This window comes from Lepus europaeus, chromosome 4, assembly GCF_033115175.1.
Source record: "Lepus europaeus isolate LE1 chromosome 4, mLepTim1.pri, whole genome shotgun sequence".
NCBI lineage: Eukaryota > Metazoa > Chordata > Mammalia > Lagomorpha > Leporidae > Lepus > Lepus europaeus.
This window is the reverse complement of record NC_084830.1, coordinates 152033804-152105892: the sequence shown is the minus strand read 5'-3', so window position 1 is coordinate 152105892 and position 72089 is coordinate 152033804. Positions and strand designations below refer to the sequence as shown.

The window sequence follows — 72089 nt, the reverse complement described above, 5'->3', positions numbered from 1 at the left end:
ATTTTAAGCATTTTACCAGTACAGAATTCAATTCAAGCTGACCATAAAGCACAAATAGTTACTTTAGGAAATCATGAAAGAAAAACAAAAATCAAAATAAAACGAAGCAAATACACCTTATATCAGATATAAATAACTCCGAATGGATCAAAATTCTAAATTAATACAAAATTATCAAGTTTCTAAAAAAATTTTTTTTTAATCCATAGGCTTTTGTTAAGGAAATATTTCTTAGAGGCAATGCCAAGAGCAAAATCTTTCAAATCATAAATTGACAAGCTTGTCTTTATCAAAAGTAAAACTTTCAGAACCAGTCACAAACTGAGAAATATTTGCAAAGATTGTACCTGAGAAAGGACTTATACCTGTAATATATAAACTACACTCAAAAATCAATAAGAAATCAATTTTTAAATGGGTAAAATATTCTGATACTTCAGTAAACCAATGGAGACACACACACACACACACACATATGTATATATGAAAAGGTGTCCAACATCATCAGTAATTAGGGAAAAGATAATAAAAACACAATAAGCCAGTAAGCTCCCACCACATCCCTACTGGAATGCCTCAGACTAAGGACTGGCTATGTCAAGTGTTGGTGAGGTTGTGGACAAACTGAAATCCTTATGCACTGAAGTGACAATATTAAAGGGAACAAGTACATTGGGATACAGTGTGGCAGTTTCTGGAAAGAAAAAACTAAATCCAACTTCATAAAAATGAAAAAGTTCTACGCTTTAGAAAGGGAAAAAATTGAAAATAATGTATCTGATAAGTACCCAGTATCCAGAATATTCATATGTAAATAGTTCTTGCAATATAAGCAGGAACAAAGAATTTGAATAGCCATCTCTTCACAGAATAAACACAATGGCTAATAAGTGCATGAAAAGCTGCTGGCATGTTATTCCTTGTGGAAATCAAAACCAAAATATTGCCATTTCACACCAACTGGAGTATTGAGTCACAGTGAGAATGCGGAAAAAGCACGACCCCATTCAACAGTGATCGTGTTGGGAATGCTGCAGTTATTTCAGTAGTTTTGCAGGACACTAATGAAGATGGCAGAGTAGGGAGGGAGTTTACCACTATCGTGAAGGAGAAGAGAGTTTTTAAAAAGTGGAGAGAGTGCATTCGCAGGGAAGAGTTAGGGAGAAGACAGCAGAGGAAACTCAATGCAAATTAGAGGGACATAGCTGACCTACGTGGAAGGTGTGGGCATGCACAAATCAGACTCCAGCAGCCGAGTGGCTCCACACCAGCTCTGGAGAGAGGTGAGACCAGATTGCAATAGCCCAAGCCACTGGTGATAAAGCTGCAAGAAAAGCCTGGAGGGAACCCAGCTTAGAGTCCTGTGAGGGTTTGTGTACCTGCCAAACTAGAGGAGGAAAAGGGGGGGGGGGCACATTTCTCTTTCCCCAATCACCCTGCAATGGCGTCCTGTAACAAGCAGATACAGAGCAAGTACCATTTTGGACATATGCACCAGCTGTACCAACTCACATCCACACCCAGCAACCAGCCAAGCAGACACTCCTGAGTCTGGTGGGGAGAACTGACGGGGGTGCTGGGTGCACTGTGCAAGGCTTGTGTGCCGGGACTGTGAAAACACTGAGGCTGTGTGGGAGGACACAGGGTGTGGTTGGGTCTCTGGGCAGTCACTGTGGGAGGCTCAACACCCTCAGGGCTCCCTGGTTCCCTGGTGAGGGACACTGCTGGGGAACCTGCTTATACCAAGGACTGCACAGATCCTCTGTGTGGTCCTTGTGGAAGTGCGGACAAATATTATACCCACTGGGGCTAGCGCCCAGGCATTGGCCTCCTTTGAGGAGAGGAAATGAGCTGAGTCTATGCCAACAGAAAAAAACCCTCCCTCTCATCACAAAAAAAAAAAAAAAAAAGGAGATTTACCACGCCCGGCCTTAACACTCTCCACCCTAGAGAATTGAACAGAGCTTTCTGGACACAGCCACCACATGCCTCTAGGTATTCCCAGAAAGCAGACACTCCACTAATCCATACATGGTCCCAAGATAAAAGCCACCACAGCAAAAAAAAAAAAAAAAGAAGAAGAAGAAGAAGAAGAAGAAGAAGAAGAAGAAGAAGAAGAAGAAGAAGGAAACCAACGAGTATCTCCACACATGCTGAATAATCAATGCACCAATACAAAAAAAAAAAAAAAAAAAACAAGAAAAAGGAACACAACATCATGTTCCTAAAAGAATATAACACTTCAATACTAGAGTGTGAAGATGAAGATTTTGAAGAAATGCAAGAAATGGAATTAAAAAATTGGTCATAAGATTACACACAAGTAATAGAAGCAAATGCACAAACTAATGAAATCCATACAAGACATTAAAGAAAATTTCTCCAACAAAATTGAGATCTTAAGAGAAAGCAAAATGAAACCTTGCAAATGAAGAATTCAATAGAACAAATAGAAATGCAGTGGAAAGCCTTAGCAACAGAATCAATGAAGCAGAAGAAAGAATATCTGACTTAGAAGACAAATTGCAAGAAATTATACAGTCAGACAAAAAACAAGAGGAAATTAGAAAACTAAAGAACCCTGTTGAGAATCTACAGGATACTATCAAATGATTCAACATACAGGTTCTAGGAGTTCCTAAAGAAAGGAAAGGAGAGAAAGGATTAGAAGGCCCTTTAAGTGAAATAATAATAGCAAACTTCCCTAATTTGGAGAAAGAAAGGAACATCAAGTACAGAGCACACAGAACCCCTAATAGACATGCCAGAAAAGATCTTTACCACAACACATTGTAATCAAACTCTCCACAGTAAAACATAAAGAAAAGAGTCTAAAATGTGCATGAGAGAAATGCCAGATACTTTCAGAGGATCTCAAATTAGACTCACAAGGGGCTTTTCATCAGAAACCCTACAGGCTAGGAGAGAATGGCAAGATATATTCCAAGTCTTAAGGGAAAAAAAAGCTGTCAACCCAGAATATACTATACCCTGCAAAGCTCTCATTTATGAATGAAGGTGAAATAAAGACCTTCCATAATAGATATTGAAAGAATTTGTCACCACTCATCCAGCCTTACAAAAGATACTTAAGGATGTGCTACACACAGAAATATAGAAACATGGTCATCACTACAAAAGAAGGTGAAGAGAGAAAATCTCCCATTAAAAGTACAAAAGAAATACAAAGTAAAAAATAGGAATATTTATAGAAAAATGGCAGTGCAAAATAATTACTTATCAATAGTTACTATGATGTAAAAGGCCTCAGCTCTCCACTTTAAAAACAGACTGGCTGAATAGTTTAAAAAACAAAATCCATCTATTTGATTCCTACAAGAAACACATCTCACCAACAAGGATGCACACAAACTGAAAGAATAGAAAAAGATATTCCATGGTAACAGAAACCACAAAAGAGCTAGCCATCCTGATATGAAGATAAAATAGACTTTAACACAAAAACTGATAAAAGAGATAAAGAAGGGCATTATATAATGATCAAGGGATCAATTCAACAGGAAGATGTAACTATTATAAATGTACATGCACCTAATTACAAGGCACCTGACTATTTAAAAGAAATATTAGGGATCTAAAGGGAAACATAGATTCAAATACAATAGTAATGGGGAGCTTCAGTATTCCACGTTCGGCAATGGACAGATCAACCATACAGAAAATCAGCAAGGAAACAACAGAGCTAATCAACACTATGCACCAAATGGACCTAACAGATATCTACAGAACTTTCCAACCTACATTTGCAGAACATAGCTTCTTATTCTCACCTGTGCATGGAAACTTCTCTAGGATAAAGCAACTCTCATCAAATTCAAAAAAATCAAATCATACCATGCATCTTCTCAGACTACAGTGGGATGAAGCTGGAAATCAGCAACTCGGGAATCTCTAGAGCATATGCAAGCACATGGAGAATGAACAACACACTCCTGAGTGAACAGTGGGTCATAGAAGAAATCATAGAGAAATCAAACTTCTATAAAAATGAAGGTAACAATACAACATATCAAAATTTATGGGATACAGCAAAAGAGTCATTAGGAGGAATGCTTATAGCAATTGATGCCTACATCAAGAAATTGGAAAGGCACCAAATAAATGAGCTATCAATACATCTCAAAGATCTAGAAAAACTACAGCAAATCAAACACAAACTAGTAGGAGAAAAGAAATAATTGAAATTAGAGTAGAAATCAACAAGTTAAAGCAAAAAAATCAGCAAAACAAAGAGCTGGGTTTTTAAAAAAATAAGCAAATTTGACACAAAATTGGCCCAACAAGCCCAAAAAAGGAGGGAGAAGGTCCAAATTAATAAAATAGAGATGAAAAAGGAAATGTAACTACAGACACCACAAACATAAGAATTATCAGAAATTACTACAAATAGCTATATGCCAACAAATCAGGAAACCTAGAAGAAATGGATAGATTCCTAGACACAGACAATCCACCTAAAATGAGCCATGAAGACATAGAAAACCTGAACAGACCCATAACCAAGACAGAAATTGAATCAGTAATAGAGGCCTTCCCAACACAGAAAAGCCAGGGACCAGATGGCTTCACTGCTGAATTATACAAGACATTTAAAAAAGAAATAACTCCAATTCTTCTCAAGCTATTTAAAAAACAATTAAAGGGAGGGAATCCTCCAAAATTCTTCCTATGAAGCCAGCATCACCTTAATTCCTAATACAAAAAAAAAAAAAAAGACACAACAGAGAAAGGGAACTACAGACCAATTTCCCTGATGAACACAGACACAAAAATCTTCAACAAAATTCTAGCCAATCGAATCCAAAAAGACCATTTACCCAGACCAAGTAGGATTTATCCCTGGTATGCAGGGATGGTTCAACATTTGCAAATCAATCACTGTTATAGGTCACATTAACAAACTAAAGAACAAAAAACCATATGATCATCTCAATAAATGCAGAAAAAGCATTTGATAAAATATAACACCCAGAGCCATTAGGCAAGAAAAAGAAGTCAAAAGGATACAAACTGGGAAGGAAGAAGTCAAACTATCACTTTTTTAAAAAAGATTTATTTATTTACTTGAAAGTCAGAATTACAGAGAGAGAAAGAGAGGCACAGAGAGAGAGGTCTTCCATCCACCGGTTCACTCCCCAATTGGCCGCAATGGCTGGAGATGAGTCAATCCAAAGCCAGGAGTCAGGAGTTTCTTCTGGGTCTCCCATGTGGGTGTAGGGCACAAGGACTTGGGTCATCTTCTATTGCTGTCCCAGGCCATGACAGAGAGCTGGATCAGAAGTGGAACAGCCAGGATTCAAATCAGTGCCCACATGGGATGCTGGCGTTGCAGGCAGCAGCTTTATCTGCTAAGCCACAGTACCAGCCCCCAAACTATCACTTTTTGCACATGACATGATTCCATATATAGCAGATCCAAAAGACTCCACTAAGAGAATACTGGAATTCATAGAAGAGTTTGGTAAAGTTGCAGGATATAAAATCAATACACAAAAATCAACAGCTTTTGTATACACAGAAAATGCCACAGCTGAAGAACTTCTAGAATCAATCCCATTCACAATAACTACAAAAAAAATCAAATACCTTGGAATAAATTTAACCAAGGATGTCAAAGATCTCTATGATGAGAATTACAAAACATTAAAGGAATAGAAGAAGATACCGAAAAAATGGAAAAATCTTCCATGTTCATGGATTAGAAAAATCATTATCATCAAATGGTTCATACTTCCAAGAACAATTTACAGATTCATCACAATACCAATCAAAATACCAATGACATTCTTCATAGATAAAGAAAAAATGATGTTGAAATTCATATGGAAACACAGGAGACCCTAAATAGCTAGAGCAATCCTAAACAACAAAAACAACGCTGGAGCTATCACAATTCCAGATTTCAATACATACTACAAGGCAATTATAATCAAAACAGCCTGTAACTGGTACAAAAACAGAAATAGACCAATGGAACAGAATAGAAATGCCAAAAATCAATCCAAGCACCTACAATCAACTTATATTAGATAAAGGAGCTAAAGTCAATCCTTGGAGCAAGGACAGTCTATTCAACAAATGGTGCTGGGAAAACTCGATTTCCACATGCAAAAGTATGAAACAAAACCCCTACCTTACACCTTAAACAAAAATCCACTCAAAATGGATTAAAGACCTAAATCTACCACCCAACACCATCAAAGTATTAGAGAACATTGGGGAAACCCTGCAAGATATTAGCATAGGCAAAGACTTCTTTGAAAAGACCCCAGAGGCACAAGCAATCAAAGCCAAAATTCACAAATGGGATTACATCAACTTGAGAAGCTTCTGTACCACAAAAGAAGTACTCAGGAAAGTGAAAAGGCAACTGAAAGAATGGGAGAAATTATTTCCAAACTATTCAACTGATATAGGATTAATAACCAGAATATATAAAGGGATCAAGAAACTCCACAACAACAAAACAAACAACCCAGTGAAGAAATGGGCCAGGGACTTAAACAGACATTTCAAAAGAGGAAATGCAAACAGCCAACAGACACATGAAAAAATGTTCAGGATCACTAGCCATCAGGGAAATGCAAATCAAAACCAGAATGCAGTTTTACCTCGCCCCAGTTAGAATGGCTTTCAGATAGAAATCCACAAACAACAAATGCCAGTAAGGATGTGGGGTAGAGGGTACCATAATCCACTGTTGGTGGGAATGTAAACTGGTAAAGCCACTTTTTAAGACAGTATGGAGACACCTCAGAAATCTAAATATAGACCTACCATGTGACCCAGCCATCCCACTCCTGGGAATTTATCCAAAGGAAATGAAATCAGCATAGGAAAGAGCTATCTGCACCCCCATGTTTATTGCAGTAATTCACAATAGCTAAAACATGGAATCAACCCAAATGCCCATCAACTGAAGACTAGAAAAAGAAATTAAGGGATATGTGTACTACAGAATACTATACAACAGTAAAATAAATAAATAAATAAATAATAAATGCAGTCATTTACAACAAAATGGATGAATTTGGAAAACACCTTACTTAGTGAAATAAGCCAGTCCCAAAGGGACAAATATCACATGTTCTCCCTGACTTGTGATAAGTAAACAGAGCACCTAAAAGACAATCTGTAGAAGTGAAATTGACACTCTGAGAAGCAATGACTTGAACAGCCCTTGTCTTGACTGTTGAGAACAGGTTTTTGTAATATTATTTGTTGAAGTCTTTAATTAACATAGAGCTAAACATATGTGTACAAAGTCAATTGAAAATATATCTCAGTAAAAATTCAGAGTGGAAATAAGAGAGGGAGTAGGAAGAAGGGTTGGGAGTATGGGTGGGAAGGTGGGCACGGTGGGAAGGATGACCATGACCCTAAAGTTGTAATTATGAAGTGTGTGACATTTGTAACTATAACGCTGTACAGTTCTGCATACATTCCTACAGACTCACTTCTAAGGGTACAGTTTAAAAACTTGCCAAATCCCCTTAAGCTGAGTGGTAAAAATACCATCTTAAGTGTTAAAGTGATCATATGGGGCCAGCACCATGGCTCACTTGGTTAATTCTCTGCCTGCGGCGCCGGTATCCCACATGGGTGCCAGGTTCTAGTCCCGGCTGCTCCTCTTCCAGTCCAGCTCTCTGCTGTGGCTTGGGAGGGCAGTGGAGGATGGCTCAAGTGCTTGGGCTCCTGCACCCGCATGGGAGACTAGGAAGAAGCACCTGGCTCCTGGCTTGGGATTGGCGCAGAGCCAGCATTAGTGGCCATTTGGAGAGTGAACCAGCAGAAGGAAGACCTTTCTCTCTGTCTCTCTCTCTCACTGTCTGTAACTCTACCTGTCAAAACTTTTTTTAAGAAATTATCATATGGATAGAATAATCATTAATAATTATATTAAGTATAATATATGATAGTGTAGTGATAATAATAGATAGAATTTAAAAAGGAGTGAATGCTCCAACATGGGAAGCAGTTCACACAGCAGACTCATAGAATGACAATCCCTCTAAACAGCACTCTGACCTCAGAATCAGCCCTTTGGGCATCTTGGTCTGGCTGAAAGGCCCACAAGACCATTCCAGGCATGGAAGGCCAAGACACTAATGCAAAAAAATGTCCTATGTGAAAGATCTCTATCAGAGAGACCCCAGTGGAAAAAAAAGTTATCAAAGAAGGAGGTTCTTTACTCTGAAGGGTGTAGAGAACTTCCACTTTTCTTATGGCCTTGTCTAAATACTGACAGAGTTTGTTGATTCAAAAGGCTTTCATAGCCTGGGTAGCTCATGTCAAGAGCCTGGGTCATCACTGATGTCGTAATAAGAGTCTTAATTGTTAAATTAACTTCAAGAGTCATTGTGCACTAACTTCCCATTCAGGACCTCTGTCCTCAAAGAGTTGTATTATAACTATGTCTAGGTGCTCCCAAAAGATGTATCATTCTTGGGTGCTTCGTTAAAGTTAATTAAGTTTCTAAAAAAGAAAGAAAGAAAGAAAACAGAAGAAGGGAAATTAATTTCAAGACACAATGGTTTTTTTTTTTAAGGTTTATTTTATTTATTTGAAAGACTGCATTACAGAGAGAGGTAGAGAGAGAGAGAGAGGTCTTCCATCCACTAGTTCACTCCCCAGATGGCTGCAACAGCTGGAGCTGCACCGATCTGAAGCCAGGAGCCAGAAGCTTCTTCCAGGTCTCCCACATGAGTGCAGAAGCCCAAGGGCTTGGGCCATCTTCTGCTGCTATCCCAGGCCATAGCAGAGAGCTGGATCAGAAGATGACCAGCTGGGACGAGAACTGGCGCCCATATGGGATGCCAGTGCCTCAGGCCAAGGCTTTAACCCACTAAATTACTACGTTTTAACAAATAATTTTATGGCATATGAACTGTAACAATAAAAAAGCAAAACGGAAACATACACCATGTACAGTCTAACCATCCCACTCCTAGGTATTTACCGAAGAGAAATAACAACAGAGTTCTAACAAATACATATGACCCACCGCTTATAGTACCTTCATTTGCTACCGTGAAGAACCCAAAATAACGCAGATGGCCATCAACCAGAGGAAGCTCATGACATATAGGATATTACACAACAGAATGTTATTAGGCAATCAATATCATAATTGATTGGTACTCTGAACCACCAGGACAAATGTTAACATATAAATATACTGCATGAAAGAAACAACTAAGAACACGAACATCACGTTTCCACTTAAACACAATTATGGGAAATACTAGCTGATGCACAGTGACAGAATGCAGAAAAGAGCTGCAAAAACCATGAAGAGGGACTGGCATTGTGGCGTAGTGGGTAAAGCCACCATCTGCAGTGCCCGCATCCCACGTGGGCGCCAGTTCAAGACCCGGCTGCTCCACTTCCGATTCAGCTCTCTACTGTGTCCTGGGAAAACAGTAGAAGATGACCCAAGTCCTTGGGCCCCTGCACCCACATGGGAGACCCAGAAGGAGCTCCTGGCTTCGGATCGGCACAGCTCCAGCTGTTGTGGTCATTTGGAGAGTGAACCTTCAGTTGGAAGACCTAGGTCTCTGCCTCTCTGTAACTTTGCCTTTCAAATAAATAAATCTCAAAAAAAAAAAAAAAAAAAAAGAGCACACAACAGAGTCTTTGGGGGTATCCTTTTCTGTGCTCCAACACCATCTTGCTTTTCTCCTAAGCAAGACAATTTAACCAGCCTGAAAAGCAATGCACAGAGCCTGGAGAGCCTGGGAAGTGGCCAAAAATGTTGCAATAAAAGAAGAGTCTTCCTAAGGAGCTAAAGAACAGCGGCCCTCCCCCAGCCGCTAACAAAGGAAAGCTCAGCTCGGGGAAGGGTTACTTTCCCGGTGATTAAGAGTCTACACAATTAAAATCCTAAGTGGCTGATTGAAGGATAATGGAGGAGATTTTATTCAGCCTTGTATACCTCAAGGGAAATTCAGCTTGCCTTTATTACTTTTACTGCATGTGCACATTTTCCCATAGAAATAAAAATTAAACCTTTGTACAATTGCTTCCTAAAGCATTTTCTCTTCACACTAATAATGGTTTTCATGAAACATCTGCAGCAAATTAAAATGTTCCCTTTTAAAAATACTCTTAGAGTTAACAAGAAACTGATGTAAAATGTGAGTCTATGTACAGATACACAGACACCTGTTGCTGACCATCCATCCTCTGAGGACCAAGAAGTGCTCATCTCACCTCATCCTTCGTAAGCTTTTCAGGCCATTAGCACTGCCAAAAACATTCAGGAAGATGTAGAGAGATACAGGGAATGAAAATCTCAAAAAGTAATTTATTCACTGTTTTTTTATATTCTCACAATTCCTTTCAATGTTCCCAATAATGGGAAATTAAGATGCATTTGCTGAGACCTTGGACTTACAATCACGATGAGCCTGCTTTGAGATGTAAAACAGCTTGGAATGAGAGAGGGACTGAAAAGCTCTTGGGAGGTGTGGTCAGACCAATGGTAACACTGAGCACCTTCTGCTGAGCACCTGCTACTCCCCAGGCAGCTCAGCATTCTCGTTGTTCCCATCTAACAGACTTCCATGTCGAGGCTCAGAAAGACCAAGAAACGTACCCACAGCCTGATGGTCATGAACAAAAACCACGCCTGTGTCATGGAAGTACATGCTCTTTTACAAATGAGGAAAAATAGATAACAGAAGTATGAATTGAAACATTCCAGCACATGGTCAGTTTTAGCACCCCAAATAATCTTAATTTATTTTGGTGGGATCAACTTCTTAAATCCATATCTGTTTGAGTGGTATTTTTATACCCAACTCTATCTACAGTCTACTTGTCAACCAGAGACAGATTGTCTTCTCTTTGTTTGTCACAGTAGCTAATGAGGTACCTTCTCTTTGCTTCCCTCACTGTATCTGCCCAGGGTTTTATTGTGGCTGCAGAAAAAAAAAATCACTTGGAATATTGAGATTCTGTACAGGCATATATGTACATTTAAGAAGTCCTCCACAGGGGGGAAAAAGCTACATTGCTATTTTATGACATACAAAAAAGTCTTCCATGAAGTTCTAGAACTCCCCAGAGTGAAGTTTCTCACCCACATGCCTACATTCAGTGTAACATCCTCATTCTGTAACAGGTTATTTTATTACTCATACCCACTGCACATTTTCCCATTTGATGAAGAATATCATTCTTTTTTTTATTATTAAACTTTTATTTAATGAATATAAATTTCCAAAGTACAGCTCATGGGTTACAATGGCTTCCCCCTCCCAAAACTTCCCTCCCACCCACAACCCTCCCCTTCCCATCACATCATGATTCATTTTCAATTCTCTTTATATACAAAAGATCAGTTTAGTATAAATTAGGTAACGATTTCAACAGTTTGCCCCCATATAGCAACACAAAGTGAAAAAAAAAAATACTGTTGGAGTACTAGTTAGAATATCATTCTTTATGGTTTGGCTCTTCATCAAGTTGGATTAGTTGAAGGAAGTTTCAAAGTTAATGACTTTCTGAAATAAAACCACTCACCTACGAGAAAAAAAATCACAAGCAAAAAGAGGTATCTACATTCAAATTTCTCAATTTGTGGACCCATACCCTGATACTAATGTGAAGAAAAAAGTCAAAAGATGGGCAATGTGAAAGCTAAACTTTCCAGCACCACACAGCAAGCTCATCACCGACACCCATATTGTCCCAGCATTCTCCCAGGTGCTTTGCATGTAAGAATTCATTGACTCCTTATAAGATCCAACAAGACACTACCATTTCACCCATTTTACTAACAAACGGAAACACACAGAGATGAAGTAATATGATGAAACACATATATAAATTAGAGGAGTCAAGCTCCCGAGTACCCTGTTCTAAGTTGTTTCCATAATTTTCTTCCTTTTCTCATTCAGTAGAACCAATATACTCTCGATCTAGCGATTGCAGCCAATTTTTATAATAACCAACAAATCTGATTTGTAGTCTGTGTTAGCCAAAATTTTTTCCACTTCTACTTTAGACTTTCAATTATCAGAACTATTGACAGGAACAGAACAGAGAATTAGACTTATTTCCAAAAGTATAAAAATTGTTGGTTATGGCTTTTCTCCTGCTAATCTGTCTTTTGTCAGTTTAATTCATAGCCAAACAAAGGAACCTAAAAGGGTGGAAGGACACCCATTTTTCCCTCCCCTACACACCTAGGTAACAACTACAGACAGAGGAATGGATTCGTTCTTGCTCTGCCTTCAGGTTCTCTCCATGGCCTGTAATCCAACCAGCCAGTATGACCTGATCCTCTGCTGACCACCAGCTTTTCCACCTCCTTGACAGGCCTGGATTTAGACCTATGCAGTCAATTATATAAAGCAGTGTTCAGTCCTCGGGCAGTCCGTTGCAATCACTCAGTGCGCAGAATGAAGCAATCTGTGTCAGATCCATGCTTAGATTTGTTTATGCCAATTGAATCACTGAGTATCATTTGATGTTCAAGCCTCGTTCTGAGAGTGGAACAGAAGTCAGGAAGGCTGAGTTGGAAGAGCTATCCCCAGGGATTGATTCACAAGAACCCGCGTTAATACGTACCTCCTCTCTCAATTTCCATTTCAGTAGAATTAGAGGTTACCCTAGCAGGTGCTCTAAGCACCAGTAAGGAACAAGCATTACCTCCTTGTGAGTATTATAACAAATTCAGCAAAGGTCCAATTTCTGACATCCAAAAGGCAGCAACATTATATCGCTGAAAGTATGCTACTGAAATCATTTTCATTTATTACTACTCCTCAGGCTTCCAGTGGGATGGCTTTTGTTTTATTGCATTCTTGTAGCAGTTTCCAATTTGAGCTAGACAGCCACATTTTCTTGTGTAAGCACTGCAATTTTTTGCATAAAGTGTAACAATAGCATTCATGGATTCTGTACATGAAGAAGCTCAATATCACACTGGAGTGTTGCCTTCCAAGCAACGACTAGACGATACAGCATAATTCTTAATCTAATGGAACAGCAAGGAATCTTGAGCCCTTTTTTCAAAGAGCTTCTTCTCAAGGGACTATACAGCACACATCTCAGTCCCCACGTCATTCACATGTTCAACCTCAGCCAGCACACACAGGGATACTTTTGTCCATGATTTTTTCCCTTATCTAAGCACTCAAACCCCACCTCCAGATCTATCCCAACTTCTCCTTGTAATAAAATCAGCATCCTAAATTCTCCTGCCTTGCCTGAGTGCATTCTTGTGAAAATAATTTATATGCAACTTTTTTTAAATTAAGACTTAAAGGCTACAAGTTAGTTGGTAGCTGGCAAATGTGAAATAACTTTCAGACTTGGTTATCCCAGAGAATAATGAAGAATAAAGGAGAAAGGGAAGAACGGAAGCAGGAGTGGGGGACAGAGGGAAGGAAGGAAGGAAGGAAGACATTCTGAATTCTAGCACTTAGAACTTCCCTGGCACAGAATGGAAAATCTCTCTACTAAACTAGATAATGATGATATAAGGGACATTGTCACAAGCCTGGCTTGCATTTGGAGCATTTCCCACCTAATCAACCCCAGTGGGAGATGGCATCAAACTCCAGAGAGTGCTTGGCAATGCCAGCAAGTCACCCCTGGACTTCTCCACTGGGCAGCATACACAGAGCCAGGGTCCCAAGTCCCAGCGACCAGATGCTTCTGTGGGGAGGGCAGGGTGCAGACACGGGGAGGTGGAAGGCTTGGGCAAACAGCAGCACACTCCCTGGGTGACAGTGGCAGAGACACAGACAAAGTCTAACTTCGCGGGCAGCCTCAGTGTCCCCCCTGGGTTTACTTGCGGCACCAGCTCACGCATATTGTTGTTTGTTTTCTTCGGTTTTGTTTTGTTTTGTTTTGTTGCTGCCTGCATGGTCTCAGTCTGACTTACAGACTTTCAAGCCCTACTTCAAAGTCTCTACCCCATATTCATTTGTGAAATTCCTTTTCTGTCTAAGGCAGTCAGAGTAGTGGAGTGCGATGTGGAGCTACAGGAGAAATGCAACAGACTTCTGTGAAATTCCTGTAATGCTACAACTCCATGAAAACGAGCAGTACCATAGTCCCTCACTCATTATCTGCAGAGCTGGCTTTCCTTGTCTCAACTAGCTGTGATCAAGAAGTATTGAGTACAGGCAGGAAGGCATTATGGGGGGGGGGGGGGAGAGGGAGAGAGGGAGAAAGGGAGAGAGAGATGATGTTCACACAACCTTTTATGGCAATGCTATAACTGTTCATTACTGCTGTTGCTTATCTGTTGTGATGTCCAATGTATAACTTAAACTTTGTCACAGTATGCACATCTAGGAAAGAAACAACGACTCTTGGATTCAGTCCTAGTGATGACTTCTGGCACTTATTCAAGGTCTTGGGATCTGTCCTTGGTGATGAACAGGGACCACTGCAACCTTATTTACCTCCATTCTTCCATCCATGAGGACGTCAGCAGGCAGAAAGACAACAAGGATCACCAAGGCCACCTCCCAGCGGAGCAGAGTGGGGAGATGAAAAGCACTTCCCGTTGGAGGTCTCTTAGGTTTGCTCATTCTAGGATTCTATCTGCTCACTTGAGGGTCTGATAATTTAGCAGCTCTGAGTAATAATCAAGACCTCAGGAAAAAGTGCAGGGGACTGAGGAAAATGGTTTAAAGGCCTCGCATGTGAGGATGTGGCCGGTGGGTGACACGGCAACTGCTGGGGCAAGCAGGCTCACAGAAACCACCAGTCTTGTGAACATTGCTACTGACCTGGTTTCATCACCTTGGATGGCTCAACTGTAACAGAGCCCACTTCCTAGGCCTGTGCCTGTACTAGCTCAAAGGATGTGTGGGACAGAAATGCGCTCACAACACAGAATGAGAAATACATTCATTTTATTGAAGTAACTGGAGAGAGCAATACATGGCAAATGTCTACGTGTTGCTCACGGTGTTTGTGCACTACCTTCCGATTTCTGAAGGCTTTACAGATGTGCAGAGCTTAGCCTGTGTCTGCCTACTCGGGATCAGCTTGAAGCCCTTCTTTGGCAGCGATGGCCAAGCGTTGCTGACATTCACCTGCATAGCACTGCTGAGTGAACTGCCTTGTCCGGCATGGCTCCACAGACCTGTGCTCTGATTAATCCAGACCTTATGTGGGTGACCCTTCATTTTCTGCCACGTTCGGCAATGGGAACCATTCCTAGTGATTCTGAGAGGTAGCCCCTACCTTTGTTATTATGAGCCAAGAGAAATCCATACTCACCCCTGGGTAGAAATGTGGATGCCGAGAAAGCTCTCCCTGCTTCCTCCACGGTGCACAGAAGCCCACACACACACTCACACCAGCTCACATCCGCTATCAAATAGCTTGCAAAGCCACAACAAGGAGCCCACTAAATTGCCACATCCTTTATCCCCAGGCTCCGTCATTTCCTTACACAGAAGAGATTTAGTCTTAAATCTCTTAAGAAATCCAATTTTAATGACTTCCTCTTCTCTCCCAAAGTGAAGCTGAACTGACAGTCCATTTCTCACACATTTTAAAATTACTGCAAATTATCTACATGATAGAGAATCCACTGTAAGGGTTATCCAGTCTCTAAATAATCTAAAAATGACACACCCTTGGTTTTATAATGCATTGCCTTTCCGAAACCAAATTACAGTATTAATTATATTTGGCTTCAGCAAATATTAACTTTTCTTTATATCTTCCTAAGCCCAAACAGCAAGTGAAGAGACTTGAGTATAAGCCAGAATCATGCTGAGCCCCAGAAGAAAGGCAAACTTCAAGTTTAAACCACTCACAATAACCTACTAAGCAGCTAATCCCCACAGAGGAGGTCAACTCTAAGCCAGCATTTGTTCCAGCCACTGGATGTCTGCTTGCTTCCACATCAACTTAGATGGTCTTAGCTGGCCTCGCTGGTGGAAGAGGCCTTAATACATGGAGGAGCCCTAACTGTTTCTAATGATATATTTAAGGCTTTCCAAGTAGACAATCAAGGCTTGGAAATGCTATTATTTTAACAGCTGCGACACTTACTACTCCCAAGAGTAGCTCACCCTCTGTCTGCCTTTGACTGTTGTCGAAGGGTCCGGATGTTTCAAGTATGGAAGGTGGGATGGGGGGCAGGAGGAGGCAAACCCACGTTCCCAGCGTGAGCCCTGACAACATCAAAACACTGTCTGTTCTTCCCTTTTGTGAAGGCAGCCCTTCAGCTGTTCGTTCAGGTTTCTCTACCAATTTCATGATGAATGAGGCTTTCCAAGGGCTTTCACACACAGCACCGTTATTTCACGGGGGCTCAGAGAGGAGTTGAAACAGATGAAGACAAAGGAAGGCAGCCATATAACTCGGCGTCTGATTGCTTTCCCACACGTCAGTGGTGAAAGCGCATCTCTGCCGTCAGCGGCTCTCAGCGGCTGCCTGATTGAATCCAGTAAAGGCTGATACGTTCTGGAATGCTCTTTCAACAGAAGAAAAATCACGTCTAGATGGAGTACCGCACTGTAGCACTCTGCACCTTACAAGGGAGCCCTAGAAATCAGGACGTTTTGCCAGTAATCAACACCATCTAGGGGATGCAAGCTGCCCATAATGTTGAAGCACTAACCACAACTATAGTATATAAGCAGTAAGTTACTGATGGAGAAAAAAAATTAATTTTAAGAGTGAACATTTTGCAAAAGAAAATTAAAAGAGATATAGTGAGGAAAGAATTGATGAAGGTCTAGTTTTATTTTGTTTTGTTTTGTTTTGAATGAGCGTTTCCACTGTCTAGAAAAAGGAAAATGCCATTTGATTTAATCCAATAACCTTATCAAGACAGGATGCGAAAAAGAGAAGTGTTAAGTCCTTATGGGCTATGCCTGTGGAGCGAAGGAAACCATTCTGCCTCTAAAAATAGAACAAGCAAGCACAATCAAGGGAGTGGACAGAGCAAAGTGAACAAGACCAGGGATCCAAATTTGGGGTGCAATTTGGTGCAACAAGAACAGGAAGGAAGCACTGGGTTCCAACTGCGCCCCTGGGCCTCCACTTAGTTTGAGAGCTATCACACTGTGGAGCTACACGAACTTCCCTGGAAGATATTTTGGGGCTTATTCGTTGCTTTGAAACAGTTGATGTGAAAGGCCTCCAGTAGCATGTCCAAGAGTCGAAACTGTCCCACCAACTCCAGGCACGGAATATTCCACTCAGCTAAGCAACAACAGCCCAAAGCGAAATTGCATGTCATCAATAGCCTGTCCACTGATCCAAATTCCCCGGGGGCCTGTCTCTGCAAATTTTATTGTCCATATATTTCAGGGGCACGTATGGAGAAGCCTACTGATGCGTGCGCAGCTGTTTCTCCTCCCGTTGGTGCACAATTATTTTCAAGCGTTTTACGAGAGCAGCTGTTTTAAGAGCATGCTGAGCACACGACTTTGCTCCACTGACACTTTTGTTCTTTACAGAAACAGCAGATTGCACTGCTGTTGTCCCTAGGAAAGTACAGGGGCAGGGGGCAGTGGCCACCGTGCACACTGTCTCCGACCTGCAGATGACGCTCTGCTCCATCCCGCCCCACAGGGGGAGCCAGCGGAGGCCCTCCCAGCCTTCTTCCCTCCATCACATTCTCTGAAAGCAACACTGCCCCCTCTTCTTTGATCCCTTCTTCCATCAGATTGTTGGACCTTGGTTTCTCCTCTCCACGACTTTTTACACCAGAGCAAACTGAGACCAGCAATGTCCTACATCGAATACAATTTTTTTCTCTGCTGGGTTTATATCTGCTCCAAAGGGTTAAATCTAGTAAAGAGCTTCTTTCCTAGGAATCAATATGACCTTCTGCTTGAATCCCTGGCAAAGTGAATCCCATACTGGAACAAAACTGTTACCATGGAAAAGAATATTCTGCGACACATGCATCTAAACAGGCCGCCCTTCTTGGTGTTTTTACACTGGCAGAGTACACACAGGCCTGCTCTGAAAAGTTGCTTTGCTTAAAGAGCATGACTGTGGATCTTCTAAGCGTAGACCACAGAGAGATGTGTACATTTAATAGGATGCTAAGTGATTCTCCGAGGCACCACAGCAAGCGAAGCTTTCTCTGACCCTTGCTCCCTGCCAGTTTGTAAACCGCTTCCTTCAGTGTCAACACAACCATTCAAGTGACTTCAGAATTATCCGAAATTTCGCGTATGTGCAGGTGCTAACTGGAGGTAGAAAGAGAAGCATTATCCCTTTCAACTCCTCTCTTCCCATATACACAATGACTTTTCTCTTCTCAGCACTCCCATTCAATACAACTTTCGCAGATTCAATCCATATCTTTAGAAAATGTCTTTCAAATGGCCATTTCCTATCCATCTCCATATTACAATGCACCTGCCAGCTCACAGACAATCATTCAGTGAACTTCTATAGAGCTCCAGTGATAACCTGCTTGAGCTGTTCTGTCCGTGGAACAATGGTGTGAACCAAATGCAACTGCTGTCTGCTAGGAAAGAAGCGTAAACAGATTGTTGAACTAAGCTGACCTGGTCAAAGCAACTTGGATGGCAGTCATTCTCTCTGCATACAAAGGAATCACCTCTCAAGAGTTCGAAATTCTTGCGAAAGGAGCTGTCTTTTCCCTGCTAGCCACTGCCACTCTCACTTTGTAAAAAGATTTATTTATTTATTGAAATGAAGAGTGAAGTAGAGAGAGGGAGACACAGAGAAAAATATCTTTCATCTGCTGGTCCACTCCTTGAATAGCCACAAGGCACAGGGCTGGGACACACCAAAAGGAGGAGTCTGGAACTCCATCCGAGACTCCCATTTGGATGGCCAGAGGCCCAAGTAGTTGGGCCATCTTTGGATGCTTTCCCAGGTGCACGGGCAGGGAACCAGATCAGAAGCAGAACAGCCAGGACTTGAACCAGTGCTCCGATGGAGATCCTTTCCTCCTGTCCTGAGAACAACAACAGGTGAGAACAAATGTTAAGCAGACCAGCAAGAGGTGAAATGGGGCATTCCTGCAACGACGGAAATTCAGTTCAAGTATCAGAACTGAAAGCAAAAGATGGAAAAAAAAAAAAAAAAAAAAAGACGACGACCGTCTGTCCAAGGATGGGTGTTACAGTAGCTTCCTCCGATCCATGGGAGGTGATAAAATCATCTCTCCATGTCACGTTCCCACCTCCAGTCCAGAGACAGAAGGCTAGAGGCCCATTAAGGATTTGATGGAAAGGAAATTTAGACAATACAGAGAGTGATACAGAACGCCCTTCCTTTACCTCCCAAAGGTACCCCACCTTCAAGGAAGAAAATCAATTAGATCTTAGCAGTTTCTGTAGGAAAGGAAATGGCTCCTCCCTAGCAGTTGGTTCCTGGCTGGGTACATCAGGGAGCGCACTATGCCACTACTAAGGTGGGCTGAGTGCCATAAAATTACTGGGAGAAATTAACATAAATCTCTAAAGTGGGGGAGGGCAGGATTTGGAATGCAAAGACTGGTGTCAGCCTCTCACATCCAGGACTGCAAAAAAGGAAGCTGTGTAAATCAAATGACAAGGACAGGAGCAAAAATTACAGGGCAAGGAGGGAGGACACCATCCACTGAAATTCCAGGGGAAATGAGAAGTTTCCTGTGGTTAAGGGACACCGTGGGGACAGCAACGGATGCATTGCCTGCAAACCACCACCACCACCCCCCTCCAAGAAAGCCAAGGGCTAGAAAGCACACCCCAGCAGAAAGGACCTACGGGGATGCTGTAGGGGCAGCAGGGACTGAGGGAGGATCCCGCAAGAGCTGTTGGAGCATATGCATTAACGCAAATGAGAAGCTGAGGCAGGAGCCGCTGTATGGATGCTCATCTTACGGTAGGCACCCACAGCCACGGGACTGCAGCATCAGTCACATCAATCTTTGCCTTCTTTCTTCCAAATCCACCCTTGCCACAGCGCTGACCCTGGGGAAGCCAGGAGCAGAGCAGACAGCAGACTGGGGAGCCCAAACGCGTGTCAGACACACACAGCCTTCTCAAGTGCTGTGCACCAGCTCTGGTGAGCAGGAGAGGCGGTCAGCAACTGTGGATGTAATATTGAGGTTTGAGTTTCAGCTAGACTGGTTTTCATAACCACTTTATACTAGCTTTTTTTTTATTTTTTTTTTTAATTTGACAGGTAAAGTTAGACAGGGAGAGAGAGAGACAGAGAGAAAGGTCTTCTTTCCGTTGGTTCACTCTCCAAATGGCCACTACTGCTGGAACTGCATTGATCCGAAGCCAGGAGCCAGGCACTTCCTCCTGGTCTCCCATGTGGGTGCAGGGCCCAAGCACTTGGGCCATCCTCCACTGCCTTCCCGGGCCACAGCATAGAGCTAGACTGGAAGAGGAGCAACCGGGACTAGAACTTGGCACCCATATGGGATGTTGGTGCCGCAGGTGGAGGATTAAACCAAGTGAGCCATGGCGCTGGCCCCTAGACTAGTTTTATGGCTGCAAAGACCAAAAACCTGTGAACTCTGTCCAGACAGACTCCTTGACGGTGCGATAAGGCAAAGTTATTCCTGCTTCAGCCAGTCCAGGCCACTGAATAAACCAATCCCACTGGTTACATCAGACCTCAGGTGATGGAAGCGCATAGAATGTTAGAACCAATTAGGCTGCTGAGGCTGGCTAGAACCCATTAGGTAACAGAGGCCTAAAACACCCAAACCCTATCCAACTGGGCACAGGTAACATAAAGGTTCGTGGGATGTCTACTGCTTGGGAAAGCTCTTCAACTGGACAATCCAGCTGCTGAGTCGAGACACTGTAAAAAAGGGACTTGACCAACCAGCCCTTCTGCAACAGAATCCTTCCCAAAAATCACACAGACCACTGCCCACTGCCCACTGCCCCTTGCTGGGGGCTCAACATTCACCGTCAGCCTCCCTACCCACCCTCTAGGGCCTGCAATCCTATCCTGAGTGCCCTCTATGCTGTTCTTTCTACAATAAAAGCCTTTTCTGCTTTATTTTGTCTTCTCAGCACCTCTTTGAACCCTAAAATCCAAAAACCTAACATCCAGAAGAAGTGGAAAACCAATGTTGTGCTATAGCTGGTTAAGCCACTGCCTGCAGTGCCAGCATCTCATATGGGTGCAGGTTTGAGTCCCAGCTGCTTCATTTCCAATCCAGCTCTCTGCTAATGTGCTTGGGAAAGCAGATGATGGCCTCACCTCCTTTGAAACTTACTAAAATGTCAATTAAACAGGGCAGGTATAGCAGGTAAAGCCATCACCTGCAATGCTGGCATCACATGTAAGCACCACTTGGTGTCGTGGATGCTCCACTTCTGATTCAGCTCTCTGCTAATGGCCCAAGTGCTTAGGCCTCTGCCACCCACGTGGGAGATCTGGATGAAGCGCCTGGCTCCTGGCTTCAGCCTGGCCCAGCCCTTGCTGTTGTAGCCATCTGAGGAATGAACCAGCAGATGGAAGATCAATTCTCTCTCACTCTGTCTCTCCCTCTCTCTCCCTCACTCTCTGTAACTCTTTAAAAATAAATTCTAAATATCAGTAATAATAAATAAAATCACAGTAAAAAAAAAAAAGACAAAACAAAGTAAAATCACACAAATGCTGAGAACATGGGGCAGGGGGGGGGGCATCAATGGTCTTGATGTTTTTGATTTCTGGATGGCAGAGTTGGTAATCAGAGAGTACGATGTGTATAAGACAGCAAAGGGAGTCATCACTCAGCCCGTCATTCAGAGAGAGAACTGACGCTGAATTCTCCAGAAACAGCAAGTGAGAGAGCAGGAGGGCCGACTGCCAAGATATTGAACTGCAATAAACTGGGTAGAAGATAAAGCTGAGGCATCGTGCAGAATGTAAAATAGAAAGAAGAAAGAAATCGACAATGCGAGCAAAAAGACAAGTGACATACAAAAATCAATCCAACCTGGCTGGAAGCTGATGAACAGCCATCCCATTACAGGAAAACCGAGAGGTTAGAGACAAAGGGTCCCGTCTGACCCCAGTGAGTGGCCGGAGGGTATGTCACAGAATCCAGAAGAAAAGACGTGGAATCATAGCACACTCTCTGTCTTGGCAGTAAAACAATACTTATATACTCCCAGCAATGTAAAGATTGATTTTTTTGTGTGTTGCCTCAGAAGCAGAAAGCACAGAAAGTGTGATTGTAATTGCAGAACAGAAGGTAAATGTTATCAGCCGTGACAATGTAAGAGCAAAAATTAAATTGAAGGAAGGTGAGAGAAGAAAAACAAAAGTGAGGCAGAAAAAAGGGCAAATGCACTAATTTTTCATATTAGATCAAAATCAAGTCAACTGACTCAAGTAACACAAAGAAGAAATATAATTATTGACATGTCTTCTGAAGCCATGCAGAGAACAAAGCCTCAAATAAAAAATTCTAAGTACCAGAATTCCAGGGGCAGGAGTGAGCCTAGTCCTATTTACAGCAGGAAATGGAACTTGTCCAAGGTCATTAAACCAAGAAACAGTGGTTGATAAACTTGATTGAGGTAACAATCAGAAAAAGTTGGAAATGGTCAAAAGCCAGGTTGATGGAACTGAGCTGGGGCATAGACGTGGCAGGAGCCTTTTCCCTCTTCATACACTCCTCCCTATTCCTGCTGCCTCACCAGGGTCAAGTGCAAACTAAGGTAACTAGTTAATGCCAACTGTCTCCATTTTCCCAAGTTGACCAAGGTCAAGACCGCAGCCAGGTGTCAAAGGTAGATTCTAATCTAGTAAAACAATGACTAAAGAGGAAAAAAACCATGTAAGTAACTGTAAGGAAAACACAAACTCTACAGAAATATGGGTAGCCCTCTGTTCTCTCCCCCCAACACACACACACACACACACACAAAGTAGACACAGCCCAGAATTTTCTCATGATCATCCCTGTGCAGACTGTTCAGCACCATCAAACACTGACACACAACATATATTAAGTAATGACTTCTGCAGAAACTCAATAAATCCTTGGATGAAAACTAATTCCTTCTAGCAATCAAGTGTGTATATGAGAATACGCAATGTGGAACAAATGGTAAACATCTTTTTTTGTCAACTTCCCCAAATGTGATCATCAAAATGGGCAAAAAGCCCAACAAGGCTTTATCACTGGGACACAGAATTCTGAACCAGAGTGGACAGCCAACTTTCTGAAAGGACCAGAGAGAAAGTAAATATTGAGCCTTGAGGATCACCTGCCATTGTGGCCTTAAGCTACGATGAAAAACACATGAATGAATGGCTATGCTCCAAGGACACTCTACAAAACAGGCTGTGGGAACTACCTGGCCCATCCCTGCACTGGAAGAGCAAAGACAGTAAGAAATTTTCCATTTAATAGAGGGTATCATGTACTTTATAACCTAAGTCACTCATGGTAAAAACACTAAGATACTATCGGTTATTTCTATCTGTACGTCTTGATGTTTAAAAGCCTTGTCAGTAGGATCAGATCAAATAAGCACCAGTGCATTCCCATGTCATGCATCTTCCACTCCCTTCACACACACACGAAGAAGAGAAAAACAGCCATCGGGTCAGCTGTTCCTGTTAGGGAACCTTTTACACGGCTCGCATAACCTATCGCCTATGCGTCCGTCATAATGAGGTCCCCAAGTCATCTCAACTATAGATTCCATTGTTATGTTTAAAAACCCATGTCAAGGGACGTATTTGTAACAACCTCTCCCTAGCAGATGACAGGAACATCTGACTGCGAGATGGATCATAAAAGGTGTTCGCTGCTTCAAATAACTGGCACGGCATAAATACTAATGTATTTGGCAAGGACACGGACGGCTAGCTGAAAAAAATGTCACCTTAATCACTATCAAATCATTTATTAAGAAAGTGGGGACTCCTGGGGCCTAAGTGAACACTCCATTAAGAATTTTTTAATGAATTGACAGCATGGATAAAAAGCGAGTTTCAAAAATTAAATCAGCTTCCACATCAAAATTCTAATTACAGCTGTGCTACTTGTGTACAATACATGGTCCTAAATAAAACTGTGGATAGCATTAACGACAGGATCAAAGACAATGAAAAACCCTAAGTGTTAAGGAAAAGCGTTTGATATGTGACCTAAAAAATAATAGAGGAAATCCTTCAACCCCACATAGACTTCCTTAGTGTTGGCTTGGAAGCTCTCACCAGTTAGTACATGATTATAATTCCAACAACCAGGTGTGCAAGGAAAAACAGAAATACACCCAACTCTTAGAAATCACAGTATATCCAATACTGAACAGGACAGGCAATGCTAATTTTAGGACATACACAAAGAACTTAAATCTAAAAAACACTGAGGCAGGGCTTGGGGTAGCAGTAAAGATGCTGCCTGGGATACCCACACCCCAGGTGAGTGCGCCTTGGTTCAAGTTCCTGCCCCACCCCTGGCCCCAGTTTCCTGCCCATGTGCATCTTGAGAGGCAGCATGTAATGACGGTATGAGTCTCTACTACCAAAGAGAAGACCTGCACTAAGTTCATGGCTCTGGCTTTGACCTGGCCCAACCCCGGCTGCTACAGGATATGGGGGACTGAACCAGCACACAGAAGAACGTGCCACCTCGGCCTTTCAAGTATGTTTTTTCTAAGTTTTCAATCAATGCTCTTCAATATTAAAAGGAAGACTTGGAAAAATATAGCTTTGTTTTCAACTGTACACCATCCACATCCCTGGGTACATGCTAAAAGGCCCACAACACAAACTATTTGAAATGCACTAAAGAGATCTTTTCAATAATCAAGTTTCTCTCCAACTACTCCAAATTCTTCCCAGGCAAAAAGTATCTTCAAATTGTATGCATAAAAATATACTTAGGATTGGCCGGCGCTGTGGCTTAACAGGCTAATCCTCCACCTTGCGGCGCCGATGCACCGGGTTCTAGTCCCGGTTGATGCGCCGGATTCTATCCCAGTTGCCCCTCTTCCAGGCCAGCTCTCTGCTATGGCCCGGGAAGGCAGTGGAGGATGGCCCAAGTGCTTGGGCCCTGCACCCGCATGGGAGACCAGGAGAAGCACCTGGCTCCTGGCTTCGGATCAGCGAGATGCGCTGGCCGCAGCGGCCATTGGAGGGTGAACCAACAGCAAAAAGGAAGACCTTTCTCTCTGTCTCTCTCTCTATCCACTCTGCCTGTCAAAAAAAAAAAGATATATATATATATATATATATATATATATATATATACACTTACGACCCACATGCAAAGTTTGTTTGCTCAACAAACTCCTGCCCAAATCTTTGCCGACTCTGTTTAATCAACACAGAAATGAGACATACCTTCCTGCAAAATTATTGGGTCCTTACCCAATTTTAACATTAAAATAGTATTTGGCACCTAAGGACGTTCACAGCCTTAAAGCTTCAACCTTCCAGAAACTGGAGGAATCACTATTCAGGGGAACACAAACATTCACCCTCAGAAATAGTAACAGCATCCTTATTAACAAAGCCTTTGTCTTCCAGAGGAAAGTACTGCAACGCAGAGCTATGCCCCAGGACCCAGTCAGTCCCCTTCCCGGCACACCCAGGCCCTGCCCAGTTCACTCAGGTAAACATACAAGGGGGCCCTCAAAAAGATCACAGAAAATGCCTCTTATGAAAAACTACACTTGGATTTCAAAATTTTACCGTACCGAAATAAATTTATCCCGTAATTCCACTTTTCCATAAACTTTTTTGAAGTCCTCTTATACTCTCAGCCTTTCCTACAAAACTATCAATGTTCCTGATATTTCTTATCCCTTACTGTGATCAAAGCAACCCGCTCTGTAAGCCCTGATTAGGTACCTGGCTAAACCTCTGAGAAACTATTTCAACCACCGGTATTTCCCAAATAGCAAAGGCATTTTATCAGGAACATTCAATGTGATGGACTCCCATGATAAGCAGATGAGACAAGCAGTTCAAAGCAAAGAGGCCTTCAACAACCATGGAGACTGATCATTCTGTTTGATTTGCACATCGATCAGCAATGTTCATTTGAACAGATTCATCAGAAAATGTACATCGGCGAGCCGGCATTGTGGCATAACAGGTAAACCACCGCCTGTGATGCCAGCATCCCATGTGGGTGCCAGTTCAAGGCCCAGCTGCTCCGCTTCTGATCAAGCTGCCTGCTAATGTGCCTGGGAAAGCAGTGGAGGATGGACCAAGTGCTTGGGCCCCTGCATCCAAATGGAAGACCCAGAAGAACTCTTGACTCCTGGCCTCAGCCTGGCTCAGCCCTGGCTGTTGTGGCCATTTGGGGAATGAAACAGTGGATGGAAAATCATTCTGTTTCTCTGTGTGTTTCTCCCTCTCTCTCTAATTGTGTTTCAAATATATAAATCAACCTTTACTTGAGAAAATACAGATTTTGTTAGTGACTTCAAGGTGAGAACTAGGAGGCTGGCATTGTGGCGTATCATGTAAAGTTGCCTCCTGGGACTCTGGCTCCCATTCGGGCACCACCTCATGTCCCAGCAGCTGAGGATGGCCCCAGTGCTTGGGCCCCTGACACCCACATAGCAGACTGGGATGAAGCGCCTGGCTGCTGATCATCTGAACAGTGTACCAGCAGATGGAAAATCTCCCCCCTTATCACTTGGTAACTCTGACTTTCAAATAAATAAATATGTAAAATTTTTTATTCAAAAAAAGTTGGCCACCTGCAGTGCCAGCATCCCATATGGGCACCAGTTCGAATCCCAGCTGCTCCATTTCCGATCCAGCAATCTATCTGCTATGGCCTGGAAAAGCAGTGGAAGATGACCTAAGTCCTTGGGCCCCTGCACCCCTGTGGGAGACCTGGAAGAATCTCCTGGCTTCTGCCTTTGGTTCTGCCCAGCTCTGGCCAGTGCAGCCGTCTGGAAAGTGAACCAGCAGAAGGAAGACCTCCCTCCCTCCCTCCCTCCCTCTCTCCCTCTCTCTCTCTGTCTCTCCTCCTCTCTGTGTGTGTAACTCTGCTTTCAAATAAATAAATAAATCTTTTTTTAAAAAAGTTGATAATTAGGACACAAAAAAATGTCTCCATTACAGAGAAGCATTTGAAGCAGGTGAATTCAGGGTGTAGGGACAAAGACTGCACTCACAGTGACCTGCCATCCTCAAGCAAACCATCCCTTAGAAAGCACCAGTGTGTCACTCATAAACCTACACAGTGCTAAACATTCCTAACATGTAGTATTTAGTATCGAGAAGTTAATATGCTTAAGATGTATGAGGGAGGTAAATAGATTGGTGATGGCTATACCTATACATTGATCACATTATAGGAGACAGAACAAGTCTTTCTCAGTGTGGCCCCAGAACCACCTTCATCTGAGTTACTCCCTATCCCTTTTAAAAATACATACTCTGTCCCCATCCCCCACCCCACACAACTTCTGATCCAGAAATCCCAGGTGGACCAAAGGATCCACACTTTTAATAGGTCTCTAATCAATTTAATGAGCTGTTTCCACAAAATCCCACATTACTATTTTATATACCATATTTTATTTACTCATGTCCAAGGTCTAGGCAGCCAACAAAATATCTTCAGAAAAAGGAGTTTCATTATCAACCAGCTGCAAGCCATGGCCGTCTTTCTCCTGAGACCACCATGAGAGTATTGGCACTATTCTTGGCAATGCCAGCGTCACAGCTAGCAAACAGAATGCTCAGGATCTCTGAAGACGTACACTTTAATCTGTTACACTGTCACTTCTTCCTCCTTCCTAGTCACAAGTCACACAACACGCTGTATCCGTCTACAAGCCTGCCGGAGGGCAGGTACCAAACTCATTCAGGTTTTGACTGGGAGGCAGAGTAGAGCGGGTTCTGAGACTGAACTATTACATGAGGAACTAACAAAGCAGCCTTGTGCAGTCCAGTGAAAATAATGTTCTGTAAACCGAGTGCTGTGAATAAGTGTGCATTTTGAAATGAATTCTGCACCCACTCCTTAAAAGAGACAGAAAAAATGTATCCAGAAGTAATTTATCCAAGTAACTAGCTTCTTTAGGTTAAGTTCTGTATTTGCTGATTGCACCTGAACTTGGGCTACAAATTGCTCCTCTTCCTGCTATATAATGTCCAGATTCTATCCCTAAAGTAATAGCCACCAGGGCTGCATCTAAAATTGTCACAGTCTGTTTTTAAGCCAAGTTATTTTAACTTAATAAGGTGTTAATTGAGTAGTCAATATATTCCTAATCTTTGAATCAAATTTGATGTGTATTGAAGAAAATTTTGATGAGAACATAGGAAAGGTAAGACTTAATGTATAAAACAGATAAAGACAAACATTGTGTATATTTTGTTTTAGTTTGGCAAATATTCTTTAAAATTTTTTTGATTTTTATTTATCTGAAATATAGATAGATATCTACCTCTCAAATAAATAAATAAAATCTCTTTTCAAAAGGAAAAAATGAAATTAAACAAAGATTAAAAGAAACAGCCATGACAAGTAGTGTAGTGGCAGAATCATGGACTAGGGTGTTTTCAGTCAAGAAAAGAGAAGGAAAAGCCAGATGAAAAGGGGCCTGTGAGAAAACATGTGTGATTTATATTAACAAGAAAATGGAAGACCTAGTATTTCTCATATAGAAAGGACATATAAAAGTAAGATTTAAAAAACCTACAAGCCAGGGGCCAGCGCTGTGGCATAGCGGGTAAAGCCGCCGCCTACAGTCCCAGCATCCCATATGGGTGCCAATTCAGGACCGGCTGCTCCACTTCCAATCCAGCTCTCTGCTGTGGCCTGAGAAGGCAGTGGAGGATGGCCCATCCTTGAGCACCTATACCCGCATGGGAGATCTGGAAGAAGTTCCTGGCTTCAGATCAGCACTGTTCTGCTGGCTATTGCAGCCAATTGGGATGTGAACCAGTGGATGAAGACCTCTCTCTTTCTCTCTCTCTCTGCCTCTCCTTCTCTGTGTAACTCTGACTTCTGACTTTTAAGCAAAATAAATAAATCTTTTTTTTTTTTTGACAGGCAGAGTGGACAGTGAGAGAGAGACAGAAAGGTCTTCCTTTTCCATTGGTTCACCCCACAATGGCCACTGCGGCCGGGGCACCGTGCTGATCCGAAGCCAGGAGCCAGGTGTTTCTCCTGGTCTCCCATGCGGGTACAGGGCCCAAGGACCTGGGCCATCCTCCACTGCACTCCCGGGCCACAGCAGAGAGCTGGACAGGAAGAAGAGCGAACGGAACAGAATCCGGCACCCTGACCGGGACTAGAACCCAGTGTGCCGGCGCTGCAGGTGGAGGATTAGCCTATTGAGCCGCAGCGCCAGCCAAAATAAATAAATCTTTTAAAAAAAAAGTCTACAACCCAACAGACAATGGGCAAAACACAGGAAAGTAGGAAAGTTTAAAGAGGAAAAGGAGATATTCCCTAATGATATTAAAAGATGCTTAAACTGTTGTTTTTTTTTTTTTTTTTTTTTTTTGGACAGGTAGAGTTATAGACAGTGAGAGAGAGAGACAGAGACAGAGAGAAAGGTCTTCCTTCTGTTGGTTCACCCCTCAAATGGCCGCCACAGCCAGTGTGCTGCACCGATCCGAAGCCAGGAGCCAGGTGCTTCCTCCTGGTCTCCCACCCGGGTGCAGAGCCCAAGCACTTGGGCCATCCTCCACTGCCTTCCCAGCCCACAGCAGAGAGCTAGACTTGAAGAGGAGCAACCAGGACTAGAACCTGGCGCCCATATGGGATGCCAGCACTGCAGGTGGAGGATTAACCAAGTGAGCCACGGTGCCGGCCCCCTAAACTGGTTCTTGACAAGAGACATCTTATGAAAATACACTTAGATAACATTTCCTAATACCTCACTATGACAAAATTCCTTCCATTTGACAGTTCAGTGTATTAGCAAGGCTCTGAGGAAATGTCACATTGACACCCTCCCTGGTAGGTAGGTTAGCAGCACCAGCCCTAAGAGAACTCAGCAATATCTAGAAGAGTTAAACGATGCAAGTGGCTTGCACTATCCATCTATGGGACAGCGCTGTTCTACACCTACTTATTAGTTCACAGAAAATTTGGCGAAGAGAAGACATGTGGAAGACACCCAAGGACTCATCCAGCCAGATTCGTTACAAGGAAGAGCATGACCCGCACGAGTCACATCCCGAGACAGAGGGCAAGCACAGGGACTCTGAAACACAAAGTCCTGGGGAACTCAGAGGAACCGTCATTAATTCTTAGGCGTGCTAATGCCATCTAGGTTAGTTCATTAGTCCAAACGGTGTGCAGCCAGAGATGTGACTTAATCCCCTAGAGAACAAACTATGGGGAGACAGACAAATCACAACAGCAAAGTGTCGCCCATCTTTGGAACTGGAGAGATAAGTCAATAGCAAGTCACCGTACTTTTTTTGAAAAGGGAGATAACCTGAGACACAAAAATACCATCGTCTGAAAAATGCCGGTGTCTTCGACGTGTAAACAAATCCAAAGCCACAGCACGGAGCAGGAGGATTGAGCATTAACCTCAGGAATACAGAAAGATCCAGAAAAAGCACGCATACTGCAGGAACACCCAGAAAGAGAGCAAGGAATGAAATGGTACCGTTTGTCAGTTTGAAGAATGACTACAGTTTGAGTAAAAGTGATAGATGCAGAAGCCAGGCTGAAACATCTGGAAGAACCGGTCAGGGGTGAAAGGGCAAGACGGACAGATGCCTACTCGGTTTCAGGCATGCCCGCCAACACAGGAGCTTCATCAGAGCATGTCTTCATAATGACTGAGAGAGCACCACAGCATCAGTGAGTGCAGTATGTCTAAGTGAATAAACCTTCCAAAGTATTAGACTAGCTCAGGAATCAGAGCACGTAAATTCTAACTAACTTCAAACATTACACTGAGAGCATATCCATTTTTTTCTTCCCTTGGTGGGGAGAGAGGCAGTGTTACAAAAAAAAAAAAAAGGCAGGAGGAGGAGGAGGGAAAGAAAGAGGAAGAGGAGGAAGAACTGGCTTTGGAGACAAAAAACTACAGACAGGTGACTTTGATCACCCTTCCCTCCCTCACCACACGCACCCCTCCTCCAGATGCCTCGAAAGCAGAGAGGGTCGGAGTGCAGATGGAGAGCTACGCCAGTGCCCTGGTTCGTCCAATGGACTCGGGATGCACCATCCATCTCTGTTTTGTAAGTGAGCGAAGCTGAACGGAGCCTCAGTGCAGAACCTGAAACACGAGGCCAGCACAGACTGGAGTGTGTGTCCGCCTCTGGTTACAGAAAGGAAGTGACCGATTACGGCGGAGCCACAGGGAAAGCTGGGCATCGACTTTGTCCACGTGTCCCTTGCAATGAACTCTCTCAAGATGTCAGCTGCAATTGCTGAGCATCAAAGCTCAACAAGCCTGAAACATCCGGGGAACAAGCTTGAGGCAAGAGAAGGGCAAAGGTCACGAGTGAGGATAGGAGCCCCAGGGGTCACATCTCTCAACTGTAAGTTCTTCCATCTGGCTCCAAGTCACCGTGAGAAGAGAAAACCTATCTGTGATTTATTTATTCAACAAATACTTCTTCTTGAGACGCTAGTGTGCCTTAGACTCCGGGCTCGGCATTGGCAATGGGTAAGTATTATGTTATTTACTGTGATCCACTACCATTCAGAGCAGTGCAGACAAACACAGTGTTGAAAGGAAGAGGATCCCTGGGGTGGAAGAGAGGAACCAATATGAAAGCGTCCAACTCTGAAACAGGCACTCCACGCAGCAGTTTCCAAAAAAAAAAAGGGGGGGGGGGATTGTGCTGTAGGCACAGCCAGTAAAGCTGCAACCTGCGACACCAGCACCCTAAATGGGTACCAGTTCCTGTCCCGACTGCAGCAGCAGGAGATGGCCCAAGTGCTTGGGCCCCTGCCAGACACACGGGAGACCCGGATGAAGCTCCTGGATCCTGGCTTCTTCAGCTTGGCTCAGCCCAAGCTATTGAGGCCATCTGGGGAACAAACCAGTGGATGGAACATGTCACTATTTCTCTGTCTCTCCTTCTCTTTCCGTAACTCTAACTTTCAAATAAATAAAACAGCTTTTAAAAAGAAACTAAAATGTAATTACAAGTAAAACCAACTTGTTAAGTAATAACAGCAAAGAATGGAAAACAGAGAATGAGGGCACGGAGACACAGAAAGGAAGCTGTCTCTGCACAAAATCAAACTCTCCAGGAGCGGAAACACTCCTGCTAGAGCTCACATCAGACTGTGCACTTGACTGAGAACACTTCAAGCTGCAAGCAGGATGCCAAACCCACCTTCAATAGACAACACAGAGGGCAGAACAGAAAATTGCAAATGGACTCAGCTCTATACTTTTGTCATTTTAGGATGCTTTCTTGGATTGTTTTGAGAAAATACCAGCTGTTCTTTGAAAACAATGACTTTAATTGGGTCAATCTGGAAGGATGAATTATTTTGACCTTGGTCAAAATGGCAAAGGATGGGCCAGCCTTGTGGCACAGTGGGTTAAGCCACCACTCAAGATGCCTGCATCCAATATGAGCACCAGTTATATCCAAGCTGCCATTAAATAAAATTAAAAAAAAAAAAAATCCAAGCTGCTCCACTCTACTTCAGTTAATGCACCTAGGAAAGCAGCCAAAGTTGAACCAAGTGCTTGGGCCCCTACTACGCATGTGGGAGACCCAGGAGGAGTTCCAGGTTCTTGGCTTCAGCCTGGCCCTGCTCTAGCCATTGAGGCCATACGGGGAGTCAACAGATAGGAGACTGATCAATCGATTGATCTCTCTCTCTCTCATATTCCTTGTAACTCTGCCTTTTGATTAAATAAATAAATAAATCTTTTTAAAAAGAAGATAGCTATTAAAAAAAAATATGGCAAAGGAATAGATAATGAGGGCCCCGATCTCGTCTCCAGAGTTAAAACTTGCACTAGACTAGCTCAGAGTCTGGCAACAGTGCCAAGCTTAGGAAGAAAGAAAACATAAACCAGAGAGGGAGCAGAAGGGCTCAAACGTACAGTTCACTAAGAAACTCACCCTATGATCATGTTGGACAAGACCCCCTCCCTGCTCTGTGATCTCCTTATCTAATCCACAGAGGAGCTCCACCATGCAGCTGCACAACCGTTTTCCACTTCATAAGGACTCCTGCGGGTTTCACCCTGCTCCTTGAGACTGGCTTTATAGGCAATCCCCCTTCCGGACAGCAGAGGGGGGTGTGGAGTCTTTGCCTTGCACATGTTCTGCCCCTTAGGTTCAACGCAGCAACTCTGAGTATAAACATACAAATACGTGTTCTCTCATCAAGAAGAACAAAAGCAGAAGGTGAGGGGCGGGGGGCAAGCACCCACATAAAAAAGAATTAAAACGTTTGAAAGGATGCCCACAAAGATGGAGCTGTCAATTAAACCCAAGCTCATAGCTTTCTTTCCAGAACGTGCTAAGCCAGTGTCATTTGTCCAGCCTTTGTTTATTCCACTTCCTGAGCTCCTTGTCATTTAATTAATGCTTGGGGAAGGAACATGAAATTTCCTTATCAATTCATTTTGAAAATATATTCTGACTTGTTAATCTCGCTCCTCTTTAAAAGAAGATTTCTATAGCTTATATTACAAGGAATGACAAGGGCAATTATCATTAAAAAAAAAACTGAGCAGAACAAAGCTATGGTAATGAGGAGTGCTACAATTCATTCACCAAGACTCTGGGCGATAAAAGGATAAAAATGAGCCCACCTTTCTCTCTCTGATAACAAAGCAATTACAACTTGTAAAGTAGTACAGAGAAAATAGTAATTTAACAGAAAAAGGAGAGAATGGTGGGCAGAGACGTACAAAGGAAAACAACCCTGCATGAAAGATAATTCATTTTATCAAAACTCCCCATTGTGAGTAGAAGACGACTTGCCAAAAATGTCAGGATGCACAGCAATATTTTTCCCAAGAAAAATAACTTTCTCTCATTCATATTCCGAGGGTTGCTAGCAGGTGATACAATGATAAAGTCTTCCTTTGGAATTAGTAAGCAAAGAAGCAGAAGCGAAAGTACCGCAAGGATAACGACAACGATGCTTTGAAAAGTTCACTGAGGGGCAGGCATTCAGCCCAGCGCTCAGGATTCCCACTAGGATACCCACAAGGGTGTACTCCCAGCTACCAGCTCCAGCCTACTGCTCATGTGGACCCTGGGAGACAGCGGTGTGGTTCAAGTAGCTGAGTCCCTGCCACTTACATGAGAGGTCGGCATGGAACTTCCGGCTCCCAGCTTCACCTTATAGGGTTATTGTAGGCATCAGAGAAACGAACCAGCGGAAGGGAGCTCTCTGTCTCTCAATTAAAAAAAAAAGTTCATAGAAAGTGAGAATGAATGATAATTTTATTATGTACAAAAGTAAGTTGAAACCCACATTTTTTTCATGCTACATGAACTTTTTCAAGACCCCTTCGTGTGCACTGATTTCGAGTTTTTTGTCCATCAAAACAAGCATTTAGTTCCATCTTCCACAAACTTTTTGAAGTACCCTCACACAATAATGTACACAGCCACAAGCAAACATACACCCACACATAGACGCAGACCTGAGACTAGAATTCTAAGAGTCAGAGAGACTACAGGACTCACATTCTGAACGAGCAACCCCCATCAGGTCCTCGTGACCATGAGAGCTCTCTCGGCAGCGCCAGCAGCCAGTGCAACACCAGACATGCCCACGTGGGCAGAAAGGTCAATGTCAGCTGGAAATCTTAGGAGTGGGGATTTGGTACAGCTGTTAGGATGCCACTGGGGATACTCCTACACTACACTGGAAAACCTCGATTCAAAGTTCTAGCTCTGCTCCCAATCCAGCTCCCCACAAATGCACACGCTTGGAATGCAGCAGGTGATAGCAGAAGTAATGGAGTCCTTGCCACACCCATAGGAGTCCTGGAATCGGTTCTGGGCTCCCAACTTTGACAGTGACCCAGTTCCCGCTGTTCTGGGTGCTTGGTGAGTGAACCAGCAGGTGGAAGACCTCTCTAGCTTTTGCTTTCTCTCTCTCTCCCTTTCTCCCTCTCTCCCTTTCTCCCTCTCTGCCTCTCTCTCTTTCTCTCTCTCTCTATATAGATAGATAGATAGATAGATAGATAGAGATATTTATTTATTTATATAAACATACTTAGGGTACTGAGGCATGAAACTGTCAGCCAGAGCATTTAAGCTTCTGTTGTTTGTAGACTTGAAGCATCTTCAGTCACTCCCACTGTTTCATCTTTAAATTGACAACGGTACAGCTTGCCTGTCAGGGATGCTGTAAAGACCGGGTAATGATTATAAAGTACTCTGGAGCTAAGTATGAAACACGACAAGACACAACACAAGCTAGAATCCGCCCTGCCCGGCTGACAAGGGCTGCCTACCACTCACGCTACAAATCACATCCCTCTTCCACGGGCTGCTGATTGCAAAAATAATGACCTGGAGTTCAGGCTTTGCTTCTCATATTTAGGAGAAATTGTATCTTCCTGCAGCAACTGTGATAACGGTGCCACAGAGGCTAGAGAGTACACACCCTGTGTGAACAAAGAACAGACGTTGAACCTGCGTGCTCTGGGCCTCCTTTTTCTTCCATACTCGCTGCTTGCTTCTCTCTCCTCCTCTCCTTTCCCCTCTCATTCATGCTTTTGCACACTTTCTTGCACACACATTTCCTCTTGATCCTAGCGTCCCAATTTCAAAGGCAAAGTTAAAATCACATTCATTCATAGTTAACACATTTCCAGCCCTTCCTCAGTCTCTACAATCCTGGAATGGCTCAGTGCAGAGGAGAGCCATAAACCTACAGATTATAAATACGTGGTCATTAAGCTCAATTCCTTACCAGATGTTTGAATCCGCTCCATAACATTCTCAACCCATTCTCCTAGCAGCTGGCTCCATTTGCGAAGTTTTAATTATTTGAAAGTTCTTTCATATATTGAACTAAAATCTACTTCCTGATAAATGCCATATCTCATTTTAGTTCTATATGTTAAAGTCATACAATTATCTAATCTCTCATCTTCATGTCAGCTCTTTAACTATCTGGTAGTAATTGCATGCCATACGAGGAATCTCCCAAAGCTTGGATCTCTTCAGTTTATCTGTGAGCAGCTCCAAGAACATTTACTTGGGCTTTTTGAAGTCACAGTCCAACTTTAACAGCCCAGGGATGTTTTTAAGGAACTGGCATCTAGTTTCAATGGTAAGAGACTGATGAACTATGGGCCACCTGTACTGGGGCTCACTCAGGTAAGTGAACATGCGATAGGTGGACAGAAGTTTCTGAGTGAGTCCAGACAACACACAGGAACACACATCTCAGATGCAGATTTGCAGTGCTAGTGAATATGCAGGCTTGAGCAAGGAGCCTTCACTGTGAGGTCACAAACCATTGCAGGTTAGTGGTAGAAGTGGAATAATTACAAATGCCTAAGGCATCCGGGCATCACATGTTTTCTAAAGAGGTTTTTGGTCAAGTCCTTAGAGAATGTTTATTATGCACCTGTTTTTTCTATGTACTGGAAGCTTGGTGGTGAATAAGATAGACATGATTCTGCCCTTTGAGAGCTTAAACTCTCTGTGAAGGACCAGACATGTAAATAAATAGAGATTAGAGAGTAACAGTGCTCTGTAGAAAGATACAGCATTCCCCCAATGTATTGTCTTAGATCTTTTATCTTTAGTATTCTTATCTCTAAAAGAAGAATTGTAACAGGCTTTAAAACGTATTATGACTTGAAGACTAAATTAGCAACTACAGCACCTGGCACAGGGCAGTTGCTCCACTGGAACATGTGTGATTATTGCAATCTTTGTTGTGGGCTTTTTGCCTGCCCCACAGGGTCTGTTCCCAGCCATCTTGTGGGGGAGAAGTAAGTAGAGGAGCTCAATTTAACTGGCTTTCTGGATCTGTTGATTCTACGGCTACACAAGTCTCTGCCAGGTAATACAGAAGACAGGTGAGGCTGCTGACCACCCATGACTCTGGCAAGGAGCGCAGTGGTCATTGTTTGCTCCTGGATAGTATAGTATAGTATAGTATAGTATAGTATAGTATAGTATAGTATAGTATAGTAGTATAGTAGTGCTCACATTGCTTAGGGAAGCCACTCTTCCCCACATTTAGTCCATTCACTAGTAGTGAAGCAAGTGTGACACCAGAGTCAGGACAGAAAGCCAGAACTCACAGTGCCTCTGTCAGGAACCAGAATGTTTTCCACGTTAGACTAGAATTAGGGTGAACATGAACCTCAACATGCGAAGAGCCCCTTGTTCAGACCCATAACCATGTCAGAAATTCAATCAGTAATAAAGGCCCCCCAACAAAGAAAAACCCAGGACCAGACGGATTCACTGCTGAATTCTACCAGGCATTTAAAGAAGAACTAACTCCAATTCTTCTCAAACTATTCAAAACAACTGAGAGAGAGAGAACCCTCCCAAATTCTTTCTGTGAAGCCAACATCATCTTAATTCTTAAACCTGAAAAAGATGCACCAGAGAAAGAGAATTACAGCCCAATTTCCCTGATAAACATATACACAAAAATTCTCAATAAAATCCTGGCCAATAGAATCCAACAACACATCAGAAAGATCATCCACCAAGACCAACTGGGATTTATTCCTGGTATGCAGGGATGGTTCAACATTTGAAAATCAAGCAATTATGTGATACAACACTCCCATTTTAATAAATGGAAAGATCAACTAGACAAAAAATATCAACAAAGAAACAACAGAGCTAGTCTACAATATAAATAAAATCAATCTAGTTGTTACCTACAGAGCATTTCATCACGCAACAACCAAATACACATTCTTTTCATCCATACACGGAACATTTTCAAGAACAGACCATATGCTAAGTCATAAAACAAGATTCAACAAATTCAAAAAAGTTGAAATCACGGGTCAGCGATGTGGCTCAGCATGTTAAAGTTGTGCCCTGTAGCACCACCATCCCATATGGCCACCGGTTGGAGTCCTAGCTATTCTACTTCTGATCCAGCTCCCTAATAATGTCTCTTGGAAAGCAGCAGAGGATGGCCCAAGTGCTTGGGTCCCTGCACCCACGTGGGAGATGTGAAAGAAGCACCTGGCTTCTGGCTTCAGCCTGGCCCAGTCCTAGCTGTGGCAGCCATTTGGAGAGTTAACAGCACATTACAGATAGCTCCTTTTCTGTCTTTCCTTCTCTCTCTTTGTAACTCTGCCTTTCAAATAAATAAATCTTTTTTAAAAATTGAAATCATATTATTTATCTTTTCTGATCATAACAGAACAACACTGTAAATTAACAACATAAGAAACTCTAAAAAATATAGAAACTCATGGAGACTGAAACATGTTCATGAACTTTAGACCAGTATCGCTGATAAACATAGATGTAAAAATCCTCAATAAAATACTAGCTAATTGAATCCAACAATACATCAAAAAGATCATCCACTAGGACCAAATCAATTTTATCCCAGGGATGCAAGGATGGTTCAACATAGGCAAATCAATAAAGGTGATACATCACATAAACAAATTGAAGAATAAAAATCATATGATTACCTCAATAGATGCAGACAAAGCATTTGATAAAATATAACATCCTTCTATGACAAAATCCTTACGTAAATTGGGCTCACCTCAACACAATCAGGCAATGTATGACAAACCCACAGTAAGCATCACACTGAATGGGGAGAAGCTGGAGGCAACTTCACTAAGATCTGGAATCAGACAAGTATTTCCACTGACATCATTACTATTCAGTATAATTATGAACTATTAGCCAGAGCCATTAGATAAGAAAAATAAACCAAAGGTGTATGAATTAGAAAGTAGGAAGTTGGGGCTGGCACTGTGGCATAGCTGGTAAAGCTGCCACTGCCTGCAATGTTGACATCCCAAGTGGGTGCCAGTTCATGTCCTGGTGGCTCCACTTCTGATCCAGCCCTCTACTATGGCCTGGGAAAGCAATAGAAGATAGCTTAAGTCCTTGGGCTCCTGCACCCACATGGGAGACCCAGAGAAAGCTCCTGGCTTTGGATCCGTGCAGGTCCGGCCATTGCAGCCAATTGGGGAGTGAAGTAGCAAAAATCAACTCACAGTGGATCAAGCTTCTAAACCTAAGACCTGAAACCATCAGATTACTAGAGGAAAATGTGGGGGAAACTGCAAGACATTGCCAAAAGCGAACAGTTCTTGGAAAAGAACCCAGAAGCACAGGCAAAGTCAAAGTCAAAATAGACAAATGGAATTAAATCAAGCTGAGAAGCTTCTGTACTGCAAAAGAAATACTAAGCAAAGTTAAGATGTGACCAACAGAATGGGATAAAATATTTGCAAACTATGAAACTAATAAAAGATTAATATCTAGAATCTATAAAGAACTCAAGAAATTCAAAAATAACAAACGGTTAAGAAATGGGCAAAGGACTTGAATGGGTATTTTTCAAAAGAGGAAATCCAAATGGCCAATAGACACATGAAAAAATGCTCAGGATCACTAGCCATCAGGGAAATGAAAATCAAAACTACAATGAGGTTTCACCTCACCCCAGTTAGAAGAGCTCTCATATAGAAATCAACACACAATAAATGCTTGCAAGGATGTGGGGGAAAAGGTACCCTAACCCACTGTTGGCGAGAATGTAACCTAGTGTAGCCATTGTGAAAAACAGGATGGAGATACCTAATAAAGCTGAAAAGAGACCAGTGTAAGCAAATAATGAAGGATAGAATTAAAAGGGAGAGAATGATCCTGCAGGGGAAGCAGGACACACAGCAGACTCATAGAATGGCAAATGCCCATGATCCTGCCTCAGAATCAACCCTTGGGACATTCGGATCTGGCTAAAAGGTCCATGAGAGTCTCACAGGCATGGAAAGCCATGACATGATGGCAAAAAACAATCTAAATGAAAGACCCTGGTGAACAAGACCCCAGTAGAAGGAACAGGCCATCAAGGAGAGAGGCGCCTTTCTCTGAAGGGAGGAAGGAACCTCCACTGTGACACGGCCTTGACTAAACAAGTTCAGAGTCGGTGAACTCAAGGGGCTTCCATAGCCTAGACAGCTCATAGCAAGAGTCTCGGGTGATTGCTGACGTCACAAATAAGAGTGCCAATTGTTAAATCAACAACGGGAGTCACTGGGTACATGCTCCCCACGTAGGATCTCTGTCCTTAATGTGTTTTACTATGAAACTTAAAAACACTACTAGTGGAACAATACCCAATACCTTGTGCGGTTGTGTGAATGCAGCCTGTTGAAATCCTTGCTTAGTATATACTAAGTTGATCTTCAGTATATGAAGGTAATTGAAAATGAAACTCGATAAAGGGAGGGATGGGAGAGGGAGAGGGGAGGGCCACGGGAGGGAGGGAGGTTGGGGGGGGAAGCCACAACAATACAAAAGTTGCACTTTGTAAATTCACATTTATGAAATAAAAATTTTTTAAAAAAAAGCTGAAAAGAGATACACCGTATGACCCAGCTATCCCACTCCTGGGAATTTACCCAATGTTTCTTCACCTCAGTCCATAATACAAACATATGGAATACACCTAGATGTGCATAAACAGATGAATGGAAAAGGAAAACAGTGTGTGTGTGTGTGTGTGTATGATACTATTCAGCCATAAAAAATGAAATCCTGTCTTTTGCAACAAAATCGATGCAACTAGAGAACATTGTGCTTAATGAAATAGGTCAGACCCAAAAAGACAAATACTACAGGCTTTCTCTGATTTGTGCTAATACACAAAATATCAAAAAACAATGTATATTAGTGAAATTGACATCGTGTGATTGGACTGTTATTTACAAGCCTTGTCAATATTCCTGCAGAACAGTGTTCTTTCTACTTCTTAGTTACAGAGCTCTTTGTTTAGAGAAGCACTGACTCTGATTATAAAAGAAATGGGTAGAATATTAGTGCAAAAAAATTAAAAGGAAAAAAAGGAGAAGAGAGTGAGAAGGATGGTTGTATTCTTGGAATCCTATGAAATGTTTCCACATTAATAAATTTTAAAGTGTAATTTAAAAACAACAAAAGACAGACTTCCAGTGACCGTTCCCAAGTCACAGAGCGCTCAGTGGCAGGAATGGCTCGAGTACAGGGAGGGCAAACTGAGTGTCCTCTCCAGTCAGCTAGTTTGTTCTCATGCTAACCAAGACAAGGTCTGTATGGCCTCCAGATCTCCCAAAGTCATTCTCAGAGGCGCATGCAAAACAGGTGCACCTCGTTCTCTACCTCTCCTCTCACCTCTTTACCTCCCACCATTGTTTTGGAGGTGAAAGTCCCAACCACACTTCACAGGCACTGGTGAGAGCTCAACTCCAATTCACTGTATCACCTCCCTGTGCACAGCGATGGCAGGAGCAAACACTGCCGAAGAGGAAGCCAGAGACACAGAACTCCCTCCATGCTCCTCCAAGGCCATTCCCTCAACGACCTAAGGATCTCCCACCACACCCCACATCTTAAAGGTTCTCCCAGCTCCCAGTACCACTGCTCTGGGGACCACACCCCTAATGCAAGACCTTTGAGAGACAAACCATATCCAAACCATTGCAATTTTGGAAGGCGAATGACGTAAGACCAACATCAGTATCCTGGGTGTCTTCTTAGTCTTCAGTCACAGCCCCCAGGTGAAGTTGGACTTGGAACCATTTCATCAGTCCTGACGTTCAGGACCACATATCTCCAGTCCTAACCCCTTTCCCCAGAGCCACCATTCTTAAAAATATCCTACTTGTCTTTCATTGTTTCTTAAGCTCATACCCTTGTATGAAAAGACAATTGTTCTCATAATTAAAAATTAACACTTATCTGATATAATCCAACAGCTATTTAAAATAGCTATAAACACATAAACCAACAGCTATTTATAACAGCTGGCACTATGGCACAGTAGGTTAAGTCATCACTTAGTGTACCAGAATCCCATACTGGAGCTCCTATTCAAGACCTGGATGTCCCACTTTGGATCCAGCTCCCTGCTGATGTACCTGGGTAAGCAGCAGAAGGTGGCCCAAGTGCTTGGGTCCCTGTCACCCACATCGGAGACCAGGAAGTAGTTCTGAGCCCCTGGCTTCAGCCTGGACCATCCCTGAATCAGCAGATAGAAGCTCTCTCTGTCTCTCCTTCCCTCTATACAACTCTGCATTCCAAATAAATAAAATAAAATCTTAAAAGAAGCCACTCAGCAATATGAAGAAAACAAAAAAGGAAAACAAGCAGGGAGTTGAACAGAGGCCAGTGTACTAGTGAGACTCCCGTCTGGTCAGAAGAGCTCATCATTAAACATGTGAAGACAGTGGTGTATTACCAAGTGAAATGATGTCACAGAAGTTCTGAAAGCTACAAGAACAGATGTACTTGACCATCATAATAAATAGAAATCAATTCTAGATTCTTCGGTATCAACAAATGCTATTTGGGAGAAGGAATCTGGTACCAACACCCAGGAAAGGTTGGTAAGCCTCGTATCTACAGGAAAGTAAATTCAGTAACCCACATCCTGGTGCCCTGATGTGGTGTGATTTTAAAAAAAAAAAAAGATTTTATTTATTTGAGAGGCAGAGTCACAGAGAGAGGGAGAGACAGAGAGAGAGGTCTTCCATCTATCTGCTGGTTCACTCCCCACATGGCTGCAATGGCCAGAGCTGGGCTGATCTAAAGCCAGGAGCCAGGAGCTTCCTCTGGGTTCCCCACACAGGTGTGGGGGTCCAAGCACTTGGGCCATCTTCTGCTTTCCCAGATGCTAGCAGAGAGCTGGATTGGAAGAGGAGCAGCTGGTGCACTACTTGACACCCATATGGCATGCCAGCATGGCGGGCAGAGTTTTAGCCTACAACACCACAGCACTGGACCAGTGGTGCCAGTGAGACTCCCAGTGAGACTCCCATTTTTTAAAACCTACATATATGGCCGGTGCCGTGGCTTAACAGGCTAATCCTCTGCCATGCGGCGCCAGCACACCAGGTTCTAGTCCCAGTTGGGGCGCCGGACTCTATCCCGGTTGCCCCTCTTCCAGGCCAGCTCTCTGCTATGGCCTGGGAAGGCAGTGGAGGATGGCCCAAGTGCTTGGGCCCTGCACCCGCAAGGGAAACCAGGAGAAGCACCTGGCTCCTGGCTTCAGATCAGCGAGATGCACTGTCCGCAGCAGCCATTGGAGGGTGAACCAACAGCAAAAAGGAAGAAATTCCTCTCTGTCTCTCTCTCTCACTATCCACTCTGTCAAAAAAAAAAAAAAAAAAAAAAAAAAAAAAAAAAAAAAAAAAAAAAACCTACATACAGTGTTCATTGATCTACAAGACAGACCCCAAGATTGTTTGAATGACTGAAGCCTAGAACCCTGGATAAGTTAACAGCACCGTACATCTGATCTTACAAAACCAGAAAACATCACTAAGTAGGGACTTGCAAAAGTTAGCCAGCACCCTAAACAGAGAAATCCAACTGTTCACAGAAATTCTTTAAAGCATTCATGCCCAGGTCAATAATCAATTAATGAATTCTAAGATCTCTGATCCAGCATTATGTTATGCTGTGGTCAAGAACATACTCTCAGACACGGGTGGATAGAAAATGGCGGCGTTTTATTTCCTTACAAACACAATGGAAGCATTTATTCTTAAGTGACAAACCTACTTAGATAAAATGGAAACCAAGTGACAGTGTGGCTGTAAAATAAAGACAAAGAAGTTTTCTATGTTCCCTTTCAACCCAATAGAGGGAGGAGGCGACTTCATGCCCCATGTACTATCTATTTTCTCTGTGTCATCACGATAGCTATTTTGAGTAATCTCATCAAATGCTTGAAAACTAAACATTTCTGCAAAAGATACTCTTCCTTTTTCTTCTTTCCAAGAAGTTTAAAGCAAAGCTCTCCTTTCAGCAAATAATCATTCCAAAAGACAGAAAACACTCTTGACATTTTCACAATAACAGGTTATTAATATAACTCACTGGAGCTGAAAACAGGGAGGATACATTTATGATGCACGCCGAAGAACAGTTAGGCAGACTTTGTGTTTTACTCTGCATCAAACATGAACATCTGTCACCCCAAACTCTATGCAGACAGAAGAACTCTCCTGGAAATCTCTGGTTCTCAGAAGATGATGAGCAGCTGGAAAAAGTTCCTGTTCCCTGGATAAATTCTCTATCAAGCAGACCTAGAAGTCAACGCTGAAACAGGGAAACATCACAATCATCCCTTAGGGTCAATGACTGCAAAGCACGACCCTGCCAGCCGCAGAGACACAATCCCCAACATCACAAGCACACGCAGGAGGCCTGTTGCACCAGCTCCCAGGGCATCAGTGACCAAGGAGAGAATACTGCCTCTCTCCACAAAGACACCATTTTTTTCTGAGCAGTTACTAAAAAAAAAAAAATGCAGAAAAACCAGCCCTAGTCTTCAAAAATGCAGACACCTGCACCATTCTTTGGAAACCATCCCCACAGAATTCTCAAATTGCAATTTCCAATTAAAATGAAACCCGAGCTGGTTTACATTGAAAGGCTTTCTAAAAATAAGCAATGGAAGAGAGTCGACTTTCCTACTAAAATATTTACAGCCCAGTGAGAGAAAGCTGCTTTATTCTGAAAAGAACTGACTCAGCAGCGAGTTTTTAGTCTAGTGATTAAAATGCCAGGTGGGATCCCTGGGTCCACGTCAGAGCAGTCCAACTCCTGACTCCAGCTTCCCGCTAATACAGACCCCAAGAAGCAGTGGTAATGGCTTCAGTAGTAGGTTCTGCCATCCACAGGTGAGACCTGGACCGTTTGAGGTTTGCACCTTTAGCCCAGTCCTAACTATTGTGGACATCTGAGGAGTGAACCACCAATAATAGCTCTCTGTGTCCATCTCTGACTCTCAGACATACACAATAAAACAAGACCTAACTCACTACTGAATCCTAACTGCATGTGAGTATAAAACGTCTCTCAGCCTATTCACACCCCTATTCTTTTTCACTAAAGATTTACACAATGTATTTGTTCCTCCCCCCCCAAAAAAAAACTGATGCACTTTATACAAGGATGCCCCTTTAAGAAGACCTTTGGCTATGTTTAAAATGAGTCAATTTGCCAAAATCTTAATTAACCACAGCTCTCCAGAAACACATCTGGGGCTACAACAAGGCACACATCCTGAAATTAAACCCTTAGCTCTGAAAATCAATCACCAGGAAACCCATATTTGTAACTCTTTCATAAAATCACTGGCTGTGTTTATTAATCTGACATAAAGGAAGACGATACCTCAACCTTTTTAATTTTCCTTCCACATGAGAGACAAGATAGAAGTCGGACTCGACCCATATAGTCAAGCCCCTCTTGACCAACCATGGAAGCAGGATGCCCCTGAACCCCCAGCCCATCAGCAGCAAGAAGTTCCTCAATTCCTAGCTGTAAACAACCCCCTAAGGCGCTCTTAGGGACTCTGCCAACATACAGCACAGTACCACCCTCCTGGAGGGAGGCACAGAGCAGCAACGTGGTCACACCTTGCGTAAGCAGAGCAACAGCGCCTGCGCAGAACACCAAGGACCTGCCAGGGACCCATAGGGGTATGACCTCACCTGCGCAATCCAATTAAAAAAAAAATCATTAGCTCCTTTGGAGAGGTAGGCAGTGAACTCCCATGTGGTAACTTTCATGTGCTGGAGTCCCCATCAAACTGTGTCTGAGTTAAACTTTGGCTCTCTAGTAACAGGGCCCTGTTACTAGTGAGACAGAGAAGCTTGGGTTGGTAATAGGTATTGGCCTCTTCCTGCAATGTGCTCTGAACAGGGCCCTGAACTCTGGACTACATTTGGCTCCTACAGTGTACTCTTCTGTTGCTGTGGATTTGTTTTGAGAGGAGGAGCGTGGTGGGGGCAAGAGGTGTGGAGTCACTACACAGACCCTGGGGAGTTGGGTGAAAGCAGACCAGAGGGGAGCAGCCCGCAGACTCGTTTATTTCAGTTGGTATAGCAGATTATATAGCTGAGGCAGCCAATCCGGTCAAGGGACAGTTTAGGCCCTAACCAATCAAAGCCTGTTGCCAGGCAGGCTCCTTTGTCAGGTGGGTTTTGAAGCCATTCCTGAGTAACTGACGCTTGCTTACCAATGGCCATGTTGGCATGGACTTCTCATTCCACCACACCCTTCATCCGGCCACTCCTGGGGCTGGGCCGTACCCTCCTGCTGATGCCCTCTCCAGAGTGTCCCACACCTGCTCCTCTACCCCAGATCCCACACTTCCGGCCTCCTGGCCCCTGCACCTTACCTAACTAAAGGCTCCAAACTGCACCCAGGCACTCACACTCCCTCAATGCCACCAGAGCTTCCTCCCTGGGCCTAGGGGAGTTCATACTGAAATACCTGGGATGACCAGAACAACATCCTCCCCATTCCAGGCTACGCCTATAGAGCTCGCCTATAGATCCTAGTCCCTGGAAGGGTCCAGGCACAGCACAGAGTGACCTGAAAACAAAATCTACTAAAGAAGCCCTGCATCACAATTTTCCTCACTATTTTTATCCTTTATCAAAAAAAACCTTACAAGTAGGTTTCAAGAAGTCCAAAGTAAAAACATCTTACCGAATTAATTCCACTTTGTTATGAATTTCTGAAGCCCCTGAATTAAAAAAAAAAAAAAGAATACACTACCAAGAACATTTTTCCAAACACCCTTACCTTATTGTGCAAAACCGTTGCTTTCTGAACTCCTCCATCTCCTACACCCAAGGGCTCTGCAGAAACCAGGCTCACAAGGTTTGCCAATCATCTTATGCTAATGAACACACACCCTGGAGGGCTTCATTCCCTCTCTTTTTTTATGGATATGGGTGCCCTGCCCACAATCCCAACCCCCAACCCTCCCTCCCAACCCCATCCCCCACCCACACCTGCCCCCTGCCCACCACTTCCTCCTCTAGAACCTTCCTCGGGATAATCACCTTCCTTCCACGGTATTTCTCCTGTTCACGTGGTCATTCAAGACCTTTTCATCGGTCCCACAGCCTCCCTGCAAGGAAGATACCTGCTGCTGAGGTTCAGTTCAGATTCTGTTTAAGTCTAATTCCACGCCAACTTGCCTCCTCGCTGGGCCATCCGATGCACACACTTTCCTTTTTCAAACATAGCCCAGTCACATGTTATCCTTAATGTTAAAAAAAAGGGAATGGAAAAAAAAAAAAAAGAAAAACTTCCCTCCTTCCCATGAGCTCAAAACCCTAATACAAAAGACCCTGACTCCCAAGGGCATCAGGATATTGCCCCCTGGAGAACCCGGAAGGGTCACTGTCTCCTAAACACATGTGATAGTCGCCTACCTGACCTAACAACCCTCGCCTACACCCTCCACGTCCACCCAGGAGTAGCTGTTTTGTCTGTGTGTCCAAGTACAACACACAAATGCTGCCTCCTCTCAGTAAGATTTTCTAATTTCCCAAATGAATGTGTTCTCTCTCTCGTGTGCTAAATCTTAAACTTTACAAATCTTTCAGAAACAAATTAAAAATTAACAGTACTAAAGAATTGGTAAAAACTTACAGAAGATGCAAAAAGCAGCCTGGATTGTGGCCAGATTTAGCCACAGAGTGCCTCAGTATTGTTTAATGACGAGAAACAAAACAGATACGAACAGTAAGAAACTTAGCAAATGACAGCATATCAAAGAGTGAGATGAGCTTCATGACGGAACAGGGACACAAGCCTCAGCCATTTCAGGTTCTTGCTACCCCTGTCTTCTTTCAGGAGACAAGTTCAGTCTCACATCCTATTGTTCTCCATCCCACCTCCTGCATTCTTCCCCAGGTTAGGAACTCAGGGGCCAAACTTGAAGAACCTCTATGAAGGAATTCACCTCCCCTTACTGCCCCCACCCCCACCCCACCCCACCTAAGACATAAAACAGCCCAGCATCTGGGATCTGGGCCCTGCGCCTCGTGGGCAGTCCGTGTGCATGCTGGCTGTGGGTCAACCTCTGCCGAGTTTATTTTCTGTGAATAAATTTGGTGAATAAATCATATCCTGTCTCCTCTGTGTTCTGTAGCCCTTTTTCTTACATTAAGCGCCCTGTTGAGAAGCCACCAATCTACAGCTCTTTTCCTTATATTTCCTATATTAAAATTGATACTGGAGTCATATTTCTCTACGCGAAAAAGGTGAATCAAGGGGCCAGTGTTGTGGCACAGCAGGCTAACCCTCCCTCTACAACGCCAGCATCCCATGGGGAACACTGGTTTGACTCTCAACTGCTCTACTTCAGATCCTGCTAATGTTCCTGGGAAAGCCAGGAATGTACTGGGATGCCCCAAGTTATTTGGATGCCCCAAGTACTAGGACCCCTGCCACCCACACAGGAGACCCGGATGAAGGTCCCGGTTCCTGGTTTCCACTTGGCCCAGCTCTAGCACTTGTGGCTATCTGGGGAGTAAACCAGAGGATGGAAGATCAATCTCTCTCTGCCTGTAACTCTGGCTTTCAAATAAATCTTTTAAAAAAGTTATATAAAGGAGCACATTGTAATACACTGATTGTTTTATATGTATATAGGTGCATATATTAATACTCTTTAAGACAATTAACTGAAAACATATTAGTAATTCTCACCAGCTGGTAAAAAGTCTATCTTTTGTCCTCTTTCTGGCTTATATAAATTGTCTATATAGTTAATCTTTCTGTAGTGAACATACATTTTGTAATGTTTTCTATATTAAAAATAAACAAAGATATGAAGGACAGATAGATACTTGTAAAACAAAGACGTAAGTTATACCTAGAAATTTTCTGTGGAATGGAAAAGGAAATCCTACTTCAAAGAAAAGATTTTCATTATGCACATATTTCAACTCCCACACACCAGGATGTTTAGTCAAACATCTCAATGAGAAATCGAAGCGCAAAGAGTCTAATACAACCAGAAACCCATCTTAAAATTAAACACAAGAGCACTTTGTAAAAGATAAAATTTAAGCTTTTTGATTTCTGACAGTGAGACTATTCCTCACGCACTTTAAGCTGCTGGGTTTAATGAAAGTTTCTGTTGTACCCCACTTTCCTCTCTTACTGTTGCCTTTCAATTATTAACTTGAAGGCTGGGAGGGGGACATCACCCTAAGCATTTTCCTAATCTGCTTATCCTCCAGGAAGATAAACAAGATTTCTTACCTGCTGTTTGAGGATAACCCTGCTGGAGAAATGTCAAGGGCTTGGGGCACGGCACTGAAGGCCGCCACCTGCTAGGCTGTTCTGGGTTGCTCCACACAGGCCTTCAGTTCCGTATTGAGTTTCATCACCCTGCTATGTGGGGCACTGCTGCTGCTTGAACCCAGTGATTGTCTATTCTAGTACCTTCCATTCTTTCTATCACCTGTGTACCCTTTGTTCTTTTAGAACAGTGAAAGGAAAGTCACAGTGGCCTCTCCTTTTCATGTGTGTTACATGAGCCATGAGCCACATACTAAGCTGCTCAGGCGCAGGGCTACAAAATGGGAAAAGGAGGTTTGTGTTCCACGGCAGAGCTGGTAACTGCCCTTGTACCTCACAAAGGCAGGGAAGTATCTGAGGTGCTCTTCAAGGCCACCTCGAGCCGGTCTGTGAAGTGAGACCTTCCTCGGGATTCGCAGCTGCACACATCAGCATCTCTCACCACAGTGACTGCAACAATTAGACGACCTAAGAAGACTAACAGCTGTCCAGAGTACTCAAGCCCTGGCTTTCGTCCCCCCAGGCTTGTGGTTCTGGTATGGGTCAGTGAGGGACAAAGGGGCTGAGAGGTTCCTAGCAGTGTCTGGGCTGCAGCCCTGCACCCCTAATCCCACCCCCTTCCATGTCAATCTGGCACACCCAATTTCCCATGATGCACCTGAGCCATCTCTACCATGAAGATGTCATGGTGAACACAAGTACTTTGAGCAGCACGTGGAGACACCATAAAACTTTCCCAGCGATCTTCACTCACGCTGAATCCCATAGCAAACTCCACCCACCCTCATTTATATGTTCAGTTAGGGAACTGCCCCCTACCCATAAAAGGTCCATAAACTGGGATGGGGTTGTCCACACTCACGCTCACTCCAAGTCCTACTTTCAATTTAATCTCACTTCTCACTCTTGATCTCTGTCTCTGCTTTGAATTCTTCTGTCACAGGATCTTGGAATAAATCCAGCAAGGGAATCTTTCCCTCCTACAGTTCTCAAACTTCAAATGTGATGGCCCAGGTCCTCCACAGGCCTCCATAACCAAACAAACAGTACCCTGGGGAGGGAAAAAAGGAAACCCGCTCCCTAACACCCTTGACACAGATTTATCAGGCTCTAGTTTCTCTCCCTCAGCTTGCAGCTCCTCTGACTTCTCTTTGATAATTACAAGCCAACTTCTTGCCGAAGGTTAACTCCATCAGTTATGGGAGTGGCCCAGGGGTAAGACCAACTCTGCCAAGACCCTCAATCACAGAGGCTTGCAATTCACCTGTTACTTCTGTAGTTAATATCCCAATGCCAGCCCCCATTCCACAGGGACATGTAAGCCTTGGTCACACAAAGCAATATTCAGTCTACTCACAGACCCCAGACATGCTGATGCCCACTTTGCCATTACAAAAGAAACATGCTGGCCTCCTATCCCTGGCCAGCCCAAGGAAGGCCACGAGCACTCTCGTCCCACCAGAGAGCTGCCCGCAACCTGATGGCCCATGGTTCAATCCCAGCTTCCATCTACAAGAATCCCCACCCTTAATCCCTCAGGGCGTTGGGGAACTCAAAGACAGCTTCCGGAGTCATCGCTCTGCACATGCGAAACAAGCTCCCGCCTTCTTCCACCACCCCAGTGGCAGTGAGCGGCTTGTTGCATGTCATGCACACAGACCTGGATTTGCATTCTAGAACATTCCCTGTCCACGGCATGGGACACCCTGAAGAGCCATAATGAAAGGAGCCTCTCAAAGGTCAAAGGTCAACACAGACTTGGCCATGACTAGTTGGTGAGATTCTAAGTCCACTGGAAGCAGGGGAAACAAGAACATGACTTCAGAAATGGCGGAAATGGCAAGCTATTTTAAACATTTTTTTTTTTTTGACAGGCAGAGTTAGTGAGACAGAGAGAAAGGTCTTTCTTCTGTTGGTTCACCCGCAAAATGGCCGCTACAGCTGGCATGCTGCACCGATCCAAAGCCAGGAGCCAGGTGCTTCTCCTGGTCTCCCCTGCAGGTGCAGGACCCAAAAACTTGGGCCATCATCCACTGCACTCCCGGGCCACAGCAGAGAGCTGGACTGGAAGAGGAGCAACCAGGACAGAATCCAGCACCCTGACCGGGACTAGAACCTGGGGTGCCAGCACCACAGGCGGAGGATTAGCCTAGTGAGCTGCGGCGCCAGCCAACACTTCCATTCTATGAAATAGTATCTTTATGTAAACACATATACATTTAAGACATTTATGCAATCGTGTTACTTATATGGGAAGATTAGGCTTAAAAACTGCCAATCATTCAAAACACCCTACAGGCAGTACAGTATATGAACAGCCCAACTGCATGGTGACTATGTTCTTTGACTCTCTGAGTGTCTTCCTGCACCTGTAACATCAAATGCCTACATCTCATATGCCTCACAAATGACAGGAAGAACAAAGCTACAGGGCCCTCTCCCAACACAGGCCTGCATTCAGAGGTCATGAACATCAAGTACTTATCAGAGTACCCAGAACATAAGAAATCCTGCACCTAATGAGATCTACTCACTTCCTATATGCCATGAGGCAAATACATAAATTAACATTACAGTCACAACTCCCGTTCTGCTACATAAAAGTCCCGAGGTCATCTCTCCATCACCAGCTTCTAATAACCATTATTTTGTTAAATGTGAATTCCATTACCACCATGTGTCACTGTCTGTTCGGTTTTCTTTGCTCTTTGTTTTCCCAAGTACCACACTCAGAAATTCTATAATAGGAATTCTCATCCTTTTATTATGAATCCCTTAGAGACATTACAGATGTCATAGTCTATGCAAAACTTGGTGTGTATGTGTGTGCATTCCATTTCTTTACAAAAAGATTCGAAACCTAAGGTTTCCTTTTTTATAAATTCTTTTACTGATTTGAAAGAATGAGAGAGGGAGAGGGAGAAAGAAAGTAAAATCTTCCAACCACTGGTTCATTCCCCAAGATGGCCCCAACAGCCAAGGCTGGGTCAGTTCTCACATCCGCAAACAGAAATCCAACTCAGTACATATAGTAAACTGAAACTCCAGCTTAACCAGAAACCTCCAAGTAACTTCTACTAGGACTTGAAGGCTGCTGTTCGCCTTTAACATTTTGTCCAGATTCCAAGAGCACCTCATAAAACTTTTCCCTTCGCCAACAAACTTCTGGTGGAGTTCAAACCACTTGCTGTTTCCGATGCCCAATCCATGAATCAGTGGCTGCTCAGATCAACTCTTTAAATGTATCCTAGTTTATGTCCTCATAGAGCCTACCCTGTTCCAGTAGAAACACCTTAACTGACTATTCCTGCCCCCCATGCTGCTGCTATCTAAGCCATACTCTGAGGGCTGAGGGTGAGAATGTCAACAAACTCTGAGACGACACAATTTTTCCCAACACAGACTCTATTCTTCCACTTAATTTGCTTATGGGACAAAAAGGAAAGAGCTGCCAGCAAATGCTGGAATGTCCTCTACTGCTCTCTCTCTCTGCTGACGTAATTGTCACAAACTTTGTTCAAAACCAAGACTCAGATGTGGCAGGTAGCTTGGTGAAGAGCATGGTTATTTAACGTTCATTTCTCATGGTATAGTGAAAAAAGTTGGCTTTAAAATATATTCAGTCACATTTTAAGGTCTACCACTAATAAACTTATTTACACTTTACTCATTTTTCAAATTCTATATTCTGGTATTTATTGTTATGTTTTACCCCAGACACATTAATGATACAGAAACACTATACCAATCCTTCCTTTAAAAATTATGTAAATATATACATAAATATCACAATATACATGACAGGCTCAAAAATCCGAGGCGCTGAGAGATTCTTAAATTAAATCAACATTATTAATGTATAACATGAGAAATGAACGTTAAATAACCAAGCTTTTGAAAAATTCTACAAGCATCAGAAAAAGTCTTTACACAACTACCCCTGAAAAAAGCTATTTGATTTTTTACTAAAAAGGAGCATTTTAACATATCAGAAGTCACAAAGACCTGAGCTTGTCACTTTCTCCGCAAGGCATACAGGGACACTGGAATTGAAATCCTCAATAGGGTTCATATAAATGCTAACATGGAAAATTTTTAATAAAAGAACATTTTACTTTATGACATCTTTTGCACATGATCTTATGACAAGATTTATGCAGGCTGATTCTTCAGACTTCATCAAAGAAGCTACACAGGACAATAGAAAAAGTACCAATTTGCACGGACTAAGGAATGCTGGTGGGGGTTGGGGTTTGGGCAAGGAAGAGGAGAGAAGGAAGAAAAGAGGAAGCTCAGCCCAGAGCAGGAGCCGGCTGGATCTCCACCTCTCACAAACAGCGCTCAGGCCAACCTTCACCCTTCAGACTGCGCTGGGCAAACCTCGACAAAACAGCCAGTACCTGAGGTCACCCAATTACAGTGTAAAAAGAGGGTTAGCCCAAGTCTACCAGGCCCCTCAACCGCTGTGAGCCCCCAAGTTACCCCGAGCTCATGTCTAAGTGGAATGAAAGGAGTTTTAAACTCATGTGAATGCTACCTAACATGCTATTTAGGCAAAGTTGACAAAAAATGTGTTCCCTGCATCGCGGGTACCAGTGTCTCTCCTGACTGTATGTTATGTATGTCATAGGACATTCATAGAGGAAGCTGTGGGATGCCTAGGGACAGCATCAACAGGAACACTAGCAGAATTAGGATGTGACTTTGCCAGAGGCTACTTGTATGAACTTGACCTGTCAGTCCTCTATACTGTATCTTTCCTGCAACATTTATGCATTACACTGTTCCAATACATTCACTACTTCTTTTTTCTATAAAAGGGAACTTTTTAAGTTTGTTCAAAAATTTTTACTTATGGGACACAGTGTTAGCATACATGTATACAATGTGTAAAAATCAAATCAGGCTAATCAACATTCTCACCTCAGATGTCATTTACGTATGTTGGAAATACGCACAACCTCTTCTAGTCCAGCTATTTTGAAATGTATAATAGGTTGTTGTAGGTGCAGCTCCCCTACTGTGATGGACATTAGGTACTTCCCAGGCCCAGCTGCGTTTTAGTAGCCATTATCCACCTTCTCACTTCTTCACCCACCCTCACACCTCCTGGCTTCCAGTAACTTCTACTCTCTGCTTCTGGGTGATCAGCTCTGTGATGGACTTAGTTCCCTTCACCCAATGTCCTTCACTTCCATCTATGTGGTACAAATCCCAGGTCAGTGAATAATATTCCATTGTGTAGGACTGGATGATCCCTCATCTTCAGGGTTGTGAGTGATGCTCCAATAAACATAGCAGTACAGGTATGCCTCCAGTATAATCTTAATTATTTTGGATATATGCACAGGAAGGGGATTGTTGGCTAGAACTGTTAATAATTAATAATTAATATGACAGCAGGATCACTGTAGTTCCATTTTCAGTGTTTCTGGGGAACGTCCATGCTGTACTAACTTACATTCCCTCCAGCAGTGTATAAAAGTTCCCCTTTCTCCACATACTTGCCAGCGTTTATCTTCTGTCTTGATAATATCCATTCTAACTGGGGTGAAATATTATGTCATCATGGATTTTATTTTCATTTCCCTTCTGAGTAACGTGAGCATTTTTTTCATACACGGTTGGCTATTTATACATCTTCTACTGAGAAATGTCTATTCAGATCATTTGCCTATTTTTCAATTCAATTTTTTTTGCTATTTATAAAAATTTATAAAAGCAATTACCTATCATTAATCAAAGCAGTGAGTTCATGGATACAGTTAAGACCAAAGATGCAATTCATTCCCTGTTCCTTAATAAATTCCAATTCTCAGATTGCTGTTGCATTATCATAAATGTAGGACAAAGGAGCAAACTAAATATTAGCATGAAGCAATCTTAATAGGTTGCTTAGTCACTCTGGCATCATATTCAAAGAACTAGTTTCACTACCAAAGATCAATCACATTCCAGAAAAGCACTGTCTGCCATGCTGAAAAATCTCTCTGTTTAAATGGAGAGATGACTTGGGATGCAGAATCAATTGGGAACAAGGTGAAGATGTAGCACATCAAATCAGCGGTGAGCATTTTCTGAAGTGAGCATGCATTTCTCCTGCAGGAGAATAGGAAAACCACACATTACAAAAATAAAAAGGGGAGAGTCACCAAGATGGTAGAATCAGGAGGGAGCTTATTGCTCTAGTCTAGGGGAAGATAGTTTAAAACCGTGGAGAGACTGCAGTCTCAGGGAAGAGTTGGGGAGTAAATGGCAGAGAAAACTCCATGCAAATTAGAGGGACACTGTGGATCTACATGGAGGGTGTGCACACACACAACTCAGGACCCCACCAGCAGAGCCTCAGCACCAGCTGTGCAGAGTGAGGTGAGAACAGACTGCACCTGCCCAAGCCGCTGGTGATAAACCTGCACAAGAGCCTGGCATGAGTCTGCCTTGGAGCCCCATGGGGAATAGTGTACCTGTCAAACCAAAGGAAAAAAAGAGGGGAGAACATTTCTCTATCCCCAACCAACTAGTGCTAGTGTCCTGTGACTAGCCAAGAGAGGGCAGGTGCCCTTTTGGAAATACATCAACAGCTGCACCAGCTCGTGTCTGGGCCTCCAGCAACCACCTGGGAGCAGACGGCTGAGTCTGGCTGGGAGAATGGACAGAGGGCTGGGTGACCGTGACTGTGGGAGCCTGTTGTGATGAGTCTATGATAACACTGTGGCTGCGTGGGAAGACTCAGGGTGTGGCTGGGACTTTGAGCAGTCACTGTGCGTGGGTCCACATGCCCAGGGCCCCTGGATTCCCTGGTGAGGGTCATTGCTGTGTGATCATGCTCACACCAAGGACCACATGGATCCTTTGTGTGGTTCTTGGGGCAGTGCAGATGAATACTGTATGCACTGGGGCTAGTACCCAGGCATCGGTCTCCTTGGAAGACAAGAGGTAAGCATGAGACTACACCAACAGAGCTGAACAATCTTCCCTCTGATAAAAAAAAAAAAAGAGAGAGAGAGAGAGAGATTTACCACGCCCAATTTGGGAGTCACCTTGGACACTCCTTTCACCCTGGAGCACTGCACAGAGTCCCCTGGCCACACCCAGCACACGCCTTAGGGTATTCCCTGAAAGAGAAGACACTCCACTAATCCACAGAGGCATAGTCCAAAGATAAAAGCCATCAGGGGGGGATAAAAATAAACAAACAAATGCCTAAAAATAAATGAAGCAATTCAAGAAACAAAAATAAGGAAGGCGGCCAGCTCACTAGGCTAATCCTCCGCCTTGCGGCGCCAGCACACCGGGTTCTGGTCCCGGTCGGGGCACCGGTTCTGTCCCGGCTGCCCCTCTTCCAGGCCAGCTCTCTGCTGTGGCCTGGGAGTGCAGTGGAGGATGGCCCAAGTGCTTGGGCCCTGTACCCCATGGGAGACCAGGATAGGCACCTGGCTCCTGCCATCGGATCAGCGCGGTGCGCCAGCCGCGGCGGCCATTGGAGGGTAAACCAACAGCAAAAGGAAGACCTTTCTCTCTGTCTCTCTCTCTCACTGTCCACTCTGCCTGTCAAAAAAAAAAAATAAATAAAATAAAAAATAAATAAATAAGGAAGGCAACAGGACACCCCTAAAGGAACACAACAACATTTCAATAGAACGTGAAAATGCAGAGATTGAAGAAATGCCAGAAATGGAAATCAAAAAATTGATTGTAGGATAACTTAGAATCAAAAGCAAATCCATAAACTAAAGAAATCCATACACAACATGAAAGAAATTTTTTCTCATGAAATTGAGATTTTAAAGAGAAATCAAAATGAGGGCCAGCACTGTGGCGTAGAGGGTAAAGCCGCCACCTTCAGTGCCAGAATCCCATATGGGTGCCGGTTTGAGTCCCAGTTGCTCCACTTCCCATCCAGCTCTCTGCTATGGCCTGGGAAAGCAGCAGAAAATGGCCCAAGTGCTTGGGCCCCTGCACCCACATGGGAGACCCAGAAGAAGCCCCTGGCTTCGGATCAGCACAGCTCCACCTGTTGTGGCCAAGTGGGGAGTGAACCAGAGGATGGAAGATCGATCTCTCTCTCTCTCTCTCTCTCTCTGCCTCTCCTTCTCTCTCTGTGTAACTCTGACTTTGAAATAAATAAATCTTTTAAAAAATCAAAATGGAATATTAGAAATGAAGAATTCAATAGAGCAAATAAAAAACATGGTGGAAAACCTTAACAACAGACTTGGCGAAGCAGAAGGAATATCCAAGTTAAAAGAGAAATCTCTGGAAATTTTACAGTCAGACCAAAAAGGAGAAATTAGAAAACTAAAAAACACTGTTGGAGATCTACAGGATACACTATCATCAAACAACCCAACATACGAGTCTTAGGAGCTCCTGAAGGTGTGGAACGAGAGAAAGGATTAGAAGGCCTTTTCAGTGAACTAATTACAGAAAACTTCCCTAACTGGGAGAAAGAAAGTGATGTCCAGGTACAGGAAGCACACAGAACTCCTAACAGACTTGACCAGAAAAGATCTTCACCACGACACGTGGTGCTCAGATGCTCCACAGTAAAATATAAAGCAAAGATTCTAAAATGTACATGAGAGAAATGCCAGATTACTTTCAGAGGATCTCTAATTAGACTCACAGCTGACTAATCAGAAACCCTACAGGCTAAGAGAGAACAGCGAGACATATTCCAAGCCTTAAGAGAAAAAAAAAAACTGTCAACCAAGAATACTGTACCTTGCAAAGTTCCCACACAAAGTTCTCATTTATGAATGAAGGTGAAATAAAGACCTTCCATAATAAATATTGAAATAATTTGTCACCACTCATCCAGCCTTACAAAAGATACTCAAGGATGTGCTACACACAGAAACACAGAAACATGGTCAGCACTACAAAAGAAGGTGAAAGCAGAAAACCTCTCAGCAAAAGTACAAAGGAAATACAAAGTAAAAAACAGGATTATTTATGGAAAAATGGCATGGCAAAGTCGTTACTTATCAATAGTCGCCCTGAATGTAAATGACCTCAACTCTCCAGTTAAAAGGTACAGACTGGCTGAATGGATTAAAAAAACAAAACCCATCTATTTGATTCCTACAAGAAACACATCTCCCCAACAAAGATACACGCAGACTGAAAGTGAAAGGATGGAAAAGATATTCCATGCTAACAGAAACAAACAAACAAAAAAAAAGTGGTGTAGAGGGCTGGAACGACGGCGGTCACCAAGGAGCTCTTACAGATGGCCCTGTACGCGCTACTAGGTATTGAAGAGAAGGCGGCGGACAAAGAGGTGAAGAAGGCGTCCAGGCAGAAGGCCCTCTCCTGCCACCCAGACAAAAATCCCAATAATCCCAAAGCAGCTGAGCTCTTCCACCAGCTTTCTCAGGCCTTGGAAGTGCTGACCGATGCTGCGGCCAGGGCTGCCTATGACAAGATCAGGAGAGCCAAGAAGCAGGCAGCAGAGAGGACCCAGAAACTGGATGAGAAGAGGAAGAAGGTGAAGCTTGACCTGGAGGCCCGGGAGCGGCAGTTACAAGAACAGCAGAGGCTGATGTGGGAGCAGATGTGCCAGGAACGGGAGCAGAGGCTGAGAGGAAAGGCAGAACATTGTGAAGCCAAAGGAACCCCTAAACTAAAGCTAAAGTGGAAGTGCAAGGAGGACGGGTCCCAAGATGGCTACTCTGAAGATGTCCTCCTGCGGCTTTTGCAAAAGTATGGTGAGGTTCTCAACCTGGTGCTTTCCAGTAAGAGGGCAGGCACTGCTGTGGTGGAGTTTGCGACTGTCAAGGCTGTGGAGCTGGCTGTGCAGAATGAAGTGGGCCTGATTGATAACCCTCTGAAGATTTCCTGGCTGGAGGGACAGCCCCAGGGCATGGCGGGCCCTGGCCACCCAGGACTGTCAAAGGGCTCAGTGCGGTTGGAGAGGGACTACGAGAGCCTCGTCATGATGCGCATGTGCCAGGCTGCTGAGCGGCAGCTGCTGATCGCCCAGATGCAGCAGGAGGACAAGGAGGCGCCGCCCAGTTAACCACAGCACCAGCCCCCAACCCGCAGCCCCTTTAAGACTCTATAATAAACTTTTGTTTAAAAAGGAAAAAAGTGGTGTAGACATGCTAATATCAGACAAATAGACTTCAACTCTAAAACTCTTAAATGAGACAAAGAAGAGCACTGTGCATTGATTAAGGGATCAATTCAACAGGAAGATGTCACTATAATACACACCTAATTACAAGGCACCTGGCTATTTAAAAGACATGTTAAGGGATCTAAAGAGAGACACAGACTCCAATACAATAGCAATGGGGGACTTCAATACCCCACTTTCAGCAACGGACAGATCAACAACACAAAAAATCAGCAAGGAAACAGCAGATTTAATTGACACAATAGACCAAATGGACCTAATGGATATCTACAGAACTTTTCATCCTACAGTTGAATACACATTCTTCTCACCAGTGCATGGAACTTACTCTAGGAGAGACCACAGGCCAGGCCATAAAGAAAGTCTCAGCAAGTTCAAAGGAACCAAAATATCATACTATGTATCTTCTCTGACCACAATGGAATGAAGCTGGAGCTCACCAACCCAAGAATCCCTAGAGCATATGCAAACACATGGAGACTGAACAACATGCTCCCACATCAACAGTGGGTCATAGAAGAAATCAAAAGCAAAATCAAAAAGCTGTTGAGGAACAGTTTTTTTTTTTTCATACTATTTGTTGAAGTTTTTACTTAGTATAGAGTTCATCTTTGTAAAAAGTTAATTGAAAATATATATTAATAAAAAGTAAGACTGGGAATATGAGAGGGAGGAAGAAAAGGGTGGGAGTGGGGGTGAGAAAGTGGGTATAGTGGGAAGAATCACTATTGCAGTGCTCCTAAAGTTGTATTTATGAAATACATGAAGTTTGTGTACTTTAAATAAAAGGTTTTTGAAAGAAAATTTTTAAAAAGTCAGTTGTACAACCAGTTTGCAAGAAATATTGTTTTGAATCGGTTATGATTTAAGACATCATGAAGTCTGCATCTCCAAAACCCCAGTAGAAGCCTACTTGTTGGCTGAATTCAAGCACACCGTTCTTTCGTTAATCATTTATGACAGCACTCAGCCAAAACTATATTTCTGAAGCAGTCATCTCCAGAACAAGAGTCTGATCCCATCACAAGCACCACAGCTCACTCTCAGCTACAAATAATCCCAAAAAGAGAGGAACCTTTCACTCTACACATAGGTCAAAAAAAAAAAAAAAAATCCCAATCCCGGACAAAAGCACCAAAAAAACTACTCACATTTCCAGGATTATCTGTAAGGGCAATGAAAGAACAGACATAAATCTCCTGTCTCTTTTCCCTCAACCCCAACTCAACTTTTTTTGTTGACAGGCAGAGCGGACAGTGAGAGAGAGAGACAGAGAGAAAGGTCTTCCTTTGCCGTTGGTTCACCCTCCAATGGCCACCGCGGTAGGCGCGCTGCAGCCGGCGCACCGCGCTGATCTGATGGCAGGAGCCAGGTGCTTCTCCTGGTCTCCCATGGGGTGCAGGGCCCAAGCACTTGGGCCATCCTCCACTGCCTTCACGGGCCATAGCAGAGAGCTGGCCTGGAAGAGGGGCAACCGGGACAGGATCGGTGCCCCGACCAGACTAGAACCCGGTGTGCCGGCGCCGCAAGGCAGAGGATTAGCCTAGTGAGCCGCGGCGCTGGCCCCCAACTCAACTTTTAATTCAATCTACAGACATAGTCAAAATATAGCTACACTTGCTGACAGGAAAATTATAACAATTAACATTTATGTAATGGTTAATGGTTTTATGTGTTGGGTATTGTACATATATAATTCTCTTTGAAGCACAGATCTACAAAATACACACTGTTGGTCCTCCATATTCAAAAATTTCATATACACGTGTTCCCTCAACCACACATGTAAACTATTACCAGAAAAATTGCATGGGGGGAGGAGGTTGGCACAGTGGGTTAAAATGCCACGTGGGACACCTACATCCCATAGTTGGATGCCTGGTCCGAGTCCTGGTTATCCTGCTTCCAATCCAGATTCCTGCTAAAGCACACCCTGGGAGGCAACAGATGATATCTTCGGTGCTTAGGTCTCTCCCACCCATGTGGGAGTCCTCGATGGAGTATGTGGCTCCTGGCTTCTGTCTGGATCACCCCTGGCAGTTATGTATGGCTGCTGTGGGCATTTAGGGAGTGAGCCAGCATATGGAAGATTTCTCTCTCCCCCTCTCTCTCCCTGTTCTCTGCCTAATAATACAAAAACAAATTTATGAATGTAAAAACAATTTGTTTCTGTACTGAAACAAAGAAGTTTTTCTTCTCATTCCCTAAACAACACAGAACACCCACACACTGTCACATCTTTGTCATAGTGTACTAGGTATATGGTCTAGAAATGACCTAAAGGTTATATTAGGATGTGTGTAAGTATATGTGTGTAAATACCAGGCAATTTTATTTAAGAAATTTGAGTACCCATGGACTTTAGTATCTTTAGTGGGTACTGGAGCGAAATCCCCATGGATACCAAAGGGACAGCTATATTTAAGTTTATTTGATAGATGAAATAATTAAGGGTTAATTAGATTAACTTCCCAAGTCCACACATGTAGAACTGGGTCTTAAACCATTCTAACTCTGGCCAGCACCATGGCTCAACAGGCTAATCCTCCGCCTTGCGGCGCCAGCACATGGGGTTCTAGTCCCGGTTGGGGCACCGGATTCTGTCCCAGTTGCCCCTCTTCCAGGCCAGCTCTCTGTTGTGGCCCAGGAAGGCAGTGAGGATGGCCTAAGTCCTTGGGCCCTGCACCCCATGGGAGACCAGGAGAAGCACCTGGCTCCTGCCTTCGGATCAGCGCGGTGCTTCGGCCGCGGCAGCCATTGGAGGGTGAACCAACAGCAAAGGAAGGCCTTTCTCTCTGTCTCTCTCTCACTGTCCACTCTGCCTGTCAAAAAAAAAAAATTCCAACTCCAGAGCCTGTGGTTGACACAGGTCCTAGAATTCTCATTGTTAACAGGGACTCACTGAACAGGGACCATCTGCTTTTCTATGAACAAGAAACCTCTGTATTACCCAGTAATCTTTGTGTCCATTTCTAAATATTGCACGCATTCTCCTAATCCCTACATCTCCAGTCCAATCTTATGGGCTTATGCTTTTTTTTCTTACTGATTTTGTTCTAAGATTTATTTTAAATATTTGAAAGGCACAATGACAGGAAGATACAGAAAGATAAAGAGATCTTCTATCTACTGGTTTACTGCCCAGACTGCAGTAATGGTCAGAGCTGGGCCAGGCTGAAGTCATGAACCAGGAACTCTGGGTCTCCCATGTGGGTAGCCAGAGCCCAAGTACTTGGGCCATCTTTCACTGCTTTCCCAGGAATGTTAGTGGGTGATCGGATCAGAAGAACAGCTGGTTCTCCAACCAGCTTCGATATGGATGCCAGCATTGAAATCCACTGCTTCCCAACACTGGCTTTTATTTATTATTTCATTTTATTTATTTATTTTTTCATTTAAAAAGCAGAGAAACACAAAGAGAGAAAAACAGAAATGCAGGTATCTTCCATGTACTAGTTCACTTCCCAGACACTAACAACAGCTGAGCCTGGGCCAGGCCAAAGCCAGGAGCCAGTAACTCCATCAGGGTCTCCCCCATGAGTAGCAGGGGTCCAAGGACTTAAACAATCATCTGTTCCCACCCAGAATTATTAGGAGGAAGCTAGATTAGAAACTGAGCAGGACTCTTAGACCATCTGCTATGGGTTGTAGTTGTCCTAAGCAGCCACTTAACCCCCTGTACCACAATGCCCAACGCCACATTTTTCTTTACTATTGGATTGACTATCCAAGGTCTGACCCTGAAATCACAGGAAATTCTGGCCCCATCCAGACATAATTAAAAAGTTCCTCCTTCCTCACTCTCATAAGCACCACTAGCAGCGCTGGTGGGTTTCACAGCCTCTTCTCAGGGGTTTGAACAGACAGAGGAAATGGGGGCCAGTGCTGTGCCGTAGTGGGTAAAGCTGCCACCTGCAGTGCCAGCATCCCATTCTAAAGTGTGCTATGAAACACCAAACTTCGGGGCTGGCACTGTGGCATAGCAGGTAAGGCCACTGCCTGCAATGCCGGCATCCCATATGGGCACTGGTTTGAGTCCTGGCTGCTCTACTTTTGATCCAGCTCTCTGCTCTAGCCTGGGCAAGCAGGAGAAGATGACCCAAGGCCATGGGCCCCTGCACTCACATGGCAGACCTGGAAGAAGTGCCTGGCTCCTGGCTTCATTCTAGTCGGCCCTGTCTATTGTGGCTATTTAGGGAGTAAACCAGAGGGGGGAAAAAAAAAAAAAAAGACTTCTCTGCCTCTGCCTCTCTGTAGCTCTGCCTTTCAATAAATGAATAAAAAAAAAATTAAGGCCTGAAGTTTGACTTCTCTTTTTAAACATTTATTTATTTGAAAGGCAGAGTTATAGAGAGGGAGAGGCTGGTTCACTCCTCAAATGGCTTCAACAGCCAGAGCTGGGCCAATCCAAAGCCAGGAGCTTCTTCCCTATCTCCAACATTGAGTGCAGGGGCCAAGGACTTGGGCCATCTTCCACTGCTTTCCCAGGCCACAGCAGCGAGCTGGACCAGAAGTGAAGCAGCCAGGACTCAAACCGGTGCCCATATGGGATGCCAGCACTGCAGGCAGAGGCTTTACCAGCTTTGCCACAGTGCCAGCGCCATAAATAAATAATGAAAAAAAAAAAGAACTTCTAAGATATTGATAGGAGAGCTCATTTTGAAATATATCAGGTGTAATTCCAAAATAGGACATTAACTTAGCTCAATGACATGTTTATCAGGTGACACAGATGATCAAGATCAAGCCTTAAAGTAAATATTAAAGAACCATGGAATATGAGAAATCGCCTTTTGCCTTTATTATCACAAAACCACGTAGTCCAGCATCTGCTTGGATTCTCAGGTCTCCTGCAGAAGGGCGGAGCCATGTCAATATCGCAATCTTGCAAGCAAAGCGATCGAGGCATAGAGAGGCTACATGAGTGCTGCAACCCAGACAGATTGAAGTGACTGCCCCAGGTCTGGAAATGATATCTGCTCCCCCCCACACACACACACACCGGCCAAAACTCCTTCCTTTTCACCACGCCCCCTGCAGCTGACAAAAGTCATTTTATCTCACCCTCTAGGTGTGAGTAGCAATATAGTTTTAGAATCGTGTAGTAGCAATGGCACTTTTAATACTCAGACCCTAAATTTCAAGCTGATCCAATGAAACTTCAGCACTGCAGAGAAATACCCCAGCACCTCAAGACCTGCAGCTGCCCAAGCAACTGTTCCCATGATTACAAGCCAGGTCAATGCCGAGTCGGAGAGTTCCAAAAGGCCTTGTTCCAGGGACTGTGACTGTCGCCTCCCCCTTGCCACTTACATCATCACTGCAGAAGAAATGTTGAGGCCAGGGATTAAGCCCTCCAGCCATTCACTTGATAATCTGGCTGCTAAATCCTTTTAACTGCATTTATCTTCGAGACAGGGACCCTGGCCCTTCCAGCTGGGCTATCATCCCAGGCCATTTGCCTTTCTAAATTGCTGCCTACACTGGATCAGGTCCTAGTAAATCTATTTGCAATCCAGGAAACATCACACACATAATGAATTTTACCAATATCTTGCAGTAACTGTCAATCATAACCGCTCCATTACCCCCGTGCTGGCCACGTAAATTAACACATTTCCGAGGATTCTTACAGTTTGTGTTCTTTAGGCCATTTGTTATTTGTACTGTGGTTATTCTTGGCATGTAGGAGGGGACTTTCAATGTTGGTGGAAAGTACATTTAAAAGTTAAGTTTTGGGGGGAGTAATTTTTCAAATGCCAGCATGCAAGGGGGCCCTCAGAAATTTCTTGAAAAATACGCACCTGAAAAAAGTACATACAGATTTCAAAACTTTTTGTGCGAAAATAAATTTTTAAACCATTTTTCTACCAACTTCTTAAAAACAATATTTATTTGAAAGGGTTGCAGAGAGAGAGAGAGAGAGAGAGAGAGAGAATCTTCCATCTGCTAGTTCACTCCCCAGATGGCCACCGTGGCCAAGGCTGAGCAAAACCGAAGCCAGGCACTGCATCTGGGTCTCCACACATGGGCAGCAGGGGCCCAAACTCTTGGGTCACCTTTTGCAACATTTCCCGGGCACATTAGCAAGAAAACTGGATCTGAAGCGGAGTTGCCAAGACATGAGCTGACACTAGATGGGATGTCAGTGTCGCAGGTGGTGGCTTTACCAGCTATGCCACACCACTCACCCTTCCATCAACTTTTTGAGGTATCCTCTCAAGTATGTATATAAAATCATAAGATTTTATGTAGTCTCAAGGTAACAGGTAGAGAAACAACCCACTTACGATTATACTGTTGATGCTTGTGGTTGGAAAAGAATCTATTATCCATGAAACTGATTCTTAATGCTTTAGGAAACAATTGTCCTAGAATTTCAAACAGAAGAAGGAATTTTCTTAGAAATGGTTCTTGTTTTTAAAAATATGCTTAATGGGTGAGGAATTCAACACAGCAGTTGGGACACCATCTCAGACACTTTCGTCCCATATCACAGCGCCTGGCTCCGAGTTCCAGCTCCACTCCCAGCTCCATCTTCCTGCGAATGCACACCTTGGGAGGTAGTAGCAGTGGCTGAAGTACTTGGCTCCCTGCTGCCCATGTGAGAAACTCGGATTAGACTCCGGGTTTCTAGCTTAGGTCTGGCCTTAGGTCTCAGCTCTTGTGGCATTCAGAAAGTGAACCAGTAGATGGAAGATCTTTGTCTGCCTGTCTTTCTGCCATCCAAATAAGGGAAAATGAGTGAGCCTGATTGTGGTCTTTTCTAATGTTCTCCCACTCAAAAAAATCCCAATACAAAATAAAATTTAGCTTCAAAGTCAGCATGAAAAACTAACTGCATATTTTTCAAACTTCTTTTCAATCTTTCAAATTATCTACCCTCTAACGGCTGCTTTTGTTGTCTTGCAACAGTTTTTAAACATCAAAGTCTCATAGATTTGGGATCTGTATTAGACATGAATATAAAGAGAACAATTTGACATCAATTTTAAGATGAAAGTTCTTTGTTTCCCTTTAATATGTGAATGAATAATTTATTTCACAAAAACAAGTATTTGAGAGTTATTACAAGTTAGCATGCCTCAAGCACAAAACATAAGGGACGCTCATCTGGATGCCCCAGCTTCACCCCTAAGGATGACTATACATTAAATGATACTTCAAAGAAAGATGTATGCTTGACAATTCACCCACAACAATGTTTTTTAAATTACAAAAGTAATTGGGGTTCTTTGAGTGTAACCCAAACTTTAAGATTTACTATAGGGGGCCAGTGCCGTGGCTCAATAGACTAATCTTCCACCTGTGGTGCCAGCACCCCAGGTTCTAGTCCTGGTTGGGGCGCCGGATTCTGTCCTGGTCGCTCCTCTTCAGGTCTAGCTCTCTGCTGTGGCCCAGGAAGGCAGTGGAGGATGGCCCAAGTGCTTGGGCCCTGCACCCACATGGGAGACCAGGAGGAAGCACCTGGTTCCTGGCTTTGGATCGGCACAGTGCGCTGGCCACAACGTGCCAGCTGTAGCGGCCACTTGGGGGGTGAACCAATGGAAAAGGAAGACCTTTCTCTCTGTCTCTTTCTCTCTCTCTCACTGTCTAACTCAGCCTGTCAAAAAAAAAAAAAAAAGATTTACTATAAAGGAAATTCACACTAAGAAGAGAGTAAATGAGGGGCCCGCGCCATGGCTCACTCCTCCACCTGTGGCGCCGGCATCCCATATGGGCACCAGTTCTAGTCCTGGCTGCCCCTCTTCCAATCCAGCTCTCGGCTGTGGCCCGGGAAGGCAGTGGAGGATGGCCCAGGTCCTTGGGACCCTGCACCTGCATGGGAGACCAGAAGGAGGCACCTGGCTCCTGGCTTCAGATCGGTGCAGCACCAGCCGTGGCAGCCATTTGGGGAGTGAACCAACGGAAGGAAGACCTTTGTCTCTGTCTCTCTCTCTCACTGTCTAACTCTGCCTGTCAAATAAAAAGAGTAAATGAAGATACAAAGAGAGGAGGAAGAATAATAATTATGCCAGAAAAGATGTTTTGCTTATACTGGTTAAGATTTCCCCCAAAAAATGACCACGTGGGGGTAAGCCCAGTGTAGTACAGACCTGCACTCTGTTGGGCTTATCTAAGAACCTCAGCTGCATACGCTGAGATAACCAACCCTCTCTCTGTAGGCACTGAGCCCCTACCACCATCTCACCAGGGATCCAGGGCTCTCCCAAGGTGCTTTGGTTGTCCTGGGAGGCATCTTCACTAGGGGTCCAAAACATGAGAGACCTAAATTTATAAGCTCAAGCAAGCCCTCAACTTCCAAGTAGCCTGCTCAGCTCCTGGGCACTGGAACAACACCCCTCCCACCTTGCTCTCTGCCTCGGTCCTTTAATGAGCTAATACCGCCCTGGGTTCCAGGTCTTCAGCCTTCCCTCTCCTCCAGCACTGGCAGCTTCCGATCTACATTTTCCTCCTCCAGTCCCATCAGAAGTCTTATTTACTCTCCTGACAGCCTGAACCACTTGGGAAGTTCAATGATCCATAAGTAAGATCCAAATCACAAGCAACAAAAAAGCAGTTCCCTATCCATGACCGGGTGGTGGTTGTTAGAGTAAGAGAGGTGGCCATGGCTTTATCATCAGAAAACATAACTGTACAATTCTTTTCCCCTATACCTTTTTTGGGGTTTTGTGAGCTGTTCTATTTTGGCCTTTCTACATTTATTTTTAAGTAATAAATCATAATTGCATATACACAAAGGGTAAACTGCTTATTTCACTCTAACAAAAAGAGGGAAAAAATCACTGTCAGCATCAAACGATAGCCAACACTCATTCACATTCTTCTGAAGAAGTGTAAGATTTCCCAAACATGCACCCAAGTGGTGCCCACAATGTCAGCACTTCCACTCTTCGTTCATTACGGTGTCATCATGATGGAACTGGGCAAGAGGCAGAGACGCACAGAGAGAAGAGTAAAAGAGAGAAAGTCACCGCATCACTGAGCTACAGATGGCGCATCCAGACCACAGGACTCTAAAGATAAAAACTCTGCTGTGGTGCCAGGAAAGCGAAGGAAGAGGAGGCACAAAGGAACCCACGGAGAGCTTTGTGTGAGAGCAGAGGAAGCAGTTTTTCCCTTTGAACAGCTGATGAAGGTTAAGCCCTGGGGGACTCCCACTGATGATTCTCTTTCATGAACCAGCACATCTTAAACATATTTCTCTTGGGAAGTGGCAGCGCCATTTCATGTTCAAGGTCACGGAAATGCTCCCAAAGCAAGTTTGAAGCAGGAGGAAAGGGAAGGAAGCAAAATAGCAGCTTTGACAACAAAATGATTCGCTGAGCAGGTGCACCGTGCAGAGGCTCCAGGCTGTCATCCTACAGGGCAGGCATTCAGCCCCAGAAGACACCCTTTGAGGCTTCCCCTGACAACTCAGCCTGTTTCCAGTGGTTACTCCCTCACAGTGAGAACAATGACAGGATATGCAGGGTTCTGGAAGACCACACGTCACCCATCCTAACAGCAGAGGACACAAACCAAGGGCAAATTCAGAGTCTGGTGCTTCTTCAGGGTTATGGTCATAACCCCGGGCAAGAGTGGTCACAATAACCCAGCAGAGTTTTAGGGAGGGCAGCAGAAGGGGTCTCAGGGCACTAAATGCACACGACCCAAGCCAGACTTGACAGCTTCTTTGCTGAGTTTTCTTAGATTTTCCTCCACACCTTGTCCTGTTCTCTATCGTCCTGAAGCTCCACGGATACGCATCTCTACCCATGCACTCCCCGTCTGCCCGTGCTGCAGCGTCCTGACATTACCACTGCTGTCTGTCACAATCCTGCCAAGTCTCTCTGGTCTCTTCCAAGCTTCAGTCCCGTCTACGTGCAGTGCCTAGTTCATCTTTCCTAACCAAAGCCCTGAAACTACAGCTCTCATTGGTTATTCCACTGACTATTACCAAATCTTCCATCTCCACTAGTCCCTTCCCACTAAAACAGAAACTGAACTTTGGGTTCTCTTTATTCTAGCAAGAACTCTAACAATCCAAGCAGTCTGCTCGCTCAAGCTTATTGCCCCTGCTGGCTAGCTCTGTGCTTTCTCCCTGCCTTTCACCCTGTCCACCAGCACAGCAGAGACTTCACTCAGCATCTTCCTCTCTTCCAGCTCCTCTCACTCTTCAGCCTATGGGACAGCGGCTTCTGTTCGACCCACCCACACTCTCTCCACCCCTCCCACTTAGAAACTGACAGCGGGGATCCCCGCTTTCTCTGTGAGATTTTAACAACAGTTTTATGTATTTGACAAGCATAGACAGACAGAGCTCGCATCTGCTGGTTCACTCCCCAAACACCCACAATGACCAGGGCATCTGGAGCCAGGCACTCAAGCTGGGTCTCCCATGGAAGTGGCAGGTACTCAACTGCTTCTGATTCCCAGAGTCTGCATCAACAGCAACTTGGATGCAATAGCCAGGCAGGCAACCCAGTTATCGACAGCCAAATGCCTATTCTCTCTGGAATCTTGGTGCAGCTTTTCCCATGAATAACCAAGTTCTCTTAGAAACTTCTTCCTTCTGCTTTTCAAATTATACACTTGACTCATCCTCCCCTTCAACCTTTATCGTCTGCTTGCCTTTTTGGCTTCCATCCTTCTGCCTCTCTAACTTTAGTGTCCACCAGGTTCCATCTCAGATGTTACTTTCATTTTTCCATACTCAGTGCCTGATCTAAACCTTTTCCTTGCACACAGGTACCCCTCATTGAACATGAGTTATTAATGTAGATTTGTCAGGTCAATTTTATCATTTGCACATCCCAAAGATCCCCACGGCTTGCAGGATCAAGGTCAACCTCCTCACCCTAGAATTAAAACCCTCTCACCATCTGTCCCTCCATCCCTGTTATACCTCCACTTTTCTCAAATACACTTCCCTTACATGAACCCCAACATACATCCTACTTTCCCCAAGACTCAGACTTTGCAGGAGTAGTTTCTTCTTGCCAATATATGCTTGCTCTCCCCTGTAACTTTATGCCTACACACATCACACCCATTTTCTATGCTCTGGTTCAAATTCTATGCATTCTCTAAAGCACACTCAAGATAACCATCATCTTACCCTTTAATTTCCAATGTTGTCTGTAAATCATGTAGACATGTGCTTCCATGGCTGCTTGATCATTCTGTCAGGGACCTGGGAGTCTGAGAAGGGTCTGTGTGTAGACGGTGGGATGCCATGTGGCGCTATGAAGGAATCTAAGTGTGTCACATGCTTAGCTTCTGTAAGAACACAGAACTCCTTAACCATTCACAGGCATCTATTGTCACATACAGCAGCATACATCCACTTGGGGCTTCACACTTGGGAGAAACTAACTTTAAACTTCAGGTCTTCACTCCGTGTGCTCCATCCTGGAGGAGTTAAAACTCCTTCGAATCACTACATACTGCCCAAAGCACAGCTTTGAGTTTGCCATGTGTGGTAGATGTTCCCTTAGGAACTGGGGAAGGAAATCACCCAAAGACCTCTGACCCAGTGTCCACCAACCAATGGATAAACAAAATGTGCTATATAATGCAATGGCACATAGTTCAGTCATAAAAAAGGATGAAATGTTGATCAGTGTGACAACAGGAACACCGTGACACTTGGTCAAATAAACACGACACTGAAGTACAAGCACTGTACAACCCCATCTATATGAGCAATCTAAATAGACAAATTCATAAAGACAGAAAGAATAGACATAATCAGTGATGGGCAGTAGGGTGAAGACAAGTTACCATTTAATGAATATAGAGGTTTTCAAAAATGTTGTGAAAAAGGAAGCTTATCTTTTAATTCTATTTTCTATAAAATGTTCAAAGTACTCTCACATCCAAGAAAAGGACTTGAGGTGCTTGAATCTTTAAAAATTAGGCGAGAATGTTCCATTCCTTTATACACCCCCATCCCACATCAGAGCACCTAGACACTCTGCTCTGTCTCCTCAGTACAGCTTCTTGTTAATGCAGACCCTAAGAAAAAGCAGCAAAGTCTCAAATAATTCAGTTCCTTTCACCCATGTGGGAGATGTGTACTGAATTCCCAGCTGCCAGCTCCAATCCAGGCCTGCTCACTGAAGAAATTTGAGGAATAGACCAGCAGATGTTTCTCTACAGAGATCTTTCTCAAACAATTTTTAAAACCATGCATGTAGTTTTTTTTTCACAGTACATATTTCCCATTAACTTTTTTAAGTTTATTACTTTTAGTTTTAAATTTTTTAGCATTTTGCCAGATTTTCCAATGTAGACATTATATAATACACATATAGTATCTTTCCTTGAAAACATGTTAATATCACAAAGTGAGGGACGCATGATAATGATCCCAACATTGGCACAGAAAGGTGTGCACACATGTGCATAATTAGGTTCAACAAAGCAGCATTTATAACAATATACCAAAGGATATGACATCCTCACAGTTTTTATACTCTTCATATCCACTTCCACAAAAAAAGAGAAAACGTGATAGCTTTCTGTGTCTGATTTATTTCATTCCATATAATGATTTCCAACTTCATCCACTTTGTGGCCAATGTCAGGACTGCATTTTTTATGGCCAAGTAATATTCCGTCATGTGTATACACCACATACTGTTTATCTAATGATAAGCTGATGGACATCGAGGTTGATTCCGTATTTTTGCTCCTGTGAACTGAGCTGCTTTAAACACGGAGTACTAGTACCTCTTTCACAGGCTGATTTCACTTGCTTTGAGTTTTTTCCCGGGAGTGGGATAGCTGG

At 43.6% G+C, this 72089-nt stretch overlaps 1 protein-coding gene across 1 annotated transcript; it reads left to right on the top strand.

The window, feature by feature from the left end:
- The first annotated feature begins 31307 nt into the window (after positions 1 to 31307).
- Positions 31308 to 59194, top strand: LOC133758822 (dnaJ homolog subfamily C member 17-like). Its single transcript, XM_062189962.1, has 4 exons — positions 31308 to 31373; positions 33203 to 33273; positions 48017 to 48128; positions 58367 to 59194. The coding sequence occupies exons 1-4, from the start codon at positions 31308 to 31310 to the stop codon at positions 59192 to 59194; spliced, it is 1077 nt and encodes a 358-aa protein (XP_062045946.1).
- Positions 59195 to 72089: the final 12895 nt, after the last annotated feature.

Bases quoted from the DNA above. Each gene is read 5' to 3' on its own strand.
- LOC133758822 (XM_062189962.1), top strand. From the start codon at position 31,308: ATGTCAGCTGCAATTGCTGAGCATCAAAGCTCAACAAGCCTGAAACAT. The intron at 31,374-33,202 runs GCAAGAGAAGGG...TCTGCCCCTTAG, and splicing joins ATCCGGGGAACAAGCTTGAG to GTTCAACGCAGCAACTCTGA. The intron at 48,129-58,366 runs GTGAATCAAGGG...AAAGTGGTGTAG, and splicing joins TATTTCTCTACGCGAAAAAG to AGGGCTGGAACGACGGCGGT.